At 36.3% G+C, this 72,089-nt stretch overlaps 4 protein-coding genes across 4 annotated transcripts; 2 read left to right on the top strand and 2 right to left on the bottom strand.

Moving 5' to 3' along the window:
- Positions 1 to 4,292: 4,292 nt before the first annotated feature.
- LOC106051414 (uncharacterized) lies at positions 4,293 to 8,454 on the bottom strand. Its single transcript, XM_056043834.1, has 4 exons — positions 8,128 to 8,454; positions 6,763 to 6,913; positions 5,880 to 6,028; positions 4,293 to 4,427 (listed from the first exon to the last, which is right to left on the bottom strand). Exons 1-4 carry the CDS (start codon positions 8,180 to 8,182, stop codon positions 4,351 to 4,353), a joined length of 432 nt encoding a protein of 143 aa, XP_055899809.1. The 5' UTR covers positions 8,183 to 8,454; the 3' UTR covers positions 4,293 to 4,350.
- Positions 8,455 to 16,744: 8,290 nt separating this feature from the next.
- LOC106051411 (uncharacterized) lies at positions 16,745 to 24,234 on the top strand. The gene is made up of 3 exons (XM_013206589.2): positions 16,745 to 16,784; positions 20,862 to 21,020; positions 23,580 to 24,234. The coding sequence occupies exons 2-3, from the start codon at positions 20,868 to 20,870 to the stop codon at positions 23,898 to 23,900; spliced, it is 474 nt and encodes a 157-aa protein (XP_013062043.2). The 5' UTR covers positions 16,745 to 16,784; positions 20,862 to 20,867; the 3' UTR covers positions 23,901 to 24,234.
- Positions 24,235 to 31,518: 7,284 nt separating this feature from the next.
- LOC106051410 (uncharacterized) lies at positions 31,519 to 34,939 on the bottom strand. Its single transcript, XM_056045271.1, has 3 exons — positions 34,845 to 34,939; positions 33,320 to 33,505; positions 31,519 to 31,906 (listed from the first exon to the last, which is right to left on the bottom strand). The coding sequence occupies exons 2-3, from the start codon at positions 33,488 to 33,490 to the stop codon at positions 31,649 to 31,651; spliced, it is 429 nt and encodes a 142-aa protein (XP_055901246.1). The 5' UTR covers positions 33,491 to 33,505; positions 34,845 to 34,939; the 3' UTR covers positions 31,519 to 31,648.
- Positions 34,940 to 41,339: 6,400 nt separating this feature from the next.
- On the top strand, positions 41,340 to 63,453 carry LOC106070079 (uncharacterized). Its single transcript, XM_056044458.1, has 15 exons — positions 41,340 to 41,556; positions 42,587 to 42,814; positions 44,346 to 44,575; positions 46,105 to 46,267; positions 50,876 to 51,058; positions 52,402 to 52,431; positions 52,799 to 52,875; positions 53,253 to 53,382; positions 54,051 to 54,290; positions 55,210 to 55,371; positions 55,955 to 56,066; positions 57,564 to 57,717; positions 57,878 to 57,977; positions 62,356 to 62,438; positions 63,253 to 63,453. Exons 1-15 carry the CDS (start codon positions 41,496 to 41,498, stop codon positions 63,307 to 63,309), a joined length of 2,010 nt encoding a protein of 669 aa, XP_055900433.1. The 5' UTR covers positions 41,340 to 41,495; the 3' UTR covers positions 63,310 to 63,453.
- The last annotated feature ends 8,636 nt before the right edge of the window (positions 63,454 to 72,089 follow it).

Raw genomic sequence — 72,089 nt, 5'->3', positions numbered from 1 at the left:
AACGGTGGTTAGTCGTTGTGCTAGCCATAATGTTGATGTCGCAAAACGTTAATTCAGTTTAATTAAATTACACAAAGATTATTTGACTTATTTTAATGTAGTAATGTAGTCGCCTCTTCCAATAAGTATATTTCTACAAAAGTTTGCATTTGCACTAATGTAGAGTTGCAGTACTTTTGCGATACCATAGAGGAGTTACCACAGCTATTTGTATAGTAACTGACTCATTCTATAACACTAACTATGATACATATAAACCACAATGGTAAAACTTCGGGAGTAGTTTAAGCATGTAAGTTTACATTAACAGGCCAATTGACGAAAATGTCATCTGTTTCTGTGGCACACCTTTAACGGGTTAGCACAGCCCTTTACGACAGTGATGCCCAACCTAATTCAACCTGCGGGCCATTTTTATTTCCGACAGTCGTGTCGCGGGCCACATGAAAAAAAAGTAGGCCTACAAAAACGATATTAACCTGAAACCCGTAGATCCTGTGCTTCATTAATTAATGGGATATTTGAAATGTATCTTTTTTTTTTCCCGCGTCAGAAAATGGCTTCATTTCTCTACTTAAAATATCAGCAAGATTGGGCTTCATTTCTGTGCTTAGAATACGAGCAACATTGTAGCTAGCTTTACATCCGAGTCATTTTCCTGTCTCTTTTTGGTAAATATTCCCATCAATCCTCCAATTTCTAGGCTTAGTTTAACTATCTTTTATTCGCGGCTCAAACCAAGAATGCCGTCATTTTTGTTTCATAATGTCGTTTATATGTTGTTGTTTTTTAAAATAGACACACTCTATAAAACAAATATGTTGGCTTATTATTATGTTCCACAAAAAAAGTAAAGAACCGTTCACTTCTCCTGGTAGAAAACGTACATTATACACTCAGATACCTATTTCATAAACGCACTAATGTTAAATATCATGGAACTTGTCATCAGGAGAAAAATTGAGGGCCCTAAGCCCCTAACGTAAGTAAAGATACATTTTAAAAATTGTTTTGGAAAAAGGGGGGATTTTCTACTCTATGTGCCCACATTTCGGTGAGCCGGATGGACTCACGTCGCGGGCCGGATCTGGCCCGCGGGCCGTACTTTGGGCATCACTGCTTTACGACATTTCCATCAGTGCAGTACTTCTGAAAAACTGAATTAACGTTTTGCGACATCAACAAAAATGCGAAATATACATTCTTTCTACAGCTCTAGAAGGATTTACACCTGGGCAATTTAAATTTTACAATAATTTAACCTCATAGAAGAAAATGCAGACCATGTACAAGATTTTACATTCAAACTTAAAGCTGCATATAAAGCAGTTGGTATGGAAATTAGTGCTGATAAAAAATGAAATATTATCTTATGGTGTAAATGATAACAGATATTGCATAAAGCTAAATAGCTAATCGTAAAAAAAAAAACTGATTTAAATACCTAGTGTCTAACAAAACAAGATAATGACGATTAATAAAACAGACACATACAAACAACTTAAAGCCTGGTATCCTCCGTCAAAATAAAAATATTCCAAGTAAAATTAAAATTGTATTTTCCGCTAGCGATCTCTGTACTCCAGTACGATAATGAAATAAAATGATAATGATAAATAAAAATTTATCATGGAATTCCCATATTGATAAAATTACTTTAAAAATCAATTAAAGCAGCTTATAAAAGAAATGTTTACAAATGAAATAAAAACATAAAACTAAACTGTTATTTAACCTTGGTTAGGTCAATAATAGAATATGCATCTTCTGTTTGGGACCCCCTCAACTCAAGAAAACATTAAGAAACTGGAACAGACACAAAATAGAGCAGTGAGATTCATTTCAAACAAAATATTTAAACTTGATTAAAGTAACACCTTTAGTGAAATCATTAAATTTAGAAAGCCTTCATTATACATAAAACACTGAACCATTATCTTCCAATACAAAAACAAAACGTAATAAAATACTGAGAAAGACAAAAGATGAAGGCACATCTCTTATCCAATATGCTAGGACACATTTGTACAAATACTTCTACTTTCCTAGTGCTATTAGAGCATGGAATGGGTTGCCTGAGTCAGCCACAAAAAAAGTACTTGGCATAGTTTAAGTCATTGATTAAAATTGTATGACTAGATTGACCAAGGGAGACGACTATGAAGTTATCATATGATTTGTTTATTTAAGTAACGCATGTATTTTTATTTTATAAGATAAAGTTTTCAGTCTGATTTAGTTTAGGTAAATTATAATAACTGATTAAAGTCGTCTGACCTATAATCTGTGGGTGACTACCTGGGAAGAGGTTGTGAAACTCGCCTATGAACGATTGCGTTGTACGGTTTATACTCTAAGCCTAAAGATTTTATTTTACGCTTATATATTTAAGCCGCTCTTATTCCCACGATAGGTAGACACTTTAACCATGGGCGTAACCAGGATTTTTTTATCGGGGGGGGGATATATATCTGTGTGTTTGCGCGCGTGTGTGTGTGTGTGTACATAATTAATTTTTATTACATTCTGACCCTTCATTCTTTCGGAAGACATTTATTGGACCCTAGAATAGGTTCTTCCTGGAGTTAGTGTAAAAAATTATAGACTCCCCGAGATTGTTATCAAGGTGGTCTGGGGGGAGCGCTGTGAGCTCCCCAAGCGCGTGGCGGATCCCAGCCGTCAAGCACTATTCCCGGTATTGAAAGCCAACAAAATGCATATTCTGAGGTATCTACAGTGCATTATCCTGATATTAAAAAGTTTTATTTCAAAACCCTTCTGTGCTATTCTTACTGACTTAGATTCTCCCGCGTCGTTCAGCGCATTGGGCGGCAAGCTGCTTCCACAAAAATCTGTCACTGGCAATGTCTGAAACCTCTTCCCACCTGCTCTGAGGACCTACACGAAAGTGTAGCGCCAAGTTGTACTAGGATATCCCTGTTTGCGCTTCCCTCGTAATGGCCTCCATGCCATCGCAACTCTTATTTTGCGTAATTCATTTTGTCTGAGAACATGTCCCGCAAACCTCAGACGACGCACTGTCACAACCTTACTAAGGGGTCGATTCCTAGTTCGGCATAGGATTTCCTTGATTGAGACCCGATCTCTATAACTGACTCCTAAAATCCGTCTTAGCTATCTTTGTTGAGCCACATTTAGTCTTTTTCAAATTCGGCAGATGCCTATTCACTGCACCTTATTAATGGAGCACAGCCACTGGTAGAAATTTGTAACGCTCTTGGAATTAGGTGACTGTGAGTTTGCTTTAGATTTTATATCGAAAAGTGGGGTTTTAAACTAAAAAATCTGTCGAGTGTAGGACCGGCCCTGAATTGAATACATAGACATATTTATATTATATCTAGACTGGACATGGAGATTTTTTAACACTACAAAAAAAGTCATGAAAATTTTTTAGAAACTTGTTGTTTTGTAAAGTAGTTAAAAGAAGTATAGTTATTTTTTCTTCAAGCCTTACCTATGTAACATATAATTTAATTTTTAGATCTAGATCTAGTAATTGAACATCAAAAATAAGAGTACTCTCGTCTCATAATTATTATTTTGCAATTTTTAGATACATAATCTAGAAAGATCTAGGTAATCAATCTATTTAAATGTACATAAGATTATTTCAATCAACAGGAATTATTTCCATCTAGGATTTTTGAAACATTATCTCAATGGAAACAAACAGGAAATGGATTTGTTTCAGATATTAGCGTGAATATCCGAGAAATGATTTTGCATTATTTCTAAACTTTGAAAACTAAAGATTACTTTTCTAAGATAGAAAAGATTGATTGGGGCTACTCCCCTTAGAGCCTGAAAAATGAGTTTACGTACATAAAAATCTATATATGTATAGGTCTGTGAATCGATCAATCGTGGATAAGAATTTATTTCCGGTTTCCAGTCTAGATATAATAGGCCTCCTGAATAATATACTGCCTACATGTGGAAATACCCGAAGACGTAGGCCTAGACTCTGTTCAAGTTAAATATTTTGTATTTCTCTAGCTAAATTTAAATGCATTTCTTTTTATTCATTGAAAAATTACAACGGTCAAACCAGAGTTTTCACAATGCGGCCGACGAGCTAGTGATCCTTTCCCAACGATATACATCAACTGTCAAATTTCTTGAAAAATCGTTCGAGCCATTTTCGAGAATCGTGTCCAGCCAACCTTTGCCTACGTTTCACTCTGAATGTAGAATAGAAGTATTGTAAAAAGTAATTGAACACAGATATTCAAAAAATAGTATTTAACAAAGTAATGGAACAAGATAACCAAAGCTAAAGCGGATTTATTTTAAATCAAACATAACAGCCAACAGGTTCTTTTTGTTCTACACTCCAGTGCCACATGGGGGAAGAACTTGACTAGGCCAGTTGCAGATCTTGAGATCTGGGTCAAACACAAGAGCTGTTTTAAAAAAAAAATGTTATGACTTTTAAGAGTGAGACAAACAGAAATCTTAAGTAGAATTTGAGCTACTAAATCAGTGTTTCCCAAACTTTTGTTCCCGGAACTCTTCTGTTCCGCGAGGCCTGAAATGTGTTCCGCAAGGCCTGAAATGTGTTCCATGAGGCCTGAAATGTGTTCCGCGAGGCCTGAAATGTGTTCCGCGAGGCCTGAAATGTGTTCCGCGAGGCCTGAAATGTGTTCCGCAAGGCCTGAAAAGTGTTCAACGAGGCCTGAAATGTGTTCAACGAGGCCTGAAATGTGTTCAACGAGGCCTGAAATGTGTTCAACGAGGCCTGAAATGTGTTCAACGAGGCCTGAAATGTGTTCCATGAACTACTGGAATAATAAAAAGGAGAAGCCACAACGTTGATTTATCTCTCCAAAAAATAAAATAAGCATAGTGTTCCGTTCAATGTATGAAGTGTTCCTCTAAGAAAAAAGTTTGGAAACCACTGTGCCAAATCTTGGACGTAATAGCAAGTTCAGAGAGAGCATAAAAAAGTCATAATAATAAATATGTAATAAATTCTTTCATGTTGCACTGTTAACAAACAAAATGTAGGCTCAAAGCTCGTTGATAGCAATACAAACATAAACACGAGAGCTAAAATGACAAATTTATCTTTAAAAAAAAGTTTTAGACAGAAAGGTATTAATGATCTTCATGAATGTAATGTCTGTCTGAGATCAATTGGTAGTGAGTTCCAAACATTTGGTCATTACACTAAAAAAAACACAAACCGTAACTTTTTAGGGAGAAAAGTGGCACCACTAGAAGCGTTGAGTCCCTGGAGCCCATGGCTCTCTGAGGGACATATGGAATGATCAGTTCGCTAGGTATAAGAGCAATTATTTATTGTAGATATACATAAATTTAAATAAGTTAACACAGAAAACAAATGGTGTTTCATTGCGTTTGGCAAAGAAAGCAGTCCCATATAAACATTGGTAGTTTAAGCTATACTGTGTTTGCAGGGCCGACCTTGGATAATTGGAGGCCCTAAGCGAAGTGAATTAGGGGGGGGGGGCTAAATGGAATTTAAAAAACCAAAAAGAAATAAGGGAAAAAAAAATACTAAATTTAAAAAAAAAATTGCTGGTCTATATCTAAATCAACAAATAACCGAAACTCATAGATAGTGATTTCTGTAGAAGGAACAGAGCTAGACTAGTCAACATTGAATCAGTGCACTGCTATGTTTGAGATCTGATACAAGTTTCTCATTTGTTCTCTAATTTTATTTTATCCTGCGCGAGGCCCCACACACACAATCGGGAGGCCTTAGGCAGCTGCTTAGTTTGCCTATGCCTAATGCCAGCCCTGGTGTATGCTAGAGAATAAGAGAGAGAAGATATATATATATATATATAAGAGAGAGAGATAAGAGAGAGGCTGTAATGATAACTTACCACCAGGACAGTACTGTCTACCCATATATACGTGATTTAGACAGACATAAAATGAACTACACCCTGTCTCCACATCTGGATAATATCCATCATTTAGTTCACTGCAGTCCACTGGATAACCGCATCTGGTAGTATTTGTAATACTTGTGCTATGAAAGACAAAATGTAGGCAGAGATATCATTTATCTTATGTCATTCAGTATTCCCTATTTTTTGTACTTTTTGCGATTTAAACGGTAGGCTACGGACGGACAGAAAGAAGGCAGGACGTACTGTTCATTCAAGCCTTATTTGTACAAAGCTTAATTCAACTCACTCTGTCTGGTTAAAAGTTTGTAATCGTTCTTTCTCCCACACCCAATCTCGGATCTAGTTGAAATATTACTTATTGTACCTGACAAAACATAAATCAATTAAAAACCATTTAGATAATTAACTATTGCTTGGTATTGAACAAGAGAAATAAATCGTACTTGACAGATGTCGAGGTTAAAGTTAAATTAGTCCCCTTGAGGAAACTTGAACTCTGAACGAACAAGTTAAGGTATGCACTTACAAAGCCATTATGGTAAGATTCCCTCAGATAACCCCTTCTTCCTACCTCCAACCACCCCCCCCCCTTTTTTTTTTTCCAAACTGGTCCAGTCACGTGAGAGTAACATTGAGAAAGCTAAAAGCATGAAGATGCACTAAATAAAAACAATTGGTAAAAAAGTATTTCTAATCGCACAGAGTTATTATTGTTAGTCTAGATCTATTACAAATTTAATTATATGACTGATCCAATTTAATTGATACAATTACACAATACAAGCTTTGTTTTTTTTTTAAGTATTTATTAATGTTTTTCTGGTTTATTTTTTGTTTTTTTTAAAAAGCTTACTTGATGCAGGTCAAAGAGTCTTTGTCCAGGTAAGTTCCATTCTGGCATTCATGTCGAGCGACTTGACCGTTCTGACAAAAGAAATACCCCCAGCAGCCGACTTCTACCAGGAATCCATCTGAGGCGTCGATGCATTGGCTGCCAAGTGAACCTGGATGAAGGACAGTGCTAATAGCTCATCTTCCAAATGCCTACTTAGTTCAACTTCACGCATCAAGAGTTAAAAGACATTTAAAAAAAAATAATTCCTTCTTTACTTTAAGGGAAAAAAAGTCCTATCTACTCTCTGCTTTCTATTTCATTCAGTTTTCTGACAATGTTATGGCAACGTTTTCAGCTACCGTTCATTTCAACAAACCAAGGATTTTAACTCTTTCTCTCCGTAATTATTTACCACATTCTGATGGAATCAACGTTTGTATCGTCGGTTAGGAGAGAAAGAGTTAAGAATAGCGTACATTCTTATAATGGCCGGAAGTAAGTAGTGAAAATTATTTTATATGAAATATAGTTTAGTTTACAACGTAAATTTAAAAAATAAGTTAACGAATTTGTATTTTAGATTTAAATATTTAATTTCATTTGGTGGGGGGGGGGGGTATTATATAGTGCTGACCTATTTGTTTCCTAAGGCTGACGAGAGTATTATTTGACCAGAACTATTACTATCAGTTGTAGTGTTTTCCATCAAAGGCCATGAAGAGATATTTATGAGGAACTCTGTTACGCTTTTAAATGTTTATGAAGAATAGAACTTTTCAAATTAGAGGAACTATTTTTCTAAGTGACTACATGATTTGTAAGATGAGACTATAAACGCCAAGGTGGCGACAGAAATAGAAACAAACTATCCAACTCAGAACCTCGAGATCGTTTAACCCCATTCTTCACCCCCTCTGCGACATTTTTTCAGTGCTGAATTTAGAATCCAACAAGCTTTAATGAGTAAAAAAAAAAAGAGTAAAAGATCCCCTTTCATATCTGTTTCTGTAGACCACGGTTAACGAGGATGTCATGTGACAAGCACACCTTTACTTTTTCCTCATCTAATACCAGGTATCCATTAGAGCTGGGTGGATTCAGAGGCGCCATAAAAATCCCGAAATAAAAAAGAAATCCCAGCCTACACTAAGATTCGAACTCTTTACGCCCGATTCGGTAGTCTACCACTCAGCCACAAGCTTTAATGCGTACCTACCAACATCTATTGGTAAAAGTGATGTCTTTGGGTAAACCACACAATCCCTATAACATGTGGGTTGCTACAATCAGGTTCTCTATATCTGACTTATACCCAGAAAGGTATTGAATTCACCGTAAACATCACGTAATTATAGAATATAGCAAAAGTAATCTACTTCTTACCATAGCTGCTTACAACCAAAGACAACGCCAGGATACCAAATATGCTGGAAATCATGTTTAGGCACTTTTTTTTTGCTGGCGAAACTGATCCTGACTTCTAAATCTTTCGAGAACAGCTTGTGTGTGTATCGTCTAGCTCTGCTCTAAAACAAGTTATATCAGGTATGGAGATTCACTAGAAAAATTCAGTGTTATTTGCCTTCATTTGGAGATTTATTGTGTCTAATTTTGGTGACTTTATTTATAGTCTTTTTTTTTGACGATTCAATGAAATATATATGAAATTAGCCCTGCTGAGCAACCATATAATTCAATTGACTGCGCTTCAGACATGCAAACCATGCCCACATCCTGTTTATTTTCATGCATTTCAATTGTGTTTAGTCAATAACTATCACTACGATATCTCAATTGTCAAAGTAGGTGATATCTAAGTAACAGAGGTGTGCCGTCACCGTAGCCTGCTAGAAGAAATCTATGTCCTGTATTGGGTAAATACCATGTTATCACATTCAAATATTAATGATTTTTAAGGAATAATTTAGTTTGTAATGTGTTATCAGCTTAATTTCATGATTTTCTTAATCGCATAGTATTAACAAGGAATATAAAAAAAAAAAGAAATTAAAAAAAAATACTTAGTAGTTTAGAACAGAACAATTACTGTAATATATCTCAATACCCCAAGGTTTAACTCCCCTTTTATAAACAGAATTAATTTATCACTAATAATTGATTAGCCAATTAGTTGATTTTTGAATTGATTCATGTCTTGTCATCAGCTAAGAATAAATGTGCGAAATTTCAACTGGATCCAAGAATGGGAAGTGGGAGAAAAAACGTGTAAAAGACTCCACCCAGACAGACAGACAGACTGAGTTATAATATAAGCCTTGTAAAAAAATATTATTATCAAAAGTTGGCCTAACACTTAAGCGCAATTTCAATGCTAAGGAGATACAGAGATATGTTCAAACCTCAGGTAGAAAACGTCCATGTGGATAACTTCTGTTGATATTTAAGGCTTTTAAAAATTAGAGGTCGACGCCTCTGAAGAACTACTAGTTTTTATACTTGTTAAGATAAACGCGTGCTTTTGAAAGTAAGTGTTGACATTTATATAAACTTGCTTTTCTTTATCCGGGTCACTGTCAACTTAACATTGGGTAAAGAAAACAGTGTCATAAAATTTAAGTATTCTTTTTTTATTTTTTTTAGGTTTTGAATATATTCGAATAAGGATTGTATTATGTTATTGTCCTAAGGTCACACCTAGCCATAATATGCCGACAAAAGTTATACCATAATCTAGACATCGCCCTTGGCTGTCAACTCTGATAGACATTCTCATACTACAGACTCAATCCTTTCACTCCGTGCTGAGTTTCGAGCCCTGGATATGAAATCTTTGTATAAAATATTCGGGGAAATGAAAGCGTAGATGCTTCAGTGGTACAGCATCCAATGAAGACTGAAATTTTGGTTATTTTACTATCAATGTTAGATGTGTACTTTGTACACAATATGTTAGTTGAACACATAGCAAAACGTTGCCATAATTGTGTACTTTTTTTTTATAGAACTACTGACTGTTGTCTGACAGAAAGTGTGAAGAGTTGAAAGGTCATACAAAACTAATTTCCTTTTTATTGGCAAAGCTTCTATCAGCTGACTCTGTCTAGTACACATTTTGTACACGTTATCTCTGCCACTTACCATTCTCGGATCAAGTTGAAAATTTACATAATTATTCACTTTCCCTAACAGTTCACAAATCAATGAATCATTGACCAATAACTTAGTCGTAATCAATCAATGTAATTATTTTTTATATAGAAATGTACTAACCTAAGAGGAAAAAAGCCTTCTATAGTGAATTAGGCTGTTCCCTACAAAGTTAAAACTATAGACTTTGTTAGACTATAAAACCTTCTATTTTTATAAGTACTTGTACGGCTCAGTGGCTAACACGTTGGCATTTCAACATGGAGGCTAGAGACCTTAAGTTCGAATTTAGACTAGAGGAGCTTTAAGAAAAAAAAAGTTTTCAAAAAGCAGCACGAAAACTTGTCCCCTCTCCCCAACCCGGTTCACAAAATTGAAAGGCCATAGTGGACTGACCACTCTATAAGAATTTTTGTATGTATTTAGTTCAGATATGTTCTTAAAGCTTTAAGTCATATTCTATATTGATTAAATAAAATGCGTATAATAAAAATGATATTAAGAACACGATTCACACGAAACAGTATAAGTTATATACTAGGCTGGATTAATCTGTACACCTGCATGACTACAAATGCTTTAATGTTAAGGGTCCATACAATCAGTCCAGTCACTATAAACAATAGGACTTCTCAAAATTACTTGCTTATCCTCACTTATTTGATTCTCATTCGAGCCTAGAGCCGCAACAGTAGTGAGCCATCAGGCTCCGTGCTGGGCCATTCCCCTCAAACATCTTTGTTTGCCATCTTTGTTTCTTGGTCTACTGATCTCTTTGTTTGCTTTGACCTTCCAGTCTCTCTTTTCCCTTGTGGGTTCCACTCTGAAGCATGTTTTGCAATATTTTCTAAAGCTCAAGAAGTTACACCCATATGTAAATACATATACTCAACAATATACATCAGCCTATTTACACCATATTTTGATACATATATCTAACAATATACATCAGCCTAGTTACTCCCATATGTTAATACATATACTCAATAATATACATCAGCCTAGTTACGCCAATGTGTTAATACATATACTCAACAATATACATCAGCCTAGTTACTCCCATATGTTGATACATATACTCAACAATATACATCAGCCTAGTTACACCCGTACGTTGATACATATACTCAACAATATACATCAGCCTAGTTACTCCCATATGTTGATACATATACTCAACAATATACATCAGCCTAGTTACTCCCATATGTTGATACATATACTCAACAATATACATCAGCCTAGTTACTCCCATATGTTGATACATATACTCAATAATATACATCAGCCTAGTTACTCCCATATGTTGATACATATACTCAACAATATACATCAGCCTAGTTACTCCCATATGTTGATACATATACTCAACAATATACATCAGCCTAGTTACTCCCATATGTTGATACATATACTCAATAATATACATCAGCCTAGTTACTCCCATATGTTGATACATATATCTAACAATATACATCAGCCTAGTTACACCATATTTTGATACATATATCTAACAATATACATCAGCCTAGTTACACCCGTATGTTGATACATATACTCAACAATATACATCAGCCTAGTTACACCATATTTTGATACATATATCTAACAATATACATCAGCCTAGTTACACCCGTATGTTGATACATATACTCAACAATATACATCAGCCTAGTTACACCCGTACGTTGATACATATATCTAACAATATACATCAGCCTAGTTACTTCCATATGTTAATACATATACTCAACAATATACATCAGCCTAGTTACTCCCATATGTTGATACATATACTCAATAATATACATCAGCCTAGTTACTCCCATATGTTGATACATATACTCAACAATATACATCAGCCTAGTTACTCCCATATGTTGATACATATACTCAATAATATACATCAGCCTATTTACACCATATTTTGATACACATATCTAACAATATACATCAGCCTAGTTACTCCCATATGTTAATACATATACTCAATAATATACATCAGCCTAGTTACGCCAATGTGTTAATACATATACTCAACAATATACATCAGCCTAGTTACTCCCATATGTTGATACATATACTCAACAATATACATCAGCCTAGTTACACCCGTACGTTGATACATATACTCAACAATATACATCAGCCTAGTTACTCCCATATGTTGATACATATACTCAACAATATACATCAGCCTAGTTACTCCCATATGTTGATACATATACTCAACAATATACATCAGCCTAGTTACTCCCATATGTTGATACATATATCTAACAATATGCATCAGCCTAGTTACTCCCATATGTTGATACATATACTCAACAATATAAATCAGCCTAGTTACTCCCATATGTTGATACATATACTCAACAATATACATCAGCCTAGTTACTCCCATATGTTGATACATATATCTAACAATATGCATCAGCCTAGTTACTCCCATATGTTGATACATATACTCAACAATATACATCAGCCTAGTTACTCCCATATGTTGATACATATATCTAACAATATACATCAGCCTAGTTACTCCCATATGTTGATACATATATCTAACAATATACATCAGCCTAGTTACTCCCATATGTTGATACATATATCTAACAATATACATCAGCCTAGTTACTCCCATATGTTGATACATATATCTAACAATATACATCAGCCTAGTTACTCCCATATGTTGATACATATATCTAACAATATACATCAGCCTAGTTACTCCCATATGTTGATACATATACTCAACATTATACATCAGCCTAGTTACGCCAATATGTTGATACATATACTCAACAATATACAACAGCCTAGTTACAGACTCTAGGCTGTAGATGACAGAAATCTTGTCTCTAAGTGAAATGTTTGTAAACTGGTCAATACAATAAGTTACTACGCAGTAGAGGTGAAAAAAAACAAACATTCTCTCTTTATAAACACAAATGTTGAAATAATTGCGAAAGGTATTCTCTGTGCAGAGCTTGCTAATGGAATCTGAGACGGAAGTGAAGTTACAGGCAAGGCCGGTCCTAACAATTGCGGGGCCCTATGCGAAACTCATTGCGCGGGGCCTAGTCTGGGTGGATAATAAGTGAAAATTAGGATTTTGTATTAGAAAAAAAATTCGACTTTGAATTTTATTCATTCTTTACTAAGTACAAAATTGCGATCAAGTACATTTTACACTGCGAACTAGTGCGAACCTTGCAACCTATGGCATATTTATATGCAAGTGACTATAGAAGTAAATAAAGTATTGGACCTTCCGATTAAATGAAAATTCGCCCGAGTATTACATTTTATTACATGAAAGCTGACAATGCCTTTTTTCTTTTATCGCGCGTAGGATTAGCGTTTTCCGCAATGAATGACACCAACTATTGGCACTTCTGTCTATTTTTAAAGAGCTTTTTATAAGTTGTCAAAAGATTTTTATAAATTCAGGAGATTTCCAGGAATTTTTCGTATATATTTTGCAATTTAATAATTACACCTTGAATTAGCACGGGGCCTATGAAAGCGCGGGCCCACTGCGACCGCATATGGGAATTTTTTTTTAGATAATATATTATTTTTGCAATGGTCTTAGGTTACCCCTGGAAAATTGTCATTTGAATCCAAAGGGGGCTCGATCCACAGGTTGAGAAACCCTGTAATATAGCTCGACCAAAGTTAAGAAAGTCAGGTGTATCTAATGTGAAAGTCAGGTGTATCTAATGTGTGGACATTTACAGATAGCTTATTATGCAAATACAAGAGGTCTGATTGGATCCAATTAGGTAATTAAAGAATGTTTCTGTGGTTAAAAAGAAATTTAAAACAAGAAAAATATAAAGAATCGTTTTTAAAAAAAGTCGTATCTAAGTAGAATAATTCCACATGTAAAGTCATATTTCTTAACATTGTATGATGTATTTCCCTTTACGATTTCAAGAAAATGATTAGTTACTATTTATTAATTAGTTAATTTTTTTTCTCATTTGTTCATAGATTTTTAGAATACAACTTCGTTGCAAATAAGGCACACTACATAATTGTGTTAAGTTTCAACTTGATCCGAGAATGGGCTTACGTTTTCACATTGATGGTCCACTGCATCAGTGGATTTACGATTTTCTGATAGGGAGAGAACAAACTGTAATAATAAATAGCTATAAATCAACACCAATAACAGTAAACTCAGGTCTGCCTCTAAGAACAACCTTAGGTCCACTTATATTTTTTATTTACATAAACGATTTACCATATTGCATTAGTTCAGAAACAAAAGTCAAATAATTCGCAGACGGTTGCATAATATATAGAACAATAAAAACAACACATGATACAGACATTTTACAAAGAGAATTAGATGAATTACAGAAATGGGAATCAAATTGGAGCATGTCTTTCCACACAGAAAAATGTCACTACACATTGACTTGGCCCTCTCCCAGACAGAACGGTTTGTTCAAGCAGGCATACACGCCTATAGAGCGAAGAGCCTTCGGGTCAACTCTTTTGACAATCACACGGTGATCACATTAGGCGACATTAAATTAGTAAAAGACATTTGAAGGTGAAGGCGTACATGTATATCCTTGAATTAGAGCGTTTACGTCTGCAACTTTGTGGATAGGAGTGTCACATCCGGTGACAGCTTGACATCTGGCGCGGAGCTATATTACAGGGTTTCTCTAAAGCAAGCGTCTGGGGGGCGGAGTTAAGAAGATGATTTGGAAGAAAGCGGGATTTAGATTTAGTTGTGAAGGAAATTTTATACAGATTTGAGTTGTAACTTGCAGTGACAAGTCTTGTATTTTATTAGATCTACTATTAATCTGAATAAATTTTATAATTGAGCTTCGAAAGAAGGTATTCATCTGATAAAGTTTTATTTCTGTACATACTGTATATTTTTGTAATTCCAAGTTTTGAATTAAAGTTCTGTATTTGAATTAAAAGGATCTTCGTTAATTGAATCTCTCAGATTTATTTAGATCTAGAAATACATCTACAGAAGCCCCGGCATGTCACAGTAACACCTTGTAACATCTCAACAATCTCAATAAAAGATCTGGGACAACGAATTAGTGTCTCAACGTAGTCTGACGTGGCATGAACTCCGGGAGGAAATTGAATAGTTAATGTTGATTCGTGGAAGTTATCATGAGACTCAGCGACGTTCCTGAATTGTTTGAGTCAAACTGGCAAGGAAATTAGTAATTTGACCTGCATCTCTTGGCAGAGAATTTTAGCAGGTTTTTTATATTTTTTATCTCTCAATTTTTTTTTATCTCTACCTTTTCGTTTCGATTTCTGTTTGGTTCCATGTTTAAATAACAATTGTGGTTTGTCAATGACTTCGTAGCTGTGAAATCCTGGGATCTTGCGACGAACCGACCAATCCAAATATATATTGCACATTAGAGAGGACAATCCATCACTGAGTCAATTTTACTGACATTGGGTCTACAGACTGCTGCTAACATAACTACATCATAACATGAGGGAATACTTCCTAATTATCAGTTCAGGGTCCAGTTTTAGATTCACACTAGTATGTTCACACTAGTTCGACTTGTATAGGACAATAAAAAAAAAACATAGGTGTTATGTTGTTTGTTAATCTCTTAGTGTGTATAGAGGATTATTACAAAAGCACGGTAAACTGCTATAAGCCAATCCATTATATCGGATTATGTGGTTTTAATACACAGTTATGTATGTTAAGATCAATATCACGTCTTTATAAAAGGTAAGGTAAGACCAATGAAGTTTACTGGTCTTACTTACATTTAAAGTGGCCCATTCGGCAGCCCCACCGGCCCATTTAGGCACCGGCCCAACGGGCAATCGCCCAGTTGCCCTTATAGCCAGTCCGTCCCTGAAGGTAATATAAGAGAAATGACGTGTAAAAAAAAAGTGTACCAGACATATAGAGAGAGAGACAAATAGACACGGTGAGTTATTATAGGCTTTGTAAAAAAAAAATTACTAATCACTGTCTTTATTCGACAAATAATTACTGAAGTCATGATAAATGTTATATCTTAAAAAATCGTGGTGTTTGTATGTTTCAGCTCCAGCGATGGTGTTTGTATGTTTCAGCTCCAGCGATGGTGTTTGTATGTTTCAGCTCCAGCGATGGTGTTTGTATGTTTCAGCTCCAGCGATGGTGTTTCTGTTAGGAAAGAGACACAAAAGTTTCCTTTCGTCCAAGAAGAAAAAGAGAAACAAAAACGCCTTGAGCTAGAGTTTATTTGCCCCCCCCCCCTCAAGCCTGCACTAAAATTCAAGGGATCATCTCCCTACAAAGATCAACAGTGGGAAAGAGACGTCATTTCGGAGTGGGAGACATTCCTGACGCGGTGAGTTGTCTTCGCTGAGCATCCAAAGATTGGACCAAAAAACTTCTTATAGGTAACCCCCTTCTCTTCCCCCCCCCCCTCCTAAGATGCCACCAAATGAGCCTTTCTTCACTTTGGTTGAAATAGGCGACATATGTTTATTTATTTATCCTTTATAATAATTCAAAAGACTCAAATTGAATCAATTCGATTTGTTAAGTCCCATAATTTGTTTCTTGTATCTTTCAATCAAACTACACTCAAGCAGGTAATTTAGACTACGCACAAAAACTTCTTTGGCCAAAGTACTTCTCGTCTGACTGCATTTTCATTGCCCTTCCCCCTCTCTCATACACACACACTACACACAATAAATGTGTGTGTTAGTCCAATCATACGCCCCCTCAACACACTTTTCATTAACTGCAGAAATTGTACATTATCTTTAAAAAATAGATTGAAATTTGTTGAAGTCTGCTGTGATAAAAGACTCAGTTTCCTTTCAATACAATAACATTACATTTTGCGATTGGTTGATTGTTTGTTTTTCAAAAGGGGAAGAGTGCGTGGGCGTCTACACACCAGAAGTCTGTAAGTAGCGCAGCTAGCCTTCAAAACAGTCATCTGACTTAAATAGTCATAATTCTGATACTGATAACTATTGACAGTAACACATAATAGCTAACGTAAGTAGCAACATAGACATTGTATTTCTTAACACACCCTCGTCTCTGGTAACTTTTTGTATGGCGAACCTAAGAAAGACATTATTTTAAAATATCGCTTATATAGATTTAGATATATAAGGGTCTCAGACGAATTGGTTTCACGAAATGTCTTGTGTTTATAAAGACTTTATAGAAAAAAGGTATATTTAGAGGATAAGCGAATTCAGTCATTTTTACCATTCCTCTATTCAAGTAACAACTTTATGGAGGGTGCTGTGGGTGGAACCTGAACACGAAAATAAAAAAAAATGTATTTACAAATTTAATGATGCATATACGTAGCCACACCAGTTGGCCATACCAGTTGACCACACCAGTTGGCCACACCAGTGGGCCACACCAGTTGGCCACACCAGTTGGACACACCAGTTCGACATACCAGTTGACCACACTAGTGGGCCACACCAGTGGGCCACACCAGTTGGACACACCAGTTGGACACACCAGTTGGACATACTGGGAAAACTGTAATTTGACCGTAATAGTTTTTTCAAAAGGAAAAAAAAAGAAATTTAAAATTTGGCAAGAGAACTAGGACTAGATCTAGATCCAACATCGATTTTGAAAGGACTATCGCTTTCTTAAAGGGACTATCGCTTTCTTGAAAGGACTATCGCGTTCGGGAATTTCCAAATGTAAGACATTATTGATTCAAGAGTTTAAAAAATTAATGTTAAGAAAACATTTACCCATCGCCTTCTAAGTCTAGATCTAAAGGCCTGTCATTGGAATGTTATAAAGTCTAGTAGATCTATACTTTTTCTTTAACCAGGATTCTTTCTCGAGGGTAAAGGAAAGGGGGGATGGTTGGAATAAAGTGTTCCATTGTATTTAAATCTAACATTTATTAGTTATTAGAGAAAAAAAATGCTCTATAAGTGGTATAAAGGAGTTGTCTTTAAAAAAGTATATATATTTTTTTGTGTTTACTTTTAAAGAGTGCCAAAAATAAATTAAATTAGAAAGCCTAAATAAATAAAATGAACACCACAGAAATCTTGAGTATAAAAAAATCAGTGTTATTGATTTCAAGAAATAAATGAACACCGAATATGAATGTAAATTAAAGTGCAGATTTACATAATTAAGCCTAGTTGTCGTCTCAATATTATTTTATGACAAGATCGGGAATTCGGCGCGAAAATATATTTCTTTCATTAAGAGGTAACGTTTTGACCAGTGGCGTCACTATGGGAGTGCGGCTTGTGCGGTCCGCACCGGGGGACACTCATTAGGGGGTACACCCGAATGGAAAAAAATATTGGCAAAAACTAGAAAATAAATTGAAAAAATAAATATCAGCAAAACTAGCAAATCTACAGAACTAATCTAAATCTATATATTTTATTTTTAAGCCCTATTGTACATGTCTTATTTTCATTGGTAAACACGTTACATGATACAAAGGGGGATGCAAAGGCAGTTCTTTGTAAACAACAAACATTTGTTGCATTTCCATAGTTATTTTATATTTTAGTATTAATCAGGCGAAAGAAACGTTAATACCAAATTTTAAGAAATAATTAATTATTAATTATTTGATGTCGTTTTATCGTCCAATTAGAACTTTTCTACGTTAGAAGCAAGATCGATACAAGAACTTATCTACAGAAAAAAATGTCAATGCCTCCTCAACATGATTCTAGAGTCTACCCCTTTTTTTTTTACGGCAGTGCGAACCAGACCAACGTACCATCCTACTTCTACATATTGACGTTCTTTTTTTTTTTTTTTTTTTTCGTGAACAGAACAGACACGCAACAAGACGCTTTCTAAAGATGAGAATGATCTTAGGAAAACAAGCCCATTAGAACCTCGCAAAAACTACTGCATCTTTTCTCAAGCCGTGGTAGGGGGGCACCCCATGGGGGTGGGGCGAACTTTTCTCATCAGGGCGCGACGTCCTAACCAATGGAGAGGGGGTGAAGCAATTCAAACTATATTACATGGGTAAAATTTAAAAGTTTTCTGTTTATTGTAGTTATCAAATTTTGAATTTTGAATATTAACTCAGTGAAATGACATCAATGTTTAGAAAGTTTAAATATTGTAAAATAAAGACTTCGTAACACTTCTACTAATAAGGATCTTTGAAAATGTATACCGTTTTTATGTGAGATTTCTGCAAATATATCGATTTAAAACGTTTTGAAGAAAACATTTCAAAACGTCTCTGAAGACGTCATTCTTTTTGAATGGTCAGAATGGTCCAAATTCTTTCAAGTGTTTGACATCGTTTGTTAACGCCTTTTTGCGACAAAAAAAAAAGACAAGTTCGAGGTAAGGCTTCTTACTGAACATGAAGATGATATTAAGACATACTTGCGCTATGCGTACCGCGTACATCCCTCGTATTGGCCAATGCTGCCACCTTCTTTATTGAACTTAATTCGAGCAACTTAAAAAAAAATAAATTGCGCTCATTATCGGAACATCCCACTTCGTTATAATTTGACATGGACTATTCTTACTACGGGAATAAAAATGCGTTGATGACGACACAAGCCGAGAACGAGGAAAACGCTTGGAGGAGCTAAGGGCGCTTCAACAGACCTTGCTGGATGGATAGGGAACCTGACTGTCCTGATTTCTCTCTTTCGGTTATACAAAACAGTTTAAAATTATATACATAACACTAATTTTTGAAAATAAAAGAGCTTAACATTTAGCGGAAAGGGGGGCACCAACGGTAAAAGTTTGAGAAACACTGCTCATTTACCTCGAATGTCTCTCACATGTACAAGCTCGACTTAAGGAGAATGATGATACTGATTAAGGAGAATAATGCTTGGCGCCCGCTTCGGCCCGGACATCGATGGATGATCTTTAGATGACTAAGGTAGAGGCAAAGTACATTTTCTCGTTTAGGTGATAGTCAAAGTGTCAACAACGCAACGTAATGTTATCCCGTTTCCCGTCTATAATTCTAACAAAGGAAACATATTTAGAGGATGTTTAATCAATCTGCATTGTAAAATATGCAAAACTGTTTTAAAATGTCATATACAATGGGATTTAAAAATAGATATGTCACACATTTTACATTTGTGCTATAAAACAGTAGGTCATCATCTTATTTTATTATTTCAACAAAGGAATTAACGATAATTCCTATTGCTAAACGTTTTGATAAAGTCGATGGCGTTGGGGAGGGGAGGGTGACACCCTGAGCTTACCGCACCGGGTGACAGCGACCCTAGTGACGCCACTGGTTTTTACTTTGAGACTGTGGCGTGGCTAGTAAAACAAGACTAGCATTTCAGAAAGATTAGCAAAAAATGATACAGAAGCTCTAGCGTAAGGTCAACTTAAGTTTCGGAAGTAGACATTCGACTTCATTAAATATTTTCGAATCGTGTATCAGCGTCGACTACGTTTACGTAGTTGGCCTTTTCCCTGTGTCCTCTGATACGATTATTTGAGTGTAACCTCCATTCAACTTATATGCATAAAATACAGCGTGGAAGCGCCTAACAATGCTCAGCATATATCTTTGTTTGTTTTTTATTTTTTTGGAGAAAAGGATCCAACGTTGAAGAAAGGGATGGAAGCAGATTTAACGCTCTTATATTCTTTTTACCTTTACTATTGTTTTTCTCTGTGTTATAAAGGGTTCAGTTTTAGCAGACATTATATTGAAAGAAATAAAAGTCTCCTTTAATTAAAAAGACATTTAGTTTTACGTATAGATATCAAAATATTTTCATTTTTTAAAATTGTTTTTTGTCTTATTATGATCTTTGTGTAAAAAACAATTTTGATATGAATTAGTATGTGAAGGAAAAGACCAACCCTCAGGGTCTATTTACGAGTTTGTGTTTGTCGCAACTTCCCATTTCATCTTGCTTTAAAATTAAGTCATGGTTTTTAAATGTTACATTTTCTATTTTTAGAACGGCAGAGAAAATTAATCATCCAAATGAATTTCTTTTGTAAACAGACCAAGATGTTCTTGTGGTACAAACTCCTGTATTTGGTTGCAGTGACAATGAACATATTAGGTTGTGATGACATTAAAAGAAGTTTCTTGGAATCTGAATTCTGCAATGCTGATCTAGTGTTCAAAGCAGAACCAAACACCAGAAACGTCAAACAACTTGTATGAAAATTATCCAAAAAAAAATTGTACTACCTTAGCCAAAAGTTCTCAATATGTTAAAAGTTACAGTTAATAATTATAATCTTTAATAGTAAAAATCATCATAAATGGGTATTATTTAAAGTGTAGAGGCATTCTTGTACCCAAGCAAACTAAAAAATAAATGATTGGTTCTCAAAGTTTCGAAATTAATAACATGTCGTTACTGCAATCGCTTTCCTAGTTCGTGGATTTTATTCATCTAACCTTCATAATCAAAGTAGCTCACAGCGCTCAAGTTTTCTGGGGGTGGGGGGGGGGGTTGTAAAGACTTAGAGATGTGTGGCTGAGTGATTAAAAAAAACGCTTGGCTGCCTAACGAGAAGATTCTGGTCCACAAATGTTAATTGGACTATAGCGCAAAAGAATGCTATAAACATGAAAGCTACGCTATGCCTAACAATTAAAAAAAAGGGACTACATTTTTTTTAATACATTAATTATAGTTAGGCTGTACGCTACAAAGAAATTGAGTGAAAGAAAGAAACACTATACGCTTTATATAGATCGCCATGAAAGTCCTATTTAAGATTTACAAAACGCCTCCTTCTAATTTTCGACCAGGCCGGCCGTAGGCAGATTGTACTGACTGCTCCTAATGGGGCTCCGCGCCTACCATGGGCCCCGCAATTTACATTTGGTATATGGGTCGAGAGGCTAAGTGCGCTTGAACTTGGCTTGGCTATCTAGAAGGGGGCTCGAGGTTCGACACCCGACTCGGGCAGAGTTGTATTTACTGAGCGCCTAAAGGCAGCACGGAAAACCAACTCCTAGATACCCCCTCCCCCCCCCCCCACTAGTCCACAAAAGAGATTGGACCAAAGCGCTCTGAGCATGCTATAAGCATAAAAGTAGTGCTTTATAAAAGTTATAAATATATATCACTGTCAGTCACGGCTTTAGTTACGGTTTTTAAAGATGTAGGACTTTAAGGCTTCACATATTAGGTGCATCGCACGATTGAGTCACTTAAACCAACCCATTGAAGCCAATATAATATATCGAGATAATGGCACATGCAAGTTAAGAGAGTACAGTTTAACTTATTTTAGCAATATTCGAACTGTCCTTTAAGGAGATTTATCTGAACCGAGTGGAGCAAGGGCTACAACTTGGAGTAACCATAACTCGTCTTGTATTGAAATACAGAATTACAAGTTGTTTCCCCCTGGATAGTTTTTACTTCCTGTTTGGACTTTCTAGTGACTTATGGAGGTCACGATAATAAGGAGAGAGCGCCAAATTAGTGATTTTTCCCAATAGATTAAACGTTGCTAAGGACGCTGAAAACTTAAACGGTGCCAACTAAATAGGAAACAAATTAAATTCAAACGTTTCTATAGTGCTAAAAGAGTGAAAAAGAAATCATATAATTAAATAAAACCAGCTTTTCAACACATCTCTTTGTTCTGTACTGCGGACACACCACATCTCTTTGTTCTGTACTGCGGACACACCACATCTCTTTGTTCTGTACTGCGGACACACCACATCTCTTTGTTTTGTACTGCGGAGGACACACCACATTTCTTTGTTATGTACTGCGGACACACCACATCTCTTTGTTCTGTACTGCGGACACACCACGTCTCTTTGTTCTGTACTGCGGACACACCACATCTCTTTGTTCTGTACTGCGGACACACCACATCTCTTTGTTATGTACTGCGGACACACCACATCTCTTTGTTCTGCACTGCGGACACACCACATCTCTTTGTTCTGCACTGCGGACACACCACATCTCTTTGTTCTGTACTGCGGACACACCACGTCTCTTTGTTCTGTACTGCGGACACACCACATCTCTTTGCTCTGTACTGCGGACACACCACATCTCTTTGTTCTGTACTGCGGACACACCACATCTCTTTGTTCTGCACTGCGGACACACCACATCTCTTTGTTCTGCACTGCGGACACACCACATCTCTTTGTTTTGTACTGCGGACACACCACATCTCTTTGATCTGTACTGCGGACACACCACATCTCTTTGTTCTGTACTGCGGACATATCACTTAGCTAGATGTTTATAGTTTTTCCACCATAGATAATATCTTCAATATACATGTAATTAGCATTGTTACGATTTTCTTTTAATTAGACACTAAACTCTTATACCAGTACTGTCCCTTGTACTGAACTCTATATTTACTGGCCTGGGTTACAGGTGACAGTAGGTCGCAAAAACATTAGCCCTGTGGCATAAGTCTTATATACTTTTGTAAACTAGAGTTACAACAATAATGTGTCAGTATTCACTGCTCTATTCTAAGGACATATAGACCTATACTTCCAGGGTGTTATTAGGCCTAATTGTTTTTAAATTACACCCAAAATGCCGGATTTGATACTGAAAAGGTCCTCAGCTCCTTGCGATCCTTTCGGGGCTCCTTTATAGTCTCGCTAAGTGGCGCCAATGCTAAATATTCCTAAATTCCTGCTTTATATAGGTAAATCCGTAATTATAGAAATGGTAGATGTTATCTACATAGAACTTTTTTTTTTTTGTTTCAGTTAAATGGACGAGAAGTCATCTTTAAACTATTCCCCCGTAAAGAGCACATCCGAATAAGCGATAGAGCCCATACTAACGGCCGTGCATTACGAGAACACATTGTGATAATCCCTTATGTCACAAAATATAAATGCAATGCTCATTTTCCTCCGTTTGATCCAAAGCACTATCTGGTGATAGCGAATTTGACTTATCGGAATGGAAAGTTGCTAGACAAGTTGTCTGTACCTGACTGCAGAAACTTGATTCCTCTGAAGTGTATTGAAGGAAATTTACCAAGAGCAAGTGAATGTGTGGAACCAGAGAAAACTGAAAGTTAACCAAACATATTTTTATCTGCTAATATTATTAATGTATTATAAATATATAATAATCAGGCAGGCCTGTTGTTACTAAGTAAAGTCTTTAAACAGAATTACCACGTGAGTGCATGAGGTTTCATGTTTGACCATATAACTTTTCGATTTAATGTTGTTTTTAATACATAATCTTTAAAGTGAATACCTGCATTTAAAATTAGTTTTTCTTAGCACTTTATAATCTCGGAACAGCTATAGTGTCTTTTATTTGAAGGAAAGTTAATTTAAGGTAATATACGTAGTTAAGATGGCTTCGGTTGATATGTTGTAATAATACATTAATAGAATAAACTAACCCATTGAGTTCTGTTTTCATTTTAACATTTCAGGATGAAAAAATGTGATAGGAATAAAAGTAACGCTGGAGAGTAACCTAAAACAAAGGCTTTTTTAAACTAGAATGACACATGAACTGACGAAAGACATTTGGACAGTAACAAACTAAATCAATGTTGTGAACATATTTTCACGGCGTTACACAGACATCAACTAATAACTTTTTAACCCCACGAATTAAATGTTTCTTTCTTCATCTCAATTTTTTTACTTTACTTGACGAATCGACTACCAAAAACAATATCTTTGGATGAGACATTGTCTTTGGTAAGACGAGACTATTAGTGAAACCTTATTTGATCGACAGTTTCATTTGTAGGAGACTTTGATTGCCATGGTCATTTGGAGAAGACTCGACACTCGACAGGCTGTCATGAGTGTGTGTGTTTATTTGGTGACTGTGGAAGAGGTTAGCCATTGTTTGTGAATGATGCAACATAGATGGCGTTGTCGTCACTTAGCTAGGGGAGACGATCCCTGAACGTAAGAGAAGGTGGTATTATAGTAGTGAGTTGGATTTCGTTAAGAAATAGTATTTCTCAATTATACTACATTTATGCCACTAGAGTGACTAGACTATCTGATAAAGCTGGCCTCTCCACCAACCGACAAAACATTCAACGCTTTCATCCCCTCCCCCCTTGGTGTCGCCCAACGACCCCAGACATACGTTTGAAACTAGTAGACCCTAATGCCACTAAGCTAAGCCGTTCGTCTAAAGACCTTCAAGTTCTAGCATTAATACCTTCAAGCCCAGTGCTATTTTTGCATACACTGATGTGTCGGCATCGATAGATTCTGATTGAGAAGGCTATGGAGCCTACATCGACTTTCTTGGCTCTCACTCAGTCAAAATCTTTGGACCATGTGGTAGTGTTTGCAGTTTAGATGCGGAGACCATGGCAGTCTGTGAATCCTTATAGGTCATCGACTCTCAACTCGGCGAGAGACATTTGAGGGCAACACAGATTGTTGTGGTCACTGACTCAAATACTACAGCAAAGCCCCGGACCATGGCCCCCCAATATCGACACTGTCATCATGGCTTCACACAACATAAATACAGTTACCGAGTCACATAGGTGTGACTGGCAACACTAATGCAGACTCCTTGGCCCACCAGGGAGGGCAAATTCCACCCACTGAACAGGCTGTAAGCTTTCATTATGCTCTGGCTATAATTCAAAAAACAGAAATGGAAAAGTGGTTTGAGTGCTGGGACAAGTCTCAAAAAGCCCGTGGAATCTGGGAGCGCATGAGGCACTTCCCCGTTGTGGTGGCTGTCCAGGCCTGAGCAAGCTTGTCCTGTTGGCTCATATTTCTCACGGCTATAGCCAAATTTTGATTCACGGTGCCCCCGCTGCGGGGAAGAAGAGGAAACCGTGCCTCATATTCTGGTTGACTGCCCCAGACTTGCTGATCTCCGTCTCGACAGGTCTGGGAAACCAAAAATGTTCTACCTGTATGGGGACATTTATGCACTACGCAAGACAGCAGGGTTTCTGTCCAGGGCTTTTGCAAGAGAGGATTTGAGCCTCTCAAGCCCTCACTCAAATGTAGTTTGATGATGATGATGATGACTACATTTATTTCATTTGATCACAAGTTTATTTTGTTTATATTATAAATCAAGTGTTACTTAGTTTGTTTACAAAAGAAAGTTATTTGAAGTTTTATTAGTTAAGATCTATTACGCCTACAACGGTTTAAGTGTCTACCAGCAGTTTGGTGCTACAAGTAACGGTAACAACACAGGGACATTAGGAGAAAACTTTGAGTGACATAGTCATTTAAGGAATTCGACCTCCTTTGCCTACCATTGTGCCTATAAAGTTTTCATGGCTTCTTTTTTCTAGGCAAGGGTTCAGACTTTTATTAATATGACTGCATTATTGATCCGTATTGGAAATGTGCTATGATTAATGGGCCGCTACAAATAATCTTCTCACTATGAAGTGTCTGGTCGTAGTCAACGGGAAAATAAACAAAGAATACAACGTTTAAATATAAAATGGTAGAAATGTTTAAAGACTCAAAAGTAATTATTAAGACAAATATTTAATGTTTCTATGAGTATCTTGAATGATTCCCCTTGACTAAGTGAGTGAATATTAGAATGGTATGTGTCATGTGTGTTATCAAAGTGCATAAATAAATTCACTCATAAATCTGTTGTTTATGGTTATTAAGTGTACCGTTTCTAATCAAGCTGTAAGTAAAATTATTTACATTATCGATCCTATTTGGATTAATAATGGCTACTCGAATAGAGATTCCATCATTCTTTAAAGAAAAGCCATACGAATTGTTTAAACAAGAGTTACTCTCATGGAATGAAATAACTGACCTGAAAGAAGAGAAAAGAGCGATAGCCATTGCCCTTTCACTACAACAAAGCATTGGGGATAATAGAGAAAGTGTTGGAACAATAAGACCTATCAGAGATCAAGTGAGGGAAGGCTTCGAGAGACTTGATAAGTTTCTTCACAAGAACTTGGCCAAAGACGACCTCGAGACAGCATTCACAAATTTGACGAGTTCGAAGATTTTAAACAGGAGGAAAACCAGTGCATACAGGATTTCATAGCAGAATTTGATACAAAATATAGAAGAATTGAAAAGAAAAAGATGAAGCTGTTACCAGAGATTCTGGTCTTCAAGCTACTCAGAAAGGCAAGAATAACACGAAGCGAAAAGATGCTTGTTTTGACTGGAATGAATTACGCCAATAGGGAGACTTTGTATGAGGAAGCTAAGTCATCTCTGAAAAAGTTCAACTCTTTCTCTCCGTAATTATTTTCCACGTTCCGACGGCATTCTTCATTTTGCTCATTTGTGTTTTTTTTTACCCTGTTATTATTAAGGTTGGATAACTTTTCCGTTTTATATCTGAAAATGTTTTATTTGGTCTAGAATTAAAGGGAAATGCATGTTCTTTTTATATAACACAAAGTCAAGTTTATACAAACATTAATTTAATTTATTGAGGTCAAATCAACGATGGTATCGTCAATCAGGAGAGAAAGAGTTAAGGGAGAAGTCAACTGAAAGACCAAGAGGCATGTATCAAATTTGAGCTGACGTTTTTAGCTGAAAATAAAAGAACTTTATGGGCAGTGGGATGCCAAAGGCGTGAAAACTTAGGTAGCTTTGGAAAGCTTCTAAGATAAAAAATGTAGTGAGATCTACCATAGCTACTGAGGCTTTAGGCTTTTTTTTTTTACAGAACTGTAATAGAAGAACTCTGTGGTATTGAGAAACAGTCTTTGCCTATCACAGTTTTCATTGAAAACAAAATTGTCATTGAAGCACTACAGACTACAAAGCTAGTTAAAGACGAAAGGCTGCGTATTGACATCGCTTCGATCAATGAGATGCACAGGACTGGAAGAGTTGAAATTCGCTGGCGTCCTGGAAGAGCTAGATAATATGATGATCAAACGGGCGCATCGGGACTTCTACTTCTGACCATGCTGCAAGACGGAAGACTCCCGGATGAGTTTGTGTAAACAGCACTGTTATTTCATTTTTTTTTCTATTCACCATATTTTTATTTCTAGTAATGTAAATATACAATTGTGCAAATAGCTCTACTATTTCAATTTGAATACTTCATTTTTGTTTCTTTCATTACCATCGTTATTTCTAGTTGTGTGAATAAGCCTACTAATTTAGTTTGTTGTTCATCATGATTTGAAATTCTGGTCTTACTTAGACTTAGACTCAGGTCCTCCCGCGACGTTTGGCGCATTGGGCGGCAAGCTGTCTCCATAAAGATCTGTCATTGGCAATGTCTGAAGCCCCCTCCCACCTGGTGTCCACTGTTCTGAGGTTCTAGTATTAACTATTATATTGTTTTTAAAAAAATGGGGGGAAAAATGAAAAAAAATAGAAGGAAAAAAAGGAAAAAAAATTGATTTTATACTTTGATTTCTTAGTTATTATGCTTTACACAAGTCTTCTATATTGTATTATAGTATTTATAGTATTGGCCTTCATCTTATAATGTTAATGTACTATCCTATTTCTAGATTGATTTTCTTACATTTTTTCTGGTTCTAGATTTTTGCCTTTAAAGTTGAAAGAAAGAGTGAGTGAGAAAAAGAATAGAGAAATTGTAATGAATGTTGACATTGTTTGTATGAATTTCATGAATGATTCCCCTTGACTAAGGGAGTGAATGCTCAAATGCTATGTGTCATGTTTGTAAACAAAGTGTGTAAATAAATTCACTCATGAAACTGGCGCTATAGTGTTGGCGTTGTTTATGGTTATCAAGTGTAGAGTTTATAGTGAACATTTAATACAAAATAAAGAATACACTAGAGGAGGGTGGGATGCCCCAACACACGAAAGGTTGCCTTAGTTTATTGTTTCCTTAATGCTTGAGACTTATCAACTAGCCACTTGACTTGCCGATTGACAGACATATTATCTTAATTTATAAAATACAGATGTTTCTTCAAAATAGAAAATAGTTACTTCCTTCGAGTGTCAGTCTAGTCATACATTCAAATCAATAACTTAAATTCTGCCAAGGAATCTTTGAACTAAAATCTTAAGAAGTTCCGCCTTGCGGCGTTTTCTTCTTGTTCTTTATTTCTCGCTCAATGCTTCGCAGACACCCCTGTTAGAGGCATGACTAGTGCTTTTATTTTGCAGCATCCTGCCTTCTCAGAAACTGTCGTCAGAACTTTTTCTTTCGACTTCTGATGTGTCGTCATTCTACATGTTTCTCGCTGATTCTGTTAATCAATCCCAGCATATATTACCGGTATTCCTTTGCTTGGCTTTCCCATCTGATGACAGTCGATGACAGGGTAAAAAAAACGTTATTTTCAATGCACCTCATTCACCAATCGTAAACAAACAACATTTAGCCACGTAGCATGTAGCAGCTGCAATCGTAAAAGCTTAAGAAAACTTTGCCCAGCATTTCAGAGAGAGAGAAGCGGCCTATTTCACAGGTTAACGCTTTCATATGGATCGCACAGATGGATGTTCTATCTTGGAAACTGTTTCAGATAACCTGCAATTCTTGAAAAGATTATGTGTGTAGGCTTAAAATGTGTGTAAATTGTGTGTGTACATTATGATGTAATGTAATAACATCAAAGTTGTGGAAATATTGCTCGAAAAAATTTAAGGATGTTCTTTTTTACGTCCCTTGATCGACCTGTGTCCCGCTTTCGCTCCTCAAATATCTGGTCACCTTATTCTAACCAATGTCGCTGTAGCCACTATCATCGTTTTAGCCGCTATCGTTGTAGCAATTATCATTGTAGCTACTATCGTTGTAGCAATTATCGTTGTAGCAATTATCATTGTAGCTACTATCGTTGTAGCAATTATCGTTGTAGCAATTATCATTGTAGCTACTATCGTTGTAGCAATTATCGTTGTAGCAATTATCGTTGTAGCTACTATCGTTGTAGCAATTATCGTTGTAGCAATTATCATTGTAGCTACTATCGTTGTAGCAATTATCGATGTAGCCAATATCATTTTAGCAACTACTGTTGTAGCGACTACCGTTTGCTATCAAGAAAATAGAAGAAATAAAAGCTTGTTTCTTTTTTATTTTGTTTTGTTAGTCTTTTTTCAATGTTTCATATATTCCTTAATATAAAAGATTATTACATCCTAGCTACTAGCGGCCTAGCCCAAAGCTTCAGCGGGATGGCGGAGGTTTAACTTCACACCAATGACCGTTGAGACAACAGTCCAGAGCTCATACTACGCGGCCATCTTACTTATTATGAAGTATTTTCACTAAAAGGGCTAGTTAGACCCCGATATCTACACTTTTTAAAAGAGTAATTTAATATAGAATGTAAATTAGAAGCCGAAAGAGAAATATTAAGCAATCTTTAGTCTTTAATTACAATATTGGACTTTGCAATCTATGTGGGCAGATGTTTGTAACATGTTTACTTGTTTCGGATGTTCCTTCAGAGTTGAAGATAATTACTTCCTAGTCCAAATCTCCCGCAGGACGACTGGGAATGGGAGCGGGCAGGGTTTGAACCCTGGAACATCGATAAATCTGAACGACATTCCAGCGCGCAAACCGCACGACCAGGCTGTTCTGTTCCAATGATCTGGCCAAAGTTTATTGTGACCATTATGAAGACTTTACTTCCCCAACTAATGCCAGGTACTCATTAGAGTACCATGTGGAATCAGGGTCATCCTTAAAATCCAGAATCAAACCCCAGTCTTCAAAGGAATTCGAAAGCGAGCTCCCTCTGTTCAGATGCCAAGCGCTTTACTACTACTCACTTTACCACTCGGCCAACACGCACCAGAAGCGATCGCTACCTTGATGGTGTAAGACTCACATTGTATCAGGGGAAGTAATCCAAAGCGTGTCAAGATTTGTTTTCCTTTCTGGCCATTAGTGCCATTTTCGGATGGAAAGGAAAAATGGAAAGAGTATGTTAAAATAAAATTAATATTTTAAAATCAGACTTTTCTAAAATTCCCAAACTGTATGATAATTTAATTGTATCATTGTTTATTTTTAGTAGATTTGTGGGTTATATATAAGGGTTGAGTAGATCACACTTCTCCTACACCCAAATCTCGGATCATTATGAAATTTCGCACAATTATTTCTTTTACCTGACAACAACGTACACATGATGTAACTTGCTTAATTGTTGACCGATGGATAAAATATTTGCTTGACATACTCCTGATGTCCATTACATCATAACCCACCAACAAAATAATGTATTGGGGACAACATTCTGACTTCGTAAACGGCGCACATTCCGATGTAGTTTTTTCCAGGAGGAAATATAATCATAATGATAATTTGAAACTTGAAGTCGTTTAGATTCTAGAGTTCTACTAGATTGTTTTGTAAAATGTTTTACATGTTTCGGATGTTCCTTCAGAGTTGAAGATAATTTACTTCCTAGTCCAAACCTTCCGAAGGGCGACGGAGGATGGCAGCGGGCAGGGGTATGAACCCAGGACCATCGACAAGTCCGAATGACAGTACAGCGTGCAAACCGCACAGTCAGGCTCAATACTCACAACTTCAAATATATTGTGATTACATAAGTCCAACCTGTGTAATTTTTTTAAATCCCACTAAAACAATTGAAAATCGAAGCGTTATGTAAGCGCCTTGGGCCTACATGTAAACTGCAAACACCGCTCTATAAATTAAATTATCATTATATGAACGTATTTGAAAATAACCTTATTTTAAAGTACCAAATAACAGCTAACATTATTTAATTAGAGCTATTTATTGTATATTAACATTATTAAGCAAAAAAAATAGATCTTGTATATTATTATATTTATCTGGTTAGATAGACAATTTTGCCTAGCATTAGCCAATGAGTGGTCTCAATAGATCAACATGTCAACACTAGATCTTGAGGAATGCATTCAAATGGAATCACGTGGCCGCAGGCTGGTACAGTCAGCACGTGATCATAAGAGGCTAACACCAGGTAAGTGTCGCTGCCCCACGGCAGAAAGGCGGGATCACAGTTATCCATGGCTGTGTACGTCCTGTGCACATCCAGTGTCGTAGCGACCAGGTGTGCCTCTTCCGCCATGTTCCGGTAGAATGGTCCTATCAGTTCAAAGGTGACTCGTCCATGATGACTCTAAAAATAGAAAAACACGTGTATGCTATTGGTTTGATTTTGTTTTGACTCTTTCTTACAGTAATTATTTTTCGACGGATTTCTTTATTTTGCTCAATACTATTTCACTCCCCTGTTATGATTATGCTTCAATAACTTTGTCGTTTGTTATCAGAAAATGTTTTATTTGGTATAAAATTCAAAGGGAATGCACGCTCTTTTTATAAAACACAAAATAAAATTTATAAAATTAAACATTAATTTAATTTAATGAGGTCAAATCAACGATGGTATCGTCAATTAGGAGAGAAAGAGTTAAGCTCATTTAGGTATTTTTGTGCAATCCAAATATTATTCCTGAGTGCAACAGTAGAATCCAATTATAATCGATAAGTCTTACTTAAATCCTTCCGCAGCTTTCGACGCATATGACACAAGATCGGTCCACATATATTGGTCACAGGCGACGTCTTCCTCATCTTCCCAGCAAGTGATCACAGATTGTAGTCTTCCAAGAAGGTGCTACACCCTTTCCTATTTTCAACCTCTACGTTATGGTTGTATTCGGTATTGTCTTTAGCGCTAACGCATCACTTAGTTCTATAGCAATATGTATGTATATATATATCACTCCGTGCTTAACCCTTTAGACGCGTGTGGAAGTTTAGCCTTTAAACACTAGAATTTGAATTCCATTTTGTATGCACTCATTGTAAAAAAGCTCAGCACTTTAAGAGTTAAGTAATATGTAAATATCATCAATAAGTGCTATAGTTATGGCTGTATTTGGTATTGTCTTTAGCACTAATTGCTAAAGCCAAATTCAATCATCATCATTGAGTTCTAAAGCAATATGTTAATATCACCACTGAGTGCTATAGCAATATCTGAATATCACTGAGCGCTATAGCAATATCTAAATATCACTAAGTGCTATAGCAATATCTAAATATCTCTGAGCGCTATAGCAATATCTAAATATCTCTGAGCGCTATAGCAATATCTAAATATCACTGAGCGCTATAGCAATATCTAAATATCACTGAGCGCTATAGCAATATCTAAATATCTCTGAGCGCTATAGCAATATCTAAATATCACTGAGCGCTATAGCAATATCTAAATATCTCTGAGCGCTATAGCAATATCTAAATATCACTGAGCGCTATAGCAATATCTAAATATCACTGAGCGCTATAGCAATATCTAAATATCACTGAGCGCTATAGCAATATCTAAATATCACTGAGCGCTATAGCAATATCTAAATATCTCTGAGCGCTATAGCAATATCTAAATATCAATGAGGGCTATAGCAATATCTAAATATCACTGAGAGTTATATTAATTTTTTAATAAAATTCTAATTGCAAGTTAGAATCGTCGAACAAAGTTTTGTATGTTTACTGTCAAGTTTTAAAAATAAGTAATTACCTCTCTACCCTCCTCGTCTTGTGATATCCCGGAAGCTCCAGACATAGGTCTTCCCCTGAAAACTACATCTGATTGGCAGATTTTAGAGAGAAGCTGATTCACAGGCTCACAGGCCAATATTGTTTTTGTGGCTGCCACTAGAAACAGCAGTTTCCACAAGACGGAAGACATCTTCTTGATTTATTGCTAAAAAGGAACAAATTAAAAAAAAATACTTTACTTAAAAATCAATAATATATTTGCGGCATTTTTTCCATATCAAAAACAATATATATTTAAACTAAAAACTAATTTGAAACAAAAACATTAATGACCTCTGCCGACCGTCCTAGTCTCATTACGAGGCCTGCATTGTCAAGCCCAAACGGAATTCGCAAAATTGATTATGGCTTGGATCAATACGAGGCCATTCTTCTATTTGATAGTTTTTGTAGGAGGAAACAAAATCAAACATAATAAAACTGTAGAATTAGTGTGCACATTAAAATAATGTATGTTTCAATAAACGAAATGTAGCGATCAAGCCTACATCTAATTAAACACGATAAGGACAACATTTAAATATGATTATCCCCCTAGTTTCACATTGAAATAGGACTATGTAAAAAGCAAACTGTCATTTTACCATTTTAAAAATGGTTCATACTAATTTGCATACAATAAGCAAAATAGATTTTAAAAACTCTTTTAGACTACAACAATGTTTTTCTTTAATAGTGAGCGAAATTGGATGTTAATAGCGGATGTCTACAATAATAATACGTGACTACACAACCTTGTCTTCAATGATGGCTTTTTCATTGGCTCTCAAATGTGTATGCCGCGGCCTTTGAGGGACCTCTGCAGCTGTCCGAGGCCATTCGTTATAGAAAGCCTCAACACTGACCTGCAAGGTCACAAGGGTAGTGAAGACCAAAAGCTCGTTGACATGTCACAGGTCTTTACGACGTGCCAACGAGCTATTGGTCTAAGCTGCCCACAGGCTGTGACGTTGCAGGTCAGTGTTCAGGCTTTCTATAACGAATGGTCTCGAGCTGTCTCTTGCAGACGCCATCTGCTGCCAGCTACTTTCCTCTATGCCAGTGAGGGCGAAATGGCGCCTGAGTGGATCTTTATAGCGCTTACGTGGGACACCTCTGTTACGCCGTCCTTCTTTTAACTCGCCAAAGAAGATTGCCTTTGGCATGCGGTCATCTTTAAGACTACATTAGAAAATAATCACGCACTTTTAGTCTAATATTAAAACATTAATTTCGATACAAATACAAGTATTTTGTTTCATTTTTTTTACGTATAAAGTTTTTACAATTAATTTATAAAAATATATCAATAGGGTATAATAATGTATTTGGATCTTTCTATTTATATTGTTTATTGTACAATCAACCCAAAAAAAAGAAAAATCCGTTAAAAAAGAAAATAGTGCCTAGAACAGAAAATAAATCCTACAATAGATCATATTCTTTGCAACACCCTATAAAATCTAAAACCAAGCGAGAGCTTGAATAAATGCCCATTTACTTACTTTAGAAACAATCTGTTACGCTAAAACAAAAAGACCATATGACGTTTTCAGCCGGCTTGAAACGCCATTTATAGCGCTCTGTTGTCAGAGCACCATCTCCACTCACCCCCTCCCCTTTTCCCCGCCAACACATACAAAATTGTACATTTTTTCCCCACCCCCAACCCCAATTGAAAAAAAAAAAAATTTAACATAAAGACTGGTTGAAAGTACTCACCCTGATTTGTCATCTTTGAGTTCTTGCACCGTACATGCACGTGCGGTTCGTTTGAACTTTTAATGAACCAATGTTGTTATATACTCGTACACAGAGACATTTGTTTAACAAACGTTTGTTAGTCATTTTATTTTCTTATTGGTTCAAACAAATGTTCGAAAGTATCAATTAGAACATTGAAGTCCCCCCCCCAAGCTATCATATAATAGCCAAAAATTCGACACCTAAGTATTAGTACCTCCCATTTATTTAGGTTTTTCAGACAAGGACTTTATTCAAACGTAAAATGTATAGACCTATGTTCTTTTTTTTTTTATTCTACCTGGTTATATGTCTTGCCAAAAAAAAAATTATAAAGAAAGTTTGTGTTATCATACAAACTCGGTGGATACCCTCATGGGTCTGAAATACAGGTAGACAGGTTTCCAAATTTTTAAATCAGATATCGAAAGCTGCTATCCTAATCTGTTATCTTCTCTTTTTTATTCTTTCTTTCTCGCGTTCTTCTCTTAACAATCTCTTTTGCTCAATTTTTTTTTGCAAGATGCTTTTTTTTCCATTCTCTCTTTCAGTCCCTTGTTATCTTCTCTCACAATCTTATCATTCCCTCGTTTTCTTTCTTTGATTTTCTCTCTCTATTTATCTCACATCGTCTCTTTTTGTCTTTTTCTGTGTATATCACTGTCCTCTCTGTCTGTGTCTCTCTCGCACTCTCTCTATCTGTCTCAATTTCTCTCTTTGTCTCTTTCTCTGTCTCTCTCTATCTGCTTCTCTCTCTCTCTCTGTCTCGACCTCTCTTTGTATCTCTTTGCTTTTCTCTATCTACCTCTCTCACTACCTCACTTTGTCTCTCTCTCTGCCTCTCTCTCTCTCGCTCTCTCTGTGTCTCAATCTCTCTCGCTGTCTCTCTGTCTCGATCTCTCTTTGTATCTCTTTGCTTTACTCTATCTGCCTCTCTCTCTACCTCACTTTGTCTCTCTCTCTCTGTCTCTCTCTCTCTCTGCCTCTGTGTGTGTGTGTGTGTCTCTCTCTCTCTGCCTTTCTCTCTCTTTCTGTCTCTTTTACACTCACATAAGATCGATCATTAATCTTAACATGGCCATTCTCTTTAATTCCTTAACCATACTCTACAAACACATACAATGACATCATGAGTCACTGATGCACTTCACCCCTCAACAAGAGGACAACGCCCCATTAGCCACCGCTGCCACATACAATGAACTGTAAACAAGTGCATGATTAATGTTCCCTTCCTCTTTTTCCCTTTCGTTACTCACTCACAGCATTGTAACAATTTAGGACCAAACTCATTAGATAGTATTATTTCTATTGTCAGCTTATCCTTGCAGGCAAATGCGCTTTATTTTAATGGCGGCTCTGTTCCTTGTGGTCTATAGGGCAGATGATGTAAAGCTCATCTGTTTCTGTCGCCTATTGTTAACGAGGGTGTCATGTAGCTAGCACAACCACCAACCGCCTTTACTCTTCCCAACTAATCACCAATTAGATCTGGGTGGACTCAGAGGCGCCCTAAGGTCCCGAAATTAAAAATCCCTGTCTTCGCTAGGATTTGAATCCGGGACCCCCGATTCAGAAGCCACGTGCTTAACCTCTCAGCCACAGGGCAGATGACCACAACATCACACAAACTCATAGGCAACCACATGTCGAATTCATCGATGGACCAGGAATACTCAGGTTTCTTTTGATTGTTTAATGTAATACAGTTTTAAAAAATCATTTGGCGTTATTTTTCATTTAAAAGCAAATATGAAAATACGTCATCAATAATAAGACTCTTCTAACTCTTCTGGAATAAGGATTTGAAATAGAGCTCCATTGAAAACAGAGCTTCGTGAACTGATCATCTAAAAAGCAGATGCGTAGACCTACCTCTCCTCAACAATCTCGCTTACTATATTGGAGCAGCCTACAGCGCACTGAGCTGGCATAAGAATGAAAATTGCTCTATATAAAATGGATTTTAAAAATCATTACATCATGATTCAAATTAAGCGCACGTTCAAATTCGATCACAAAACTCACTACTTTCTATTTGTATGCATTGGACTAGAGAAAAACAGTCAAATCACTACATTTAGAGCCACTTCATAGCAGAAGACTAAAAACTTAAGTAGCGATATTATATAAAACATCTAACCATAACTTACAAATAAAAAAAATAAATTTAAAAAATACACCCTAACAAAATATTCCAAATGTCACACAAAAAGACCGGTAAATGTGTTATTCTCTATGTAAGGACGTATACGTACAAGGGCTTTTTTTCCCCTAATGCTATTAGAACATGATTTCCTGAGTCAGCCAGGTATAGCCAGTGACTTAGCAGAGTTTAGATAGATTCTTTTGTTACCTTCATAGGAGGAGTTTCTACTTACGTATTGCCTGAGTCAGACAGGTATAACCAGTGACTTAGCAGAGTTTAGACAGATTCTTTTGTTACCTGTCATAGGAGGAGTTTCTACTTACGTATTGCCTGAGTCAGCCAGGTATAGCCAGTATTTCTACTATACTGTACAAATATGCTATACGCTGTAATATGGCGGACTAGATTGATTCCAAAACAGTTCTTTTCAACTAGGACTTTAAACTTTTGTCATTGAAACTCTAGCATGATTAGAATTAAGGATAGCGGTTGTTTACTAACGAATTTCGGTCAAGTCATTTAATTTTTTTTTCACCTACACGTACATCGGTTTCATTGTACTAGCTGTCTAAGGGCTTGGGGCTACAATCCAACGACCTACTAACAACCAGCCTTGAACCAGGCAACGATGTTCGTAAGTGAAATTAAAATCACATTAAATCAAAGTATTTGTTAAAAACTCTTTTTCTCGTGTCAGTGGTTCCCAAAAAGTTACATTGGAGATTTAAGTAATATTCCAATATTCATATCCGCATGTATGAGTTATATTAAACTGAAGAGTAATGGAGGCACATCAAATTCTGTCCCGTCTCAAGACGAAACCAAGACCAGTGACTCATCTGAAACATCAGATATTTGTTTTGTCGTCTTGAATCAGGGGAGGATTCTGAAGTGGCAAATCTTGCACAGTTCTCGCATTGGGGAGGCATCTGTTTTAGGGCTGCACCCTATGTTTCCCTCTGATCTGAGGCTTTCTAAATCCTTTTGCTCTCAGTGTCGTCTCAGCGGGGTCTGTTTTCATGCAATCAGATCTTTGGCAATATCCTCCGTGTGACAAGAGGAACAATAAGGGTGGCTACCTCTATTTTTTTAATTAGAGTTGGTCCCCTTTGTTACTTGATTTAGGTCCCTGTTGACTGTGTACAATTGTCACTTCCTCTTGAGTCTTTGAGCTGACCACTGTACATTATTGTGAACTAAATCTCCATAATGTTGATATAATAGTTTTGTTGTTCTGCTCTGACTGTGTTTATCAGGAGGAGTGTGCCACTTTTTGGAAATGTATCTTCCACTAACGAGCTAAGTAGACTTTATTTATTTGTTGTTAATAAGTTGGTTGATGTGAATATTATGTCTACTTAGTCTCTTATCCTTTCCTGTACATGTTTTTTTTATAGGAGACCAGATTTGGGTCGTATAGTATGTAAAAGACAAACTTTTGTCTTGATACGAGGCAGTTGTGTCTCATGGATGACTGTCATTTGACTGTTAGGACCTGTATTATATTATTGTAATCCATTGTTTGTTTTGAACTGAGACACTATTGTGCCTCTGTGATGGCAGTTCTTTGATTATGTTGAACTGTACCGGCCCAGATAAGACATTAACAACGCCGTATAAATCTAGCGCGTCAGACATTTACACAGCTAAAACCAACCTGGAAATCTCCTTACATCTCAAACAAGACTAAACTAAGAATCTTTAACTCTAATGTCAAGGCTGTCCTACTGTATGGTTCTGAAACATGGAGAACAACTGAAGCCACAACAAAAAAAAATACAGACCTTCACCAACAGATACCTGAGAAATATCCTAAAAATACACTGGTATGACAAAGTAGAAAACACCAAACTGTGGGAGATGAGTGGACAGAAAAATATAGAAGTGCAGATCTTAGAGAGGAAGTGGAGATGGATTGGTCACACCCTTAGAAAAGATACCAGCAACAGAGCTAGGCAGGCCTTAGAGTGGAACCCCCAGGGAACAAGACGCAGAGGAAGACCAAAAATAACATGGCGACGCAGTGTACTTGAAGAAGCAGAGAAGACCGGGAAGAGCTGGGACACCATCAAAAAGCTAGCAAGAGACCGTGGAGAGTGGCGTGTTTTTGTCGAGGCCCTATGTTCCATGAGGAACTCAAAGGAGTGATGATGATGATGATGATGAACCGGCCCTACTATTTTGACTTTTTTGTTTCATTATTTGACTTGCCTTTGTTGGCCCTTATGTCCATTTTCTTTTAATGATCTTTTTCTGGTGTTCCTTAATAAACTCTTTATTAGTTATACTGAAATCTCAAAGTTATTACTTGTATGTCTTAGTAAGTTATATGTCTAGAGGTTATAATTAATAGCCTGGGTTGTATAATTTGGGACAACGAAATATCACTAGACTAACTTGCCATTACAGCAGAAGTCACTGGTCTTATGACCTATCCTAATTCAAGGTCACACTCCGACATACTTTCTTTAACGTCTGAAGTCATACAATCCCGCTTGCAGGCATCTCTCATTTCTGAAGTTTAGCGTTGGGCGTTTCTTGAATCTCTCGGCAAACTCAGCAGAAAAGAGGCTCTTGGGAATTCTTCCATCGGGCATGTGGGTTTTCCAGCCAACGTAATCCTCACTGTAAATACTTACATGTGGCTTCTCGTGTAGGCTTATGTTTGTTTATGTTTCAATGTCATCACTTTCATGCGCTCCATTTTCATTGTCACAAGTACATGTCAAATCTTTGTATCAACATGAATGGTGCTGGGACAATGGACAAAACTTGTGAACCGCTGTATCCAACGATATGTTCTTTTCATTCAAATTGTATCAAAAGCTACGCTGCCTTGATTTCATTTTACAGGTATACGAGTCTGCCAACTGTAACTTTCACTTTTAATGGACCGTGATTTCGATCTTTCTTTAAAATGACAGGGGTTGACTTTTTAAAATTCTATATAATGAATGCAAATGTAAATTAATTTGTAAATTTTTAAATTTATAACTTTGTCAATCAACAATGGAAGCACTGTTGTTCATTGTTGAAAGTAGTTTACAAACTCACCTCTTGTGACCTCTTCTTTATGTTGCCAATGTGGGAAACCCATCTGTGCTATTAGTGTTTGTCTGTAAGTCCTGTGTAAATCTGAATGAAAATAAATTCTTTAAATTTGCATACAATAAATTTGAAAAAATGGTTCTAGAATGATTTTGTTTGCTACGGTGTATCCTATAGTAATCATGTGACATTCATTTATTTGTGATGACAAGGGTTAACGAAGATGTCATGTGTTTAGTCCAAACTGGCATTTCGTTTACTAACTAATGTCACGCTCGTCAAAAAAAATGTGAATTAGGAATCCAGAATTCAAACTTTAGATCTTTTGTTTCGGAGTCAAATCTTTTAAAACATTTTCTCTACGTTCCCAGAATTGCAATTTAACACTCAAGTGGCTTTATTTAATTTATAGGCGTAGTTAGGGGGGAGACAAGGGAGGCACGACGCCCCTGGTGCCCCACACAGCGAGGAGCCAAAACAATAAAATTATTGTAGACATTTGAGATGGTAATACATTCTAAGATTATTTGTATTATATCATTAAATACTTTTTATTTATGAGCCTGTGTTTCTACGTGATGTTCATGGAAAATGTGTGGGGGGGGGGGGGGGGCGCCAATAAAGTTTCTTGCCCTGGGCGCACGTTTTGTTAACTACGCCTCTGATGTGAATTAGAATTAATATAACGGCATAATCATAAACTTCCTTACTCTACATTATATGTTCATTTAGCAGACTGCAGTTCGTAAATCTAATTTTGATATTGAAAAACAAATCAGTTTTTTTTTTTTAGCCCCCGATTCTTGCTCGGGAACGCCACCCTACCCACTCATACTTCACTAAATACCAAACACCTAATCAAAATCTATATGTATTTAACATTCACTGAAAAATCAATATGGTCAAAACAAGAACGTTTGGGAGGGGGTGATGAATGTTCTTTTAAAGTCTTTAGAAAAAGTGACATGCGCAGACACAACTTTCGTTTTCTTCAATAGAATCCAATTTTTTTTTAGTTCCCAGTTATTTCATACAATGCAAACAGAAATGAACTCTTTTCAGAGCGTGATCTATTCACTTTAGGGAGAAGTCTGGCTTCAATAGGTTCTGAGATCAAGTCTTTTGAAACAGTTGGCACTACTGGCTGCCTGAGAGAGGTCAGAGTTACATTCAGTTAGTTCTGGGGTTGAAACTTGAGATACCTGACAGTGTTAGCATGAAACTGTTGTTGTCTCTGAGTGTTGTCATACTGTTTGTCGCGGCTACTCAGCCATTGGGTAAGTCATTATCACATACTGACTCGTAGAACATTGTGTGACTATTACTAACTAACAAAAAATAGAGAAAAGAAGATAATATTGACATACTTGGAGTCAGACAGTTGTCAGATGGACACAGATGAGACTGTCAGATATAAATCAGACAGTGGTCAGACGGACACAGATGAGAATGTCAGATATACAATCAGACAGTGGTCAGACGGACACAGATGAGAATGTCAGATATACAATCAGACAGTGGTCAGACGGACACAGATGAAACTGTCAGATATACAATCAGACAGTGGTCAGACGGACACAGATGAGACTGTCATATATACAATCAGACAGTGGTCAGACGGACACAGATGAGACTGTCAGATATACAATCAGACATTGTTCAGACGGACACAGATGAGACTGTCAGATATACAATCAGACAGTGGTCAGACGGACACAGATGAGACTGTCAGATATACAATCAGACATTGTTCAGACGGACACAGATGAGACTGTCAGATATACAATCAGACAGTGGTCAGACGGACACAGATGAGACTGTCAGATATACAATCAGACAGTGGTCAGACGGACACAGATGAGACTGTCAGATATACAATCAGACATTGTTCAGACGGACACAGATGAGACTGTCAGATATACAATCAGACAGTGGTCAGACGGACACAGATGAGACTGTCAGAAATACCGTCAGACAACGGTCAGACGGACACAGATAAGACTATAAGATATACAGTCAGACAGCGGTCACAAGGACACAGATTAGACTTTTAGTTATACAGTCACACAAAGGTCAGAGACAGATGAGACTATCAGATATACAGTCAGACAACGGACAGACAAAAGGACGAACAAACAAACAGAGCGACGGAAGACAATGAGCCGACAGATTGACAGAGGAATAGTCAGTTAGATTTAGGGAAGACAATTTGGAAAAAAACAGAATAACAAACCGATCAATAAAACCACCTTCAGAAAAATGTTAGGATTGGAATGTGGTCATTTTATTACATGTTCTTGTCCCAAGACTGTGGATGTGTCCCAGAAAACAGCGTGAAATGTGACAATGTGACAGGAGTGTGTCAATGCAGAGATGGATGGACAGGTCAGGACTGCAGCCAAGACGTGGACGAGTGTCTCCAGACCTCAAACCCTTGTGGAAATGCTAGCAATGCCACGTGTAACAACACGCCAGGGGCGTACACGTGTGAGTGCGAGAATGGAACCTGGTGGGGCGCCACTGGAGAATGTTTAGGTGAGTAGACCCTTCACATTTTTGTTATTTAGCCAAGAAAATAAAAGTAGAGTGTCAAAATGGGTTTACCTGTTCAGCCGACATATATATATATCAAATATATAAAACTGTGAAAACAGTTTTGCCCGATTTGTCAAACAGTTTCACTTTTTAATCGAGATATAATTAGGTACTTTTATTCTATATTTAGGGCCCTCCTGTAGTGGTAGTGACATTAAACTTCGATAGATCCAAGGAACCTTTCTGCCAAGTTTTATCAAGATTGGTCAAACGGTTTTGATTTCTATGCAGGACATAATACATACATACATACATACATACATACATACATACATACATACATACATACATACATACATACATACATACATACATACACGCCTTACTTTCAGCTTTATATATATATATATGCCATTTTTCGGAGGTAGCATCTGTCACTTGTTTTAATGAAGTGTTTACAGGTAAAGTGAGAAAACAAAAATGATTTCTGGTGTATAATTTTCCTTTGTATACGCGGCCTCTGGAATCATGAAATATCTGTTTACGTCATATTTTCTGTGATGTAAAAGATTGAGGGTCGACCTTCGGAACCAAAGATTGTAGGCACGAAACGAATCAGTATTGCACTTTTTAAATAGCACTTCATTTTAAAGGCTGGTTTTTGCCGTCAGTGATAATGGTTCAATGCATCCTATTACCCTTAAAATGCTTCAAACGGCATGCAAATAGCCTTTGACAACCAGTACAATACTTGGCCTTCAAATGTGGCTCGGATATTGAGTCCGGCGGAACTGTTCTCACTAACGGGAAAGGCGAGTTACTGGTAACTTCAATAAACCAGAAAGAGTCGGCCCGGAGATCTCGTAGTCATTAGCGGCTACCCATCTTTTTAATAAGGAAAACTCTGAATCCAATCTTCTGTCTCGTTGCGGCTACAGAGTAACATGGGAAAAGCTTCGCGGAGTCAACCCTTAGGTACCATCAGAAATTGGTGACCCTTGGGCAGCTTGCAGCACACAGTGCTACAACTCGGCAGAACCTGCATCGCAACTGCATAGGGCACTAGCCGCTCCTTCGGCTGCTTATAAAACTGCTGTCTAGGCGACCTCGTTCCGTCTGCAGCTAATGCCCAGGCTTTGATCTTGTTACCTATAAGATGATTCATGTTGTCCTTTCGAGGTCTGAAGGGAGCCAATTCAGCACAAATGTATATACATATATATGCAGTGCCGAATTTGATGATGGGCAGGCCCGGGGGCCTCAACAAAAGAGGGAAAAGCTCGAAAAGTTCCACTCGTTAACGTGATACTTTGTTTTTAATCATTTTTTTTACTGCTAATTATAATTTTTCATTGGTTGGTCATAAATTTTTAAAATACTTGGCGAAAAAAATAGGGGCCTCAGCTGATTCGTTGCTCTAGGGTCCCCAGACATCCAAAATCCGTACGTGTTTATATTTGTGAGTGTGAGTGTGTTCGCACTTGTGTACAATTGTGTATTGTGATTGAAAATATAAACTGTCTTTTCCCAGAGTCACTTCCGTTCCAGTGTGAGAAGTCAGCTGACATTGTTTTCGTCATGGACTCTTCCGGAAGTATTGGTACGAACAACTTTCAGAGACAGCTGACTTTTGCTGCCAACGTTGCAGCTTTTATGCGCCTGTCGTCCAAAGAAATCCGATTCGGTCTTGTTGAGTTTGATCTTGACGCCGTCAAAGTCTTTGACCTTAACGCATACGACAGCGATGCAGATTTGCGCCAGGTACGTCCAGAAAGGTTTCTGTCATTCAGTCAACTCTCTCCTACCCCATCCCTTCTAAAACAAAATCTTAATCCAATTTGGCAAGAAGCTTCTGTGATAAAAAGTTCAAATTATATCCAATATGTAAAAAGATGTTTGTTAAATTCAAAAATAACTTTTATTTGTTGTCGTTTAACCATAGAACGGTCATAGTTATTTTCATATCAGTAATGAAAAAAATCAGTTTCTATCACACATTCATAAATTATACTAATATATATATATATATATATATATATATATATATATATATATATAGCTTTTATATAGCGCTACTTTCATGCTTATAGCATGCTCAGAGCGCTTTGGTCCAATCTCATTTGTGGACCAGTGGGGGGAGTTGGTTTTCCGTGCTGCCTTTAGGCGCTCAGTAAACACAACTCTGCCCGAGTCGGGTGTCGAACCTCGAGCCCCCTTCTAGGTAGCCAAGCCGAGCCAAGTTCAAGCGTACTTAGCCACTCGACCACTTGATTTTTTTCCACAATTCTATTTGGCAGTTGAGAAAGTAATGTAGCCCATTTCAGACCATGCTATCTATGATGGTATAAATGTATATCTGTTTCTATGGCCGAGGGTTAACGAGGGCGTCAGGTGTCCAGCACAACGACCAACAGCCTTTTTTTTTCCCAATTTAAGACAGGTACCCTTTAGTGATGGGTGGACTCAGGGGCGTACTAAAGTCCCAATATTTAATCCCTCAGTTGGGACTTCTTAAAGGACTAACGCGTTCGGGAATGGCCAAATGTAAATAAATAAATTAATGTTCAGGAAAAGTATGCGGGTTGTCTTCTAAGTCTAGATCTAAAAGTTTGTCATGGAATATTGAAAGGTGTACTTGTTCTAAACATTCGCTTCAACAGGATTCATTCTTATCTATATAATATAATGTGGATTAAAACAAAATGGTTATAAATCTAACATTCATTAATTTTTAAGTGAAAAATAAGTTATCAATAAGTTGTATAAATAGAGTATTGTCTTTTTTTTTTAAAAAAAAAGGATTTTAATGTTTTTCTTTTTATCATTACATTTCCTATTTTAATATTAGTTCTAATTAATAAAAGTGAAGATGGTCTATGATTGCTCGTGTTTTAAATGTCTTTTTAAACATGACTCACTTATTTAGGATTAAAGTTATTTTAGTATCGTCGATGTATTAGAATGTAAGTGAACATAACTATGTTGTCTTAGACTAAGCCATTAAGAAAGTTTTTTATTTCAATAATTACATTTTATATCTTATACAATTACTAATAAGGAGACATTTCTTTAATGCTCAAAAAATGTGTTGTTAAGTTATTGCGCGAAATTTAAGTTCAATAGGATAATAAAAAGTTTGAAAAATAAATAGTTCAAGTTTCGAACCTAGACGAAATTGTGAACCAAAAGTATGAATTAAAAAAAAATTCTGTTAGTTATGTCACCGTTACAGTAAATTGTTATATAATTAAAATATGTATCTCATTAGGAATGTGTGTGTCCATCTCTAGGCCATAATGAACGTGACATACTTGGGTCAAGGCACGAGGACAGACAAGGCACTTCAATTGCTAACCAGTGAGCAGATGTTCTCAGAAGCCGCTGGTGGTCGGGACGACGCCCCTGACATCATCATCACTATTACGGACGGACGATCAAACGAACCAAAACTAAGTAAATTGTTTTATTGTGAATGTATGGGGACAACAGATTTGTATGCATGAGATGTAGCAAACTATGTAGGTCGCGGCTGGGTTTGCATGGTTGTGTGAAATCACTTCTCGCATTCCTTAATCTTCATGGGACGTTATTAATAGATGTATCCATACAGCTGACACAGAAATTTGAACTTTAAGTATTTTGATACTTTTAATGATCTCTTTTCATTACTGTCCTAGCAGGGCCGGTCTTGGATAATTACGCGAAGATAACTGGGTGTCACCAAATAAAAATGAAAAAAAAAAACAGCGAAAAAAATACGCAATTTATTACAAATCTATCCATGTCTATATCTCAAGCGACTAATAACTGAAATTTATATTTGGCTATTTCTGTAGTAGAGACAGAGTTAGACTAGTAAACATAGATTCATAGTAGAGACAGAGTAAGACTAGTAAACATAGATTCATAGTAGAGACAGAGTTAGACCAGTAAACATAGAGTCATAGTAGAGACAGAGTTAGACCAGTAAACATAGAGTCATAGTAGAGACAGAGTTAGACCAGTAAACATAGAGTCATAGTAGAGACAGAGTTAGACTAGTAAACATAGAGTCATAGTAGAGACAGAGTTAGACTAGTAAACATAGAGTCACAGTAGAGACAGAGTTAGACTAGTAAACATAGAGTCATAGTAGAGACAGAGTTAGACTAGTAAACATAGAGTCATAGTAGAGACAGAGTTAGACTAGTGAACATAGAGTCATAGTAGAGACAGAGTTAGACTAGTAAACATAGATTCATAGTAGAGACAGAGTTAGACTAGTAAACATAGAGTCATTGTAGAGACAGTAAAAATATATTCTTAATGTTCTACTATGCTAGAGATCTGTTCCAAGTTTCGCAACTTTTTCTCCAAAAAATTGTTTATAAGTCCTGCACGGGCGGATGCATTATCTGTAATCTAGATCTAGTGAATTCGAATGCCTTGTTTCAGGGATTTTGGACGCGCTTTGCTCCTGGCTTAGGAGTTTTGATTGCTCCCGGGTTTATTTGTCAGGGGAGTATATCGATATAGTTAAATTTTCAAATTGACGTGTTGATGTTGCGTTCTTCTTCATATGTGTTATTTCCTTTAAGCCTCTGCCTAGTTTTCCTATGACTAAGGCCGGCTCTGATCTTAAAGTTGAAGGACAGAACAGCCTGGATTTGACAGAGTTCTCCTGTTCAATAAGGAACCGAAGAGCTACAAGCCAATTACTGTGTATCAACCGATAGGGAGGGGTGGGAGTATGGGGTGAGTAACAACTGGCTACAAATGCTGGATAGTTAGAATCGGTGCGATGTTGATAATTTTTTTTTAAAAGTTAAGGATCTTTTTCAGACCTTGCGATCTAATGAGCTGTTTGCTGTAAATGTCATGTCTCTGCGGCCCACGGTAAACAAGGGTGTCATGTGGCCAGCACAACGACCAACCGCCGTTACTTTTTCTTCAACTAATGTCAAGTACTCATTAAAGCTGGGTGGACTCAGAGGCGCCCTATAGATACCAAATTTTAAAAATCCCAATCGTTATCTACATTCTAACCCAGGACTCATCGGTTTGGAAGCTAAGCGCACTACCACTCGGCCACCTGAATTCCGTTATATGGATGGGTGATTAAATAGTTTAGTCCTACTCGTTAGGTGTAACCTTGCTACTTGTGCTCCGCTTCACTGACCATGAGTGCTCTAGGGGGGACATATTTGTATTATATAGGTTGTTATTTTTGTTAGTTTTATCCATAGTTTTTAGTGTGACACTTACTCAATTTTCTTTTAAGTTTCATACCTTTTTTTTTTTTTATAACAATCGGCAAATTTATGTTTAGATTAATGGCGCCCCTTTGCCGACAGCTCTTTGTGACGTAATTGGGTTTTAGCTCCATACTACTAGTCTAACAAAACTGTTGTAGTCGTATTCATTTTTTTAACGCAGAACCTGGATAAAACTCAAATATTTGTTTTTCTAATATAAAAATAAGCTTAAATTGTTGACAGTATATACATCTTTCAATTAGACACAATACAAGTAATAAGATGTTAAACAATTGAATACAACTCACTTTTAAAAAATACTAAAATAAACATACTTATTGATCTCCGTATCTGGAAAACCAAAAATTCTCGACCTGTATGGCGACATTTATGCACTAAGAAAGACAGCAGGGTTTCTGTGTCTTATTAAGGCGCGGTGGCTGAGCGGTAAAGCGCTTGACTTCTAAACCGGGGTCCGGGGTTCGAATCCTGGTGAAGACTAAGGTTTTTAATTTCGGGATCTTCAGGCTCCTCTGTCAATAGTAGTCAAACTGAATTTCCATATGATTGGATCTATAAAATTATCTTATCTTATCTTTGTCCGACTTCCTCTTTAACTTTGTTGTGAAGGACGATTTTGCGAGGCCTGAGGACCTTGTGATATGGCCATAGAGCTTTAGTCTGTGTTTGTTGACATTAGTTAGCAGGTCATCATGGGAACCAATCGCTGCTCTGTTCCTGCTTCTAATTATAGTTGAGTAAGATGATAACAGACAAGCACCCAGAAACTCATAACCTATTGTCAGATAGCATACACTACATGTGTTAGAATGTTTCCATACAGAGTATCTACATTTTCAACAAATACTCTCATTTCCAATACTAATATTTTCAGCTAGGAGTGCCTATACTTATTCAGATTAGTTTCAAAAATTTACAAACACGAAAAACACACATGACAAACAAAACAAGTTTTATGGTGGCACAACGAGAAATGTTAAACTTTGTTCAGAAATTGTTCATGTTCATTTGGTTGTCCTTTGTTTCCAGCTGCAGGCACGTGAATGTCCACGTCCATTACACAGGTGCTTGCATTCCATCCGAACCAGACGCTTGAATTTAAGATTTCTCTTAGACAATAACTTTGATTATTATAGAAACCAAAATATTCATGTAAAAGGTTGTTGTTTTTTTTTTTAAAAAAGGGGGGGGGAGGTTACTAGCTGACATATCAGAGTGAATTTTTATGTCTTATAAATGAATTTTTAATCAATGAGAGTCGATGATCCTTGTACAAATATGAATTCTACTATTATTTTTTCTGAGCGAATGGGAAATTTTCCATTGAATATGAAAGTGTACTGTTCTTATCAATAAAGTAGTAATGTTTTGTGCTTACTTAAATAAACATTTTGTGTTGTAAAAGAGGTTAACATGTTTGTATCTGTGTATTTATTGCACTCAACCGAAGTACGATCAGTCTTTAAAAGTAACAATGATAAAGGATTTCTTAGAAAGAAAGTACATAATCCCCCACATCATGCTTTCATATTATAGATTATAAGCATCCATTGTGTTGTTATAAATTGTTATCAGATGGCTGATACAAGTATTTGAAAGTCGAAAATATAATTACTAAATCTAGTAGTAAGTACATTACAGGAGTATAACATCTAGAATGTTTTTTTTAAATGCTTACGATTAAACTAGGTTAATTTCGGAAATAATTTTAAAATGATCTTAAATTAATGTTTGATGTTGTTTTATGATCACAGTAATAATGCCAACCAGGCTGTAAGGTCTATATTCTGTTCTATGAAATTGTGCTTAGTTTAAGATAACTAGTTAACTTGGGGGTTGTATACGTCAACTGTGGATAAATGTACAATCTTTCAGTTTCATTTACTTCAACAAAATGCCGCCATGTTCATTTGATAGCAAGAATTATTATTTGTATGTTGTACGACCTGAATTCGAGCTTGAGGCCTCAAGCCTCCTCACTAACCGTTGTGCCAGGGAAGTGCTTATGGAAATAAGTCTCATAGTTATCTATTGTTAGTTTCACACTTTTAAGCGACGGCCTAAGTTTCTACACAAAGACTAAAGGGACTATTTTAACTTATACCACCACATCTGTCAAGTAAAATTTCTTTCCCTTGTTCGATACCCAACAAAATAATTAATTAGCAATAGTTAATTAACTTATTTGTTATTTTTTCAGATTGATTCTTGCTTTGTCAGTTATATGATCTAATTGTGCACAATTTCAACTTGATCCGACGTTGCGTGTTGAAGAAATAAAGTGTACAAACTTTTTTACCCGACAGAGGTAAAAGATAAAAGCTTTGTACAAATGGGGAAAATGATACAATTTTTTTTGAAGTAATTGACACGAATAAATGCACCTGCGTACGGTTACACCCATGTTGAAGCAACATGCAAATTCAGAACCTTTTCGTTCATAGCCCCCTCTAAGCTTGGTATAACTTGTCTTGACGTTAACAGAAAATTTATGGATGACGCAAAACAGCTTGTTTGTTTGTTTGTAAAATGTTTTACATGTTTCGGATGTTCCTTCAGAGTTGAAGATAGTTTACTTCCTAGTCCAAACCTCCCGCAGGACGACGGGGGATGGGAGCGGGCAGGGTTTGAACCCTCGACCGTCGATAAATCCGAACGACAGTCCAGCGCGCAAACCTCACGACCAGGCAGCCATCCTTATTTTTCGCAATGTCAATGTTCTGTACCGTATCTTTAAATTTATTATGGAGAATACATAAAGATAATGTTTCAGTTGTTTTATTTTGTACTCTTATCTTATTGTCAGCCAAAGAAGCGGCCTTGAAGCTGAAAGCGTCAGATGTCACCATGTTCGCTGTTGGCATTGCAGACTCTGTAGACCTCAGCGAGCTGGAGACGCTGTCTACTAGACCCGAGCTCGTGCTGCTGGCAGATAACTTCACCACTCTGGATGAGATATTGTCTCCCTTGCTCAATAAAACATGCACAGGTGAGGGCCCTAGCTACTTTCACTTATTGTGTGCCCCTAGGTCATTTAATATCTTCTGTGCAAGATCACGATCTAGTCTTTATGTCCTGCTACAAATGGATGTATTTTCCGTGAAAGTATGAATAAAACAAATACTTTTTCTTGAAAAATAAAACTGACTTCCCACCAAAGCCAAGAAAAAGTAAAATATCACAAGTACTTGTTAATAAGGAGGCGCGGTGGTTAAGCGGTAAAGCACTTGTCTTCCGAACCAAGGTCCCAGGTTCGAATCCTGATGAAGACTGGGATTCTTAACTTCGTGATACTTGGGCGCCTCTGAGTCCACCCAGCTTTAGTGGGTACCTGTCATTGGTTGGGGAAAAGTAAATGCTGTTGGTCGTTGTGCTGGCCACATGACACCCTTGTTAACCGTGGGCCACAGAAACAGATGACCTGTACATCATCTGCCCTATACATCGCAAGGTCTGAAAGGGAAACTTTACTTTTTTTACTTGTTATTTCTTAGCGCCCTACCATACCCCTTCCCAAGACTAAGTGAAGGTTGTACTCGTCCCTGTAGCCAGCGTTATTTTCGGAAGTCAGAGCTGCAGAAATGCATTAATTGGGTGTCTACAGAGCACATTTCATCAATATAAAAGATCTCCTCTCTCACCTGTCCCTTGACTTTCGCCGTAGGGGTGCTGTGACAGTTCGCCATTAGCAAATCCACTTCTCCCCTGTCAGCAGCTGCTCTAAGCAGGATATCAAGAGAGAGGCCGGTCACTTCTTTATGTTAACCAGTCAGCTTTTCTTTGGACGACCCTTTCTTAATAGGAGCGCAGCTAATTAAAAAGACAATGGGAAATCAGAAGACCAGACGGGCCCGAGAGAGAAGCGTGAGAGACTTTCGAGACACATGGGGCGTAGGCCTATGTATTTCGGAAAGAATTCCACTTAAAATCATCTTCAATAGAACAAGATGAACTTGACCATTTTGAAGTGAAACAAATAAAATATTTAACATAAAATTTGCTTATTATCATGGGTCGTTGGCTGTGCTGGTATGTCTGGGTGCGCTTTAAAGGGACATCGTAACGACTCTTATATGGCCAACTAAGCGAAGGAAATCGCTCGCAAGGTGGTCAAAGAAAGCGCTTCAGAGAAACCCTCAAAAAGTAAATAATTACGACTAATTCATTTCGTAAAAATGGTTAATTTGTTTGATTTATTCGTGTGTTGCCATCAACACAATGTCACAGACAGACAAAAGACGGACAGTCAGACGGAGTGAGTTATTATACACTTTGTAAATAAATTCAATTGAAACTCCTATAGAAGACATTTTACTCGTATATATTTTTCAGTCATTCAAGAATTACAAGTCAACTATCAGTGTGAGTATACACTTTTTTTCTCTTGTCAAATACTCAAATTTCTTATAAAAAATAGTTTTTTAAAGCAAGATGAGTACAATGAACTCATAGACAATTGGCCACGTGACCACCTCACTTACTCCGCTCTGTGGATATCATCAAAAGGATCTAAAAGCGATTAACATAGATGTAAACCCCTGTGAAGCTCTGAACCACACCAGAAATTAATATCTACGAGTTTTTTTTTAAATTGTTTTAAAATGGTTTGTGGAAGTAGTATACTAGACTAGGCTGTGCCTTTAATGAATAGTTTATATATAGTTATTGTATTTAAATTGAATGGTACCTTTATGTATGTATGATTGTACCGGTATGTAACTATTTTTAGATGTACCAAATGTTTGCAAGGGAGGCGATTTCACCAACGGTGTAGCTGTTTTACCCTACCCAGGGGACTGTACAAAGGTAAGAACGAATGTAGTCAACCTACAACATAAAAAGTTTCGCAACACATAACAAAACTATCAGTAGGGTCGATTCTATATCATTTCATCAGCTAAATGCAGAATGTGGTTGTGATGTGACTCTCTAAATGTTTCTCAATAAACATCTTGGTTCCAATAATAAATGTAATAGAAATAATAGTATATTTTTATAATTATAATTTTTTAGTTTCGTTTTTTTTTTAATATTTTTTTTTTACCACTTCCTATCTTCAGTTTCAGTTAAGTACTTTTATGTATAATTTATTGCACATGTCGAATTGTGCATTTTAAGTGAATTGTACGCACCGTTTAAATGAAAACCAAAGAATGTAATAGAATTCTTACTCAACTCAATAGCTCATCCAGTGCTACTACAGTGAGCTTTCTAAGAAGACACTAGTGGTCATTAGGCGATGTCCTCTCGGAGAGTTCTGGAACCAGAATACTTCAGAATGTGCACCAAGCTGGAAAGTTCAGTGTCCTTTTGGTAAGATACAGAAATGTGCTTCAGTATTTGGTTCTGTGTGTATCAGAGTCTGTGTATTTGAAATATTCAGTATAATAGCCTTCAAAACAACGTACACAAGTTATATTTAATATCTACTTAGATGGATCTATGTATGAGTCGGATAGGAGGAAGCTGAAAGCATAATCATTACCATGTTAAGGGAGACAATCAAATAAATAATGATACATTGAATATAAATGTTACTGTCCCCTTTATAAGGAATGGTTTCCTACTTTAATGTTTGGTATATGTATTTCCATTCTTAACATTTTGTACATTTGTTTGCATTATGTTTGAGAGTTTTTGTGTCTTAGAGAATGTGTATCAGAGACTGAGTCCGATAAATAAGTGCCAATAATTTCCACAATGTTTGTAATTTTATGACAATCTTTTGCGGTGTAATATATTTTGTTTACTGGTTGTTATATTGAACACTGTGTGCCGTCTGTTTACAAAGTTCAGTTTACGGCATTCGGTAATTCCTTGTTTATTCTTTTTTTTTCTTCGCGTTTGTTCGTGAAAAACAAATAAAATAAAAGGGGGGCGGGTGGATGATATTATTCCTTTTTAGACATTGGAACAGCACTAAATGCCATTTAATAAAACATTAATTGAATATCAGTTTTTAACGTTTTAATTTGAAACAGATCAATGTCAAGGCGGGTGTGAGCAAGGATCTCCATGGGACAACTCACTCACTGAAGTGGACGGTGTGATGACGTACCCTATGGAAGCCAACAAGCGAGGCTACTTTGCATGCGACAAGGGAAGGTCACTTCCCAAATGCTGTCCGAAAAACGTGGGTTATGTCCCAGGAGTTGGATGCTCCTTGAGCCTCAATGCCGACCTGGAGTGCGGTCCTGAGAGCTCTTGCGGTGACGGAGTCGGTAAGTTAAACAAGAGCCGTGCTTAATGTGATAGAGATAGGACTTCATTGTTAGGTCAATATCTTATAATCATTCTTTGCATTGCATTCACAAAATAAAAGTCTATTACATACAATTATGTTTATACAGTTAAACGAGGTTTAAGAAACAAAAATGATCATATAGATTATGGTAATAAAAAAGGGCAGAAAAATTGTTACAAATTGTATGTCACAAAAAATGTATCCCACAGAAAAGCCTACGCTCCATGGACTCTAGTTGGGCCTCGTTTTTCTTTCAAAAGATCAATGTATGGACCAAAGGTTTGGAACTCATTCCCCACTCTGCTCAGCCAAACCACCATTTCCATACATTCAAGATGAACATTAAGGCATTTATGTTCAAAAGATAATTAGATTTCATATAATGTTAATTCTCCTGTCATGTCTGTTCTGATGGCGCCTTGAGACTACACTACGTTTGTTGACAACGCTTTATAAATTACATGCAACACACACACACAGCGGGAGGCTTGGACTATGATGATTACCTTCAACTCTGGAAGAACATACGAAACAATTTAGAAACAAATAACACAAGACACTAATAAGATCCTTAAATGTTATTAAGATAATCACAAATATATTGATTTATAAATATATACTAGCATAAAATCCCTGTAACAATAAATTATGGCCGTGTCGCAATTACAAATTTGCAGACGATCTATATCACTTCCGAACCATTCTCATAATTCTTCTAATTTGATAAATGACCTTATACCCTGATGACCATTAATTTCAACTAATAACTTTATTAATACTAATTATATGTTACAATAACTTTTTTTTTATTTTATATGAAGTGTGGTGTATTATTCTTAAAGGGGAGGCAAAATTCTAAAAGCTCCTCATCTTTAACACAACTCTTTGTACTTCAGGCGTGTGTAAGAAAGTACCCGCCTGGGACAATAGGAACTCATTTCTGGAGCTGACCCAAACTCTAGGCTACTATCCAGTGTCCTGCATCTACGCTGACTTTAACATAGTGGACTGTAGGTGTAATGTCAAGACATTAAATGACCAGTACCATGACAAGTCAAGTAAGAGCTTATGAAATGTCAATGTCAGTAGATTTCTGCGCGATTTCTTGACTATGTTTAGTAACGATATAGATGCGAAATTTCCAGAATTCATATTAAATAAACACTGTAGGAATTGGCAATTTTTATTGAAAACTTTCAAATTAAAAACGTCTACGAACTTTCCTTTGCCCTAAAAAATAGTTGCAAGGTTATACATAGTCAAGTCATTTATTGATGCGTAAAAATCAGTCAGTAGATGTCAAATGTGTACATCTTTCCAATCTGATCATATTCCCAACCTGTTCACTATATTTGTCCATATTTTCAATCTGATCATATAACCAATCTGAACATATTACAAATCTGTACATTAACTTTGCACATATTCCCAATCTGATCATATTCCCAATCTGAACATATTCCCAATGTGTACAGATTACCAATCTAAACATTTTTCCAATCTGAACATATTCACAATTTGTGCATTATGTTGTACATGTTCTCAATCTTCTCAACCTGAAAATATTCCCAATGTGTACATATTTTCAATCTGAAAATGCTTCCCAATGTGGGCCTTTTCCAAATGTGTATATTTTCCTAGGCTGCACACCATACTTCCAGACCAATATAAGTGAAGATTGTGCTGAAGAGGTTTACCAAGTGCCTGCATTGGGGCGAACCTTTGAGAAGTCTGCGGTGACTATCAAATTTTCGTAAGTGATTTGCTGATCTTACGTAAGAAGAATGGAAAGTGAGAAAAACTGTGAGGAATAGAAATAGTGAATTATTTAAAACTTTAATTCCGTTTTTTTTTTTATATATAAATATTTTGTAAATTATTTTTATTTATTTTTTCTTAACAATATGAATGGAAGACAATGCTTCATTTCAATAAATCTGATGTAGGATTTTTCTTTAATACTATTGAGTTTGTTTTAATATATTTTGACATTCCATAAATTTACAAATAGAAAAACAAAACCTAGTGAAATACTCTGAAAGACACAAAGATAGAGGTAGATTTCGTATTCCGTATGATAAACCAAAGTTGTGCAATTGTTTCTTCTACCCTAATGCCATTAGAGAATTGAATGGGTTGCCTGATTCAGCCAGGAAAATTAACGACTTCGCAGAGTTTAAGTTTAAGTGATTGATTAGACTAGATTGACACATGAAATGCGTTGGACTTAATTATTTTCTTCCTTTTTTTTTTTTTGAGTAACATCTGTAATATATAAGATTAGATAAGATCTGCTCCAGATGAGTGGTCAAAAGATTGGCTTAGAAAACGAAGTGTCTTGTGTTCGAGTCTCGATAAAGACTTAGAATTTGAATTTCACGAAATTTAGTATCTCCCTTTCTCCACCCTACTATTATGGGTGCTTGGCATTAGTTGGTCATTGTGCTGGCCACATGGCTTCCTCGTTTACCGTCGGCCATAGAAATATATTCCTATTCCTTAGTCCGTTGAACCGTTGGGGAACCACACAAGATCTGTCAACCGTTTTTCTACATTTCTCTCTGTCCTTTGCCTTGGATAGAATTTCATTCAGTGACAGGCCTGCTCATTATTTGATGGTGTCTTCCCATCGCTTCTTCTGTCTTCTTTTTACTGGTACTGTTCCTTGAAGGAAGGTGTTTGCGAGCCCTGAGCTTTTCATTATCTGCCCTATATATCGCAAGTTCTGAGAATATCTTGAGATAAAACCTGTACATGCTAATTCTGCCCCACATTTACAAAAGCTCTGTAAGTGTTTCTGGTTAGTGTGTGACTTACTTGACTTAATCCTGTGCACTCCAAGGGGAGCATAGGGCCGTAACCACTCCTCTCCACCGAACTCGGTTCTGAGCAGCTTTCTTCATCTGCTCTCAGCTTCACTGATGACTGACCGCTTCCAGGTTTGCTTGGGTCTGCCCACTTTCTTCTTTCCTTCCAATCAAGTGCCTCCTTTGCAACATTGTTAGCAGGGTGTGTTCTATCCAGTTCCACTTTCGTTTTTTTTTTTTTGATGTCTTGAGTTAATGGCTTTTGTTCTCTCCCACGAATTGACAGTAGCTATTTTTTTTTCTGGCCATCTAATTCCTAATATCCGGCGTGGTTAGTGTGTGTATAAAGTTTATCTACTTTGATATAGCGACCTGCAGCCTGAACATAAAACTTATTTCTAATTGTCCATTGTTGTCTGAAAACCAAATCTTTTGTTGTTTAGACTGAGTCTTTCATCACCACACTTTCAAGTCGTGTCCACTCCAGAGTCTCAATGTCAAGGATGCGTTGGACTGAAGGTCTGGGGAGACATGGACACAATTAACGTCGCCTTGGGCAACAAGCAGAACAAGTCTCAGGCAGCTGTCTTGTGGAGGGTGAGTCATCCCTAATTTGACCTTGACATCAAAAGACATTCATCAGAATGTTGTACCACAAAACGTTGGCAATTCAGAAACAAAAATACGAAACGAAACATCAAAACTTCTCCCTCTCTTTGCAATTTGATTTAACATAGTTTGTATTTATTTAATTTAGAATGCTACTGGTGACCTTGACATTACAGTGGTGATACACGAAGGCATGATAACCTTTGGAGTGACCCAAGGCAGATACGAGGTGGTCACCTCGGTGGAAGGTAAATAATTTGTTTCACCTTCAGTCAGATAAACTAGTTGGATAGTGGTTACTATTGTATCACTACATACATACTTCTAAAAAACATCAATCCGTATACACATTGTTGCGGGGGGGGGGGGGGGGAGTGTGGTGAGTGAGAGTTGAAACGCTTGGCTTCCAAACCTGGAGTCGTGGCTTCGAATCTTGGTAAACACTGGGATTTTAAAATTCTGGATTGATTTTTAAGGATCCCCCTGTGTCCACCCAACTCTAATGACTCTAGTTGGAAAAAGTACAGGTGAATGGTTGTTGTGCTGGCCACGTGACACCCTGCTATTTGACTGTTGGCCATAGAAACAGATGACCCTAACATTATCTGCCTGTTACGTCTTCATATTGGAAGAGACTCTTTAGACATGAAAACGACAAATCACAGTTTATAAATACTTTACTCTTTATTAATACTGAAAACACTTTCTTGTTCATATTCCTCCATTTTGGTTCTCCCTTTCTTTCAACACGCAATCGCACCATTTCACATTCACACTAAGATGCGCACGTAACACCCCCCCTGTTTAACAAGTTCGATGCACATCGAACGTCCAAAATACAAATCACTGAATATATTATCAGACTATTCCAAGTTAAAAAAATCGGTAACATATAAAACCATAATGTAATAACTAAACAAAATCAAACACAATGTCATGTTAATACCAATACAATCCCAACATGAAATAACAATTATATTCATCACAATAATAACTGTTATTATGAGCAATTGAAACCACTTCTGTTAACATTTATCTATAAGTAATCATATTTCTATCAATACAACTCCCCACTCATAATTGTATGCCTGTACAAAACACCATCATTCCAGTCGTAATCAAATAGTTAACAAACAAAGTCTATCTTGCTCCATGCATATTGTAACAACAATATTCAATTCATTACACATATATTTATTCATTGTAGAATAGAACAATAAATAATGTCCATCATTCCTACCTTTTCTAATCATATCTATATAATTCTAACATTATTGACATGCCATCCTTTCCGCTTCCCTCCTTTGCAATGATGTCCCATTGTGATTCTACTACCTAATGATCTAACTGTACTGTTTTCTAGGCTGCTAATATCCCTCTCTTTTCTCGTATACACCTCTTCACTATTGTACCTTGAATCCTTAATTCTAATTAACTGTTGACACTGTGATCTAATATGCCCCCTTTTCCCACAATTAAAGCATAAGATGTATGGATTTGTACGTCTGTATGTGGGCTTATATCGCTTTCCCTGTACCACTGATTGCCTTACTTTACTTTGATTTGGACCCATTCCTATTGCATTGCTTTCTACCTTATCTGTTAATTCTTTTTTCTCGTGTTCTCTGCTACCCATGTCATCTGATGTATGAGATCTTATGTCTTCTTCCACATCCCCATTTCTACCTCGCGTAGACTTTATCCCATAATATTTCTTCCAATTCTCAATCTCCCTTACTGAACATATTTTCACCCCATGAATATTCCCAATAATTAAATCTATCTCACCCTGATCTACAACACAAGCTTCCACTGTCCCCTTAACATACGGTGTGTCTATACTAACTTTAGCAATCGGTAATTGTACAATATTCCCATTAAACATAACACACTTCCTAGATTCGCCTGTATATTCATGGTCTTCCACTAAATTCTTATTCACTCCAATAATAGTGCTCCCAGTATCCCTGATGGTCTTGGCTGCCTTGTTCCCTACGAATGTCTGAAAAATCTCCAATGTTCCAGAATCAGATGACAATGATAAGCCTTGCTCTATTCTACCTTTCTCCCAGTCCTTTCTTTCCTGTCTGTTTCCTTGATATCTTCCGTTGCGGCTATCATTTTGTCTTTCATATATATACCACTTCTATACTGTCTATCCTGTGTCTCCCTTGTTCTGTGAGAGTTATTCTGTGTCTCACATGTTCTGTTAAAGGCAACTATTTCTTCTATATCACTGCCTCTAGATAATTTCTTCTCGGGATGTGCCACTTTATAAGCCCTTATCAGTCTTACTATGTCTTCTATGGATTTCGGTTTCCTCTCCAACAGAAATATTTTTAATTCCTCCTGACACTCGTACATCACTTTGTCCAGCATGAGAAATGTCTTAAGACTGTCAAAGGTTTTTTCTACCTCAGCGGTTTCTATCCAGTTATCGAAATGGCTGCTCATTTTGTCCAAGAAGGTCTGCGGGTCATCCTCTGGTTCTATTTCTATCTCACAATTAACAAACTGTTGGCGATAGAAAGCTTCTGTTTTCCCGAAAGTTCTAAGTAGTTGTTCTTTCACAATACTGTAGTTACCCTGGTTCATACATATTTTTGAAGGCACCTCCGCTGTAAATGATCTCGACAATAAGAATGTCCATTTGTCTTCAGGGTACTCCAGTTCTCTCATTTCTATCTCGAACTTCTTCAAAAAAATGTCTATGTCCATTTTGTCTTCGTTGAATATCAAACCTTTATATTTTGCCAGTTTATTCCCTGTATAGTCACTCTTTCTTTTATCATTCTCTTTTCCTTGGTCTGTTTTTAACTTTTTCTCTGCTGTCTCTTTTTCAAATGCTAATCTTTCTCTTTCAATGGCGACCAATTCATTTTTCTTTTCCCTTTCAATTGCTACTATCTCCTTATCCTTTTCTCTTTCTCTTTTGTCCTCCTTATCTAATCTCTCCTTTTCTTTTTCTCTTTCTCTTTTGTCCTCCTTATCTAATCTCTCCTTTTCTTTGTCTCTTTCCATTTCTAATCTCTCCTTTTCTTTGTCTCTTTCCATCGCTAATCTCTCCTTTTCTTTGTCTCTTTCCATCGCTAATCTCTCCTTTTCTTTTTCCCTTTCTCTTTTGTCCTCCTTATCTAATCTCTCCTTTTCTTTGTCTCTTTCCATCGCTAATCTCTCCCTCTCCATTAACCTTTCTTGTACGTATTTTCTTAGTTCTGCCCCTTCAAGCTCCAACAACCTTCCCTCTTCCTTCAACGCTGCTACCTCAGCCTTGTCCGCCATAGTTGATTACTAATAATATCGAATCGAATGTTCTCCTGTCTCTAGATCTAGACTATACTATCTCTACTGTCTGCTGACAGGAGATCCCCTGTGAATAGAGGGATACGTGGGTTACCTTTGCGTTGGGCGCCACTTGTTACGTCTTCATATTGGATGAGACTCTTTAGACATGAAAACGACAAATCACAGTTTATAAATACTTTACTCTTTATTAATACTGAAAACACTTTCTTGTTCATATTCCTCCATTTTGGTTCTCCCTTTCTTTCAACACGCATTCTCACCATTTCACATTCACACTAAGATGCGCACGTAACACTGCCCTATAGATGTGAAGGTCTAAAAGGGAAGCTATACTTTACATATTGTTGTAATACTTTTCTGTTTCATGTAGATGAGATAGTTCAATTTTACCAAGTAGTAGGTTTGAACTGATTCCGGAAAAAATGCGGCTAACATTTTTCGTTGGTCGAATTTCACTTTGAATTTGCGGCTAAATTCTTTTCATTGTTTGTACAAAATAAATTGCCTTTCATTGTGTTCGCTTTACAATCCCCTCGATATTAAACTTTCTGGAATAGTTAAAATATTTCATTATTATTATTATTTTATTCTCTGATCAAGTTCTTAAGCCTCTTTCGGAGGTGTTGAGTTCAAAAGTCTCAGACGATCTCTGGCATGGTGGGAGGTTTGACAACATCAAATATTATTTTCATGTAGTATTCTCCAGGATGGTTGAGTGGTAATGCGCTTCGCTTCCTGATCGAGGGGTCCAGGGAGAGAATCACGATGAAGACTAGAATTTTAAATTTTGGGATTTGTAGGGATCTTTCAGTCGTTGTGCTGGCCGCACGACATTCTCGTTAACCATAGATCATAGAAACAGTTGATCTTTATATAGATCTGACTTTTTGTTTTTTGAATCACAATGAAGATTAGGTTTTTTGAATTTTGGGCTTTTAAGAGTGCCCCTGAGTCCTTGTGCGGGCCACATTGCACTGTCGTTAAACATCATCCATAGAATCTGATGAACTTGACATCGATCTGATTGATTGAAAGGTTTGAGGGGGTTACTTTACTTTTTTTTTTTCTGAACATAGCATTCTCTTTATTCTGTCGATTCACAATTTCCGTGTTCTTCCTCTAGCTTAGTCACTTTAGCATCTTACTCACGCCATACTTCTTAGTCTAAACTACTCACACCATACTTCTTAGTCTAAACTACTCACACCATACTTCTTAGTCTAAACTACTCACACCATACTTCTTAGTCTAAACTACTCACACCATACTTCTTAGTCTAAACTACTCACACCATGCATAATTGTAAAACTTTTTCCACAGCCCTTGTGACCAGTGACACTCTCAAGTGTTCTTATCGCGTGAAGACCAAGTCTGACTTCAAGAATACCTGCATTCTGTCTCAGGTAAACTTTGGTATCATCTGGGTAGACTAAGAATTTGATAGAAAAAAATACGAAATAAAACAGACCTAACATAGAGCCATGGAATTTAAAACAAATTAACAGTCACATGAGTAACACCATTAGTAATATCCCTAAACTTGAGAGTCTTCAGGAGAAAAGACTTAAAAGTAAAGTAGCAATAATACATAAAACACAGAAACATAACTAACAAATACAAAAACACAACCTTATAAATTACCCAGAAAAACACAAGAATAAAGTGCATTCCGTAAGGTAGAAGAAATTCGTACAACTATACGTAGTGCAATTAAAGCATGGTTGTCTGATTTAGCCAGGAAAGCTAATGACTTAGAGTTTAAATCTATAATTAACATGCATGATCAGATCTAGACATTGATACGCGTAGGACGTAATTACTTCTGTTTTTAAGATACGTCTGTAACATATAAGATACGTCTGTAACATATAAGATACGTCTTTGTAACATATAAGATACGTCTGTAACATATAAGATACGTCTGTAACATATAAGATAAGTCTGTAACATATAAGGTACGATAGAACACAGCAAGGATATGACAGACATGTGGAACTTAATACTATACAAAACTTTGATTGATTGTCTTTTTAAAAAGATTTATGGATTTACAGCTAATTGATTCTTTGATTGAATACGTAATTCACTTATCAATTCATTCTTTCATTAATTTAAAACTCTTTTTTTTTTATTTAATTTTCTTACTTTCATTAATTCTTCCAATTTATTGTTTATTCATTAATTAATTCATTAATTATGTTTTTATTGTTTCATTAGCTTCAGATACTGAACTGCAATTATAGTTTTGACAACATTTACAACGTTTCAAGTTAGACGACTCCAGTATTACTGACTTCAATTTATATAATGGCTCTTACATTTATGAATTAGTGTTTTTAGCATCTTTTCTTAATTTCTCTCTCTCTCTCTCTGCATCTTTATTCTGTTACAAAATAAAAACTATTTATTCTATAAAAATGTATTGTTTTCCATTTCATACACATTTATTTCAATAAACTGTTTTAGTAATTATAATCTATATTAGTATTAGTAAACATGGCACATTATAAACCTCAGGGGTGGACTTACTGACAAAATAGTCCTGGGCATTTCTATACAATCCGGCCCATAAGTTGTGTATCATATAATGGGCATCCAATTATACCTGTCCTCAAAGTCGTTGTGTTAAGTTTAATAATGAATGCACAAATATGCACATGCATATAGTGAACTCTTTGTCTTTACAGTATAGGCCATATGTTGCGTTTTAATCGATAAGTGTGTAGCCGCTAAAAGGAGGATACCAAATTGTACGGATGTAGTCTGTTACATGATTTCGAAAAATGTATAAGATTAAATTAGAATTACACTGAATAGTCTGTCAAAGATATTTTTTCAAACACGACGCTCAGAAGGTCACCTTTACAAGAGGGTATTATAAAAATTTTAACAATTTACGCGTCATAGTCGCCTTCGTGAGGCTCTTTCATGGCCCTACCGGCTAATTTGGGTTCATACCCACTGGGCATTTCCCGAATACCCCTAAAGTCAGTCGGACCATGAGTAATAATCACAGTGTCTTCATTTTCGACGATTAAGTGGTGCAGTGTATTCAATTGGTTATGTAGCAATCACTCTAGTTCTGGTTAAAGTCATATATAATGGCATACAAAATAAATGTGAGTAACTTGTGGTTGGTATGTAATAGATAACATCATAATTATAGTTTTTAATACTTAGCCTTGTTCGGGTACAACATGTGAATATTCGTTATGCTAATCAATAACAGGGGCGGAATGGGTGTCAAAATCGGCCCCATATTTCTATACAATGTGGCCCATAAAATGTATGCCATATGGTGGTCATCCAATCATATATCCTCAAAAGCATTGTGTAAAGTTTAATAATGTATAGAAAGTATTTTGCTATATAAATAATTTATTAGATGATTTTGAAACTATATGATAAGCACTATTACTAACTGAATAAAGTATAACACTTGGAATGATGAATCCTATTCAATTAAAATAAAAAATTCTACAATATACATTCACATATACATTTAAATGCAAGGCATTCAAAGCTGGCTCGGTCATATTGTTTAACACGACTCGCTGTCAAAATCATGTACAAGGTAACAAAGACAGTTTGTGTGAAACACAATCTCAAAATCGGCCCCCGAAGTGGTCCACCTAGAGTCTTCACCAGGTTCGAACACGGGACTTCCAGTTCCAAGTGCTTTACTTCTCAGCCACAGCATCTCCATTTATTCATTTAGCGTGCACTAATATTTTTTAAAATAATAATTATTAACCTTATCCATACATTCAAAATTAATAACATGTTACATTGTAATAAAGAGAAACTAAAAAAGATTTATTCTTCTAACAAACTTAGATAAATTGGCAACACGAGAAAATATTCTTGACCTACTTTAAGCTACAATGGACCTCATTCGCCAATCGTAAATAAACATATTTAGCCACGTCATAATATTGATAAAACAATGAAAAATACGTATAATGTGACAGGCAGTGACAGCCTTTATGGATTATATAATTTGTATAGAAGATATATAGAATCACGTGGCTAAATGTTGTTTGTTTACGATTGGTGAATGAGGTCCATTGTGTACAACTGACAACAAGACTTTCCCATCGCAAATAAAAAATAATATCTCTATTGTCATTTGTCATACAAACTAGACATAGATCTAGCTAGATCTAGACCTAGTTTTAGATCTAAATCTAAATTCAAGATCTAATTCTAGGTCTAGAACTAGATCTAAGCCAAGATCTAGAAATAGAACTAAGTCTCTACGTATAGATCTAGAGTTAGATCTAAGTCTATATCTAGATTTAAGTCTAAGAACTAGATATAGAATCTTGATATAGAATCTACTATCTAGATTAGAACTTCTATTATAATTATGTAGATCTGAGCTATATTTTGTTTTATTTAGACTGTCCCTGTCAAGTGTAGGCCCCTATAATGAGGATATGTTAAAACTGCGCGCTATAAAAGTAGTTCGTTATTTTTTAAACTTATAACTTAAACGAAGTTTGTATCAAAATTAAAAAGAAAAAAAAACATTTGAATCAGTATTCTATTCAATGAGTTTGTTAATAAATGGAAAATATATTTTATAGTGATCCTTTGACACTTTTACCATTGTGACCTTAGATGTAAATGTTTTGTACCAATGCGCGAATCTATAAATGAAGCCTGATTTATTAGTCCATGACATTTTTTTAAAAAGTTACTTCGCCTGAAGTTTTTCATTGAAAAGTTGTTTCTAATTTTTTTGAAAAATCTGCTTGCATATATAATTTTAAAAATTGGTTCACTTTCGGAAAAGAAAAGTAGCCGTTGGATCAGAACTTGAAATGATCTAAAATATCATGATGTCCAACTTTCATTTTCTCTTCTAGCTTCCGAGATCTAAACGGGACGGACGGATGGACAGACAGGCCACACAAAACTAATTGCGTCTTTTCCCCTTTCGGGGGCCGCTAATAAAGGTACAAAAGTAATAAAATTACACTGAAAAAAGGGTTTGACGTCAAACAATAAATATTTTAATGACTTGATTTCTGATAAGGATAATTATTGAATAGGATAAGTGAAGAAATTTATTCATGCTAACCTTTAAGGGACAGATGATGATCCAAATAAGGTCAAAGAAATTCGAGGTTATTTATTCTTACTTCAAAGTACATTTTCTTTTTGAAAGATAAATCTACAGTTTTTTAATTCAGTATTTTGTAAGCATTGCTTTAAAATAGTAAGCTTTATATAAATGAAAACATTTTATATGTTTTAAAATATAAATAGTAAAAAATAAGAAGACTACATGTTAATACTAACAATATATTTGACCTTAAGAATTCGAAATTTAGTTATACTAATAAATTCAAAATAGATGACATTCTTTTTTAACAGTTACCTACCTTTGAAGAAATGACATTTCGTTTTTTTATTTTCGTAGCACATCGACAAAGAGAACTCTATAGGTGTTTTGATAAGAATTTTTTAAAATTTTATTTGATAATAAATCTTTTCTTTACAGTGAATATTCGAAATGGCATATTATTTCAAACACGTTTTTAACTAATTATTACAAAAATTTTACAAGAAAAACTATTATTCTTAATTTATTGTAATAAAATTTACATTTCCAGTCACAGTCAATTTATAATGTAAACCAGCGTTACTTTAAATATTTTCAAAATACAGTATTTATAGTAATTCCACTAATGTAACAATGTATAGCTTATTAAGAAAAAAAAATATTTAAAGGAATGCCCATATAGCAAGTCGTCACTATCATGAACGAGTGTCTAAAGGGGAGTAATCAAGACTCGCCTTCTTTAGAAAATAATATACGTAGATTATTTACCTTTAATTTACCTGTTCTTATAAGATTGTAAATCAAACTCATTACTGATAATCGGCGTCTTTGTAAAATGCATAAATCGTAACATATCGTTTATTCGGAACGTCAAATATACGGACTGCGTTTTTTGTTGTTGTTTTTTTTGGTGTTTGTATCTAGGTGGTCTTGCTGATGTGCAACGAAAGATCAGCGATTTTGTATTGAAGTAACTATTCCACTTATATAGATTACGCTTTGTTCTCCTGTACATTTTGCTTTAATTCTATGTTGGGTCGGGTGCGATATGAATGTTCTTTATTTTGTTCTTAAAAGGGACCGTTACTAATATTCCGCATTCGGTTATCAGGACGATCAATTATCCGGAAAGATCCCTGCATCCAGTTAATCGACATTGTACTGTATATAAAGGTTAGCTTAGAGTTTATTGCTTTTGGAATGTCCCTTTAAGTTTTTTTTTTTTTTTTTGTTAAACATCCAATAGATGTTTAAATATTGGAATTCTTTTTCTTTACATTAATTTTTCAAGAATATATCTATAGGACTCTATTTGTTTTTCCTAATAATATGCAGTGCTATTATATTTGTCGACGGAAGTATCTCTCCAGAAAAGGGCTACACAGACACGTGAAAAAGTGTTCGAGATGAACCATAGACGTTCTACGACTGAAGGAGGCCAACAAACAATAGTTGCATGAGTCAGCCGGGAAACCCAATGGCAGAATTTAACTCATTGATCAACAGGCATAACTAGATTGACCTAGGAACACTCATAGGACGTAATAATCTTCCTTTTTCAAGTAACGTCTGTATTTGATAAAATAAAAACTTAAAAATTGTCAGGTTCAAACTTTTTTTTTTTTGCCATGTTTGGGAATAGGGTGCTGATGAGTGATGCCTTTAATTTGATGTGTTCCAAATTTGAACTGCCCCCCCCCCCACATTGAGCGTATCGAACACGTACCAGTGGTCATATAGCACACTCGTTCAAGATGTACACATTCTCTGCTTGTTTTGATCCCTTATTACCCCAGTTAACTCTTTCTCTCCGTAATTATTTTTCCACGTTTTGAAGGAATTCTTCATTATGCTCATTACTATTTCACTCCCCTGTTATGATTGGACTTCAATAGCTTTGTTGTTTGTTATCATATAATGTTGTATGTGGTAAAGAATTAAAGGGAAATGAATGCTCTTTTTATATAAAAAATTAAATTAATATAATTTAATGGGGTCAATTTAACTATGGTATCGTCGATTAGGAGAGAAAGAGTTAAAATGTTTTCGTCTTAGTTGTTTACATTTAAAGAAAACTTTTATCTTGGGGATTGAAATCGAGATGAATATTTGTTCAAATAGGTCCGAAAAATCACCACTTTTAAACCATTAAAGGCAGCGTGGTATGTGCATAGAGCTGTCAGCATGATGGTCACGGGTTCGATTATTTTCCTTTATTCCAGATCTACTTCAGAGCAAAGAATGCGTTGTAATTACCTTTTTATCATTAAATCATTTATTAAAAACAATCAAGAGAAGTTGATTAGAACTCTTGAGAAATCAAAAGCTGCTTTTTGAGGGTGACTTGTGTATCTTTCATACTTATCGGAAATTCTAAAAATAACTTAATTGGGACCAATCTTGGAAAACATTACGGTTCGCAAAAAAAAAAAATGTCAACAATATAGGCCATGGATGGATTTTAAAAAAAAGATACTAGAAAGTTTCAGCAGCACTACAAGACTATGTCTTGTAACATCAGATATCACACATTTCATCAAACCATCTGTTACACGTACCTGCGTCATCTTCCCTGCACAAATTGTAAGTATGCAGTAGAGAAGTGGGATTGATGGACAGATGGATGAAATGAAGGATGAGGGGTTGGAGGAGCAGTGAGAAGAAAGATGTTTCATACTTTTTACATTTTTTATTCTTGTAGAAAGACAGAGAGGGAGGCGCGTTGGCTGAGCGGTATAGCGCTTGGCTGCCGAACCGGGGTCCTCGGTTCGAATCCTGGTGAAGATTGGGATTTTTAGTTTAGGAATCTTCGACCGCCTCTGAATTCACCCAGCTCTAATGGATACCTCACATAAGTTGGGAAAAGGCGGTTGATCGTTGTGCTGGCCACATTATTCCCTCCTTAACCGTAGGCCACAGATACAGATGACCTTTACATCAACTTCCCTATAGTCTGAAAGGGGAACTTTTTTCTACTCAAAAGATTTATATCATTTCTTTTTGCCTTTTGTTTTCAAATATCAAAAAACCGGTCCACGGTTACCGGTTATCCTTTAGTCTGGTACTCAGCAGCATTAACCGCTTTGAAAACCTCTTGGCGAGATCAACCCGCCAAAATCCTATCAGAATTATGGGCGACTTACTCCGATTGAGCTTCCGGGACCTGATTGCCTCCCTCGGTGCTCAAATTATCTGCTGTCCACGTCATCAATTATAGAGTTCCATCTTATCAGCGCGTCCCCTGGTGGATGAATTATTAATTACCCCCAGTCCCTGAGATCGAGGAAGGGCGAGAAGTGGAGAGGATATTAAGATGTCTCAAGGTACCGTCGACTGAGGACCACGTGACGCGGGACAGTGGCTTGAGGTGGTCTAGAACAAGGATTCTCAATGGACTTTTAGCCACCCCCCTCCCCTTCCAACCCATGAAGTCAACAAGCAAAATTTACCAAGAACTTCTTTAAAAAATAAAGTTTATATTTATTGAAGGGAGAGGACCGTCTCTCTCAATATTGCAATGTTTATCTCCCATTTTTTATTGAACTAAATTAATTAAGACTAAATGATCAGCTAACTGGTTAATTTCTTTTATTGATTCATGTGTTGTCGTCAGCAAAGAGTAATTGTGAGAATTTTTAACTTGATCCGAGAATGTAAAGCTGGAGAGAAAAACTTTAAAAGAATCCAACAGACATTGGGTCGTCAATTTGGTCTCCGGTTCAAACCTTGCCCTCTCCAATCTCTTGAAGTCCTGCGGGAGGCTTGGGCTGCGGATGTAATGTGAGAACCTTGAATTTAAAAAGAAAATGAAACGAGACACGGAGCATTTCAGACAGAGCGAGAGAAAGAAAGAAAGAGAGAGAGAAAGAGAGAGAGAGAGAGTCGATTTTAAGACTTAGCGATGCTCACGACTCGACAACGACTTCAAGCTCCGACAAAATGCTATGACGTCATTGATTTCCATTAGAAAGAGAATGTCACTTTAGCAATGGTCTTAGTACTGAGCATGGCTGTAGTGAAAGATGGTAGTAGTGACCACGATAGATAGAGGTGGACAGCGAGACAGAAAGAGAGAGGGGGGAAGAGAGAGATGGAAAGAGAGACGGAGAGAGAGGTGGAAAGAGAGAGAGAGAGATGGAAAGAGAGAGAGATGGAAAGAGAGATAAAGAGAGAGGTGGAGAGGAGAGAAAATGAGAGCGAAGAGAAATACAATGAAATAGAGAGTATATATATATATATAAGTAAAGTAAAAGAGGGGCATAGTGGCTGAGTGTGGTAAAACGCCTGGCTTCCGAGAGGTGCCAGGTACGAATGAAGAAATCTTTATTTTGATATTTTAAGGACGCCCCTGAGTCTACCCAACTCTAATTAGTACGTGGCATTAGTTGGGGAAAGTAAAGGCGGTTGGTCGTTGTGCTGGCCACATGACACCCTGATCGTCAACGTTGACCAAAGAAACGGATAACCTTGACATCATCTGCCCCATCGCAAATAAAAAATTCCTTAAGAATAAATCTAAGTTTTATTTAGAATAATGTCAGGACTTAAACTGTTCCATAAACCAGAACCATAAATAATTAACCGTTGCATATAATAATTCATAAAACATAAACTAAAGCCAATAAACTATAAAGTGCCCTATCTATATATCATATGTATACATATACCTACAACCATACATACATCACCATTCTTGTACCATGATTCCTCATACAGTAGATACCCTCGCTATCAACAGTGTCAACGAGAATATCAAATGAAAGGAGAATGGGGTTTCTCAAAGGAGCGCTCACTACTGAAATAGCACCCAACGAGCAAGAGAGAAAGAAAAAAAAAACTCCAGCAGCGAGCCAGTGGTGGAAAGAAACGAGACAGTCGATCTTAAGACTTGGCATCTTGTGTATGTGTGTGTTCGTCCAGTGTGATGACTGGTCTTTAAATATTCACGAAACGAAATGACCGGTAGACATAGTGCACAGACAGCGCGCCGGACAGGTCTTGGGGAAATGCTGGTCCCTGGGAGGTAAATTAGAGAGTAGAAAATAAATGGACATTCGGACAATGACCTTATGGACAGTGATTGTCAGCTTGGACATTTTTTTTAAAAAGTAGAGCCACATTACAGGGCTGACCATGGAAAGGGTGGATGAAGGTTATATATTAGATTCGAAAAGTTCAAGACACAGGAAGGTGACTTATTTAATATCATTAGCAATATCATTAGTACTTGTTAAAATGAAGACCATCCGGTGACTCATTCCATTTGGTCAGGTGATAAAAGAGAAAAAAGAAAAGAAATAGAAGTGTTTCAATACAATTAAAGAGAATGTTAGAGTGTATCAAAGATATAACAGTATACAGATGGACCTCGACATTATTGTATTGATCTTTTTTTGAAAACAATGTAGCCTATATAAGTAACCAAAGGGACATCACTTTGACTTTTATTAAATTATGTGATTATTTAGGGGGGGGGATAACAATAAAAGCTGGGTCAATGTAAATATTTCGATATAAATAATGTTCATAAAAAAAGGGGATAAAAAGGGGGGGGGGAGTCTATAAATAGCAAGCTTATTGGTGTATCCGGTGTGCGGGATATAGGAAATGTTAAGACAAAAATGATATTAATCTAAGTTAGACCAATCTTAGAATAGGTCATCAATGTTTGGGTCCCATAAGCTAAAAAAAAATAAAAAATATAACCACACAGATGCAAACTAGAGTAGTCTAATTTATAACCAATGAATATTCAAGTTGGACTACACCTAACTAGAGTAACATCATTGGTAATATCATTAAGCATAAAGACGCTTCCAACCAACAACGCAACGTGTGCACATAGAAAGACCGGGTAGACGCTTTTATAACAAGATATTAACATATATTTCTTTATATTTCGATTTTATTCAGAAACAAATTTAATTTACCTTTTGATTTCAGGATGATCTAGTAATTTTGAATGTGTATTTTTTTCTTCTCT

Source organism: Biomphalaria glabrata, chromosome 10 (genome assembly GCF_947242115.1).
Source record: "Biomphalaria glabrata chromosome 10, xgBioGlab47.1, whole genome shotgun sequence".
In the NCBI taxonomy this organism is placed as follows: Eukaryota; Metazoa; Mollusca; class Gastropoda; family Planorbidae; genus Biomphalaria; species Biomphalaria glabrata.
Note: the sequence above shows the minus strand (reverse complement) of the source record. Positions and strands in the feature narration are given on the sequence as shown.

What these genes read in the sequence shown, in the direction of transcription:
- LOC106070079 (XM_056044458.1), top strand. Translation starts at nt 41,496, where the DNA reads ATGAAACTGTTGTTGTCTCTGAGTGTTGTCATACTGTTTGTCGCGGCT. An exon ending in ATCAAACGAACCAAAACTAA is followed by an intron (nt 46,268 to 50,875) that starts GTAAATTGTTTT and finishes TCTTATTGTCAG; the next exon opens with CCAAAGAAGCGGCCTTGAAG. An exon ending in CTCTTGCGGTGACGGAGTCG is followed by an intron (nt 54,291 to 55,209) that starts GTAAGTTAAACA and finishes TTTGTACTTCAG; the next exon opens with GCGTGTGTAAGAAAGTACCC.
- LOC106051411 (XM_013206589.2), top strand. Translation starts at nt 20,868, where the DNA reads ATGTTCTTGTGGTACAAACTCCTGTATTTGGTTGCAGTGACAATGAAC. An exon ending in CCAGAAACGTCAAACAACTT is followed by an intron (nt 21,021 to 23,579) that starts GTATGAAAATTA and finishes TTTTTGTTTCAG; the next exon opens with TTAAATGGACGAGAAGTCAT.
- LOC106051410 (XM_056045271.1), bottom strand. Translation starts at nt 33,490, where the DNA reads ATGTCTTCCGTCTTGTGGAAACTGCTGTTTCTAGTGGCAGCCACAAAA. An exon ending in AAGACGAGGAGGGTAGAGAG is followed by an intron (nt 31,907 to 33,319) that starts GTAATTACTTAT and finishes TTCTATTTTTAG; the next exon opens with AGTCATCATGGACGAGTCAC.
- LOC106051414 (XM_056043834.1), bottom strand. Translation starts at nt 8,182, where the DNA reads ATGATTTCCAGCATATTTGGTATCCTGGCGTTGTCTTTGGTTGTAAGC. An exon ending in TTTGGTTGTAAGCAGCTATG is followed by an intron (nt 6,914 to 8,127) that starts GTAAGAAGTAGA and finishes TCCTTCATCCAG; the next exon opens with GTTCACTTGGCAGCCAATGC. An exon ending in GACTCTTTGACCTGCATCAA is followed by an intron (nt 6,029 to 6,762) that starts GTAAGCTTTTTA and finishes TGTCTTTCATAG; the next exon opens with CACAAGTATTACAAATACTA.